This window comes from Maylandia zebra, linkage group LG4 (genome assembly GCF_041146795.1).
Source record: "Maylandia zebra isolate NMK-2024a linkage group LG4, Mzebra_GT3a, whole genome shotgun sequence".
Classification (NCBI taxonomy): Eukaryota; Metazoa; Chordata; class Actinopteri; order Cichliformes; family Cichlidae; genus Maylandia; species Maylandia zebra.
The window spans coordinates 8116000-8188088 of record NC_135170.1 but is presented as its reverse complement, the minus strand read 5'-3'; the positions used below and the strand labels follow the sequence as shown (position 1 = coordinate 8188088).

General features: G+C 40.3%; 3 protein-coding genes, 2 long non-coding RNA genes and 1 pseudogene across 7 annotated transcripts; 4 read left to right on the top strand and 2 right to left on the bottom strand.

Annotated features, from left to right (window-relative positions):
• Positions 1-11296: 11296 nt before the first annotated feature.
• hoxb13a (homeobox B13a) lies at positions 11297-13898 on the top strand. The gene is made up of 2 exons (XM_004568645.2): positions 11297-12244; positions 13388-13898. The coding sequence occupies exons 1-2, from the start codon at positions 11539-11541 to the stop codon at positions 13633-13635; spliced, it is 954 nt and encodes a 317-aa protein (XP_004568702.1). The 5' UTR covers positions 11297-11538; the 3' UTR covers positions 13636-13898.
• A 21543-nt stretch (positions 13899-35441) lies between these two features.
• Positions 35442-37071, top strand: LOC112434706 (uncharacterized). The gene is made up of 5 exons (XR_013098262.1): positions 35442-35646; positions 36284-36309; positions 36619-36704; positions 36853-36885; positions 36982-37071. It is a non-coding gene; the product is annotated as an uncharacterized LOC112434706 (long non-coding RNA).
• An 835-nt stretch (positions 37072-37906) lies between these two features.
• LOC112434384 (uncharacterized) lies at positions 37907-38540 on the top strand. Of its 2 annotated transcripts, none has more exons than XR_013098261.1 (3): positions 37907-38187; positions 38296-38384; positions 38511-38540. It is a non-coding gene; the product is annotated as an uncharacterized LOC112434384 (long non-coding RNA). The 2 variants fall into 2 exon arrangements; XR_003024029.2 differs by having other exon boundaries at positions 38497-38540.
• Positions 38541-42762: 4222 nt separating this feature from the next.
• On the top strand, positions 42763-45364 carry LOC143412349 (uncharacterized). Of its 2 annotated transcripts, XM_076882946.1 has the most exons (7): positions 42763-42838; positions 43088-43190; positions 43270-43322; positions 43430-43508; positions 43730-44226; positions 44426-44619; positions 44779-45364. In XM_076882946.1, exons 1-7 carry the CDS (start codon positions 42836-42838, stop codon positions 44921-44923), a joined length of 1074 nt encoding a protein of 357 aa, XP_076739061.1. In that variant the 5' UTR covers positions 42763-42835; the 3' UTR covers positions 44924-45364. The 2 variants fall into 2 exon arrangements, 1 of the variants encoding a protein (XP_076739061.1); XR_013098260.1 differs by lacking the exon at positions 43730-44226 and having other exon boundaries at positions 42766-42838.
• Positions 45365-46775: 1411 nt separating this feature from the next.
• LOC106675411 (uncharacterized) lies at positions 46776-49551 on the bottom strand. Its single transcript, XM_023153426.3, has 4 exons — positions 49255-49551; positions 48771-48881; positions 48156-48322; positions 46776-47823 (listed from the first exon to the last, which is right to left on the bottom strand). The coding sequence occupies exons 1-4, from the start codon at positions 49342-49344 to the stop codon at positions 46776-46778; spliced, it is 1416 nt and encodes a 471-aa protein (XP_023009194.3). The 5' UTR covers positions 49345-49551.
• A 13432-nt stretch (positions 49552-62983) lies between these two features.
• On the bottom strand, positions 62984-67909 carry LOC143418446 (uncharacterized; annotated as a pseudogene).
• Between the last annotated feature and the right edge of the window lie 4180 nt (positions 67910-72089).

The following is a 72089-nucleotide window of genomic DNA, read 5'->3' as shown; positions in this document are numbered from 1 at the left end:
AAAATGGAAGACATACAAGACCACTGATAATCTCCCTCGATCTGGGGCTCCACGCAAGATCTCATCCCGTGGGGTCAAAATGATAATGAGAACGGTGAGCAAAGATCCCAGAACCACACGGGGGGACCTGGTGAATGACCTGCAGAGAGCTGGGACCAAAGTAACAAAGGTCACCATCAGTAACACACTACAACGGCAGGGAATAAGTAAGTAAGTAAGTAAGTAAACTTTATTTATTAAGCGCTTTTCGCAGACAGGCAATCACAAAGCGCTGTACACAAATATTAAAATATTAAAATAAACAATAAAATCAATAGACATTATATACAATGTAAAAGATCAAATGTAAATAATGTAAAAAAAATAAAATAAAATATGTAGATCAACAAAAGGCTTGTTTGAACAGAAGAGTTTTTAACTGTTTTTTAAAAGAATCCACAGAGTCAAGCAAACGTAATTGTAGTAAAATCCCGCAGTGCCAGACGTGTTCCGCTGCTGAAGCCAGTGCATGTCCAGGCCCGTCTGAAGTTTGCCAGAGAGCACATGGATGATACAGCAGAGGATTGGGAGAATGTCATGTGGTAAGATGAAACCAAAGTAGAACTTTTTGGTATAAACTCAACTCGTTGTGTTTGGAGGAAGAAGAATACTGAGTTGCATCCCAAGAACACCATACCTACTGTGAAGCATGGGGGTGGAAACATCATGCTATGGGGCTGTTTTTCTGCCAAGGGGACAGGACGACTGATCCGTGTTAAGGACAGAATGAATGGGACCATGTATCGTGAGAACTTTGAAGATGAAACGAGGCTGGGTCTTCCAACATGACAATGATCCAAAACACACCGCCCGGGCAACAAAGGAGTGGCTCCGTAAGAAGCATTTGAAAGTCCTGGAGTGGCCTAGTCAGCTTTACTTTTTGGGCAGACGTTTTCATTGTATATAAAAAAATCTTTAGGAAGAAAATCTTTCCGATCCTCAGGAGTGCTATATGTGGGCTTTAGTAGATTTCTTTTTATTATTGTATTAATTAAATTAATTAATTCCTTAATTAATGTATTAATTAACTAACTAATTATTTAATTGATTAATTAATTATTTACTCATTTTATTTTATTTTTACTAGTATTATTGTTTAATCTCTGTATATCTATATTAGTGCTAAAATTATATTAACGCCATTAAGCCCCGGGTACGGATCGCCCTGTGCGTGGGGCTGCACGGCGCTAATGCGTTAACGAGCTAACCGCGCTAACGTGTTGATGCCGTCCAGCCCCACGCAATCTGCGCTATCCCGCTAACGTAGGTTTGCCTTATGGTGTTAACGTCATAACCGCGCACAACAGCACTAATACATATATATAGATATAGATATACTAAATGCCCAGGTACACTGGATCTGAAAAGGGGGCAGTGATCCCATCTTCTGCTCTAGCCATTCGCACACTGATAAAAATTCCAAAAAATCTTTTGTTCAAAGATGCTTGGGACTCCTGACCAGACCATTCAGGAAACAAACTTGAGGCTTCAGTTTTTCAAGGTGGTGATTGATGGACAGCACGGATGGAACAACGGCACTGATCGTGTTCTCATGTAATGTCAAATCCAAAAGGCTTCAAAATGTCTACCATCTCCTTCAACAGGTTCCACTCTCCTTGTGCCCAGGCATTTCAAGAACAACTTTAGATGTTAACATTGCGGAACTGCTTTTACTTGCCTCAGTGTTGAATTCCGTCTTGTGATTACAGCAGCAGGGATCACTTTCTGTTTAAAAAATTCAGCTTCAAACACATCTTTGAAGGGGAGATGCCACTTTGGTCTTTGACAACCCATCTCTCGCCACCAGCTGAAGTGTGTGCGCAAAACACTGCAGGTGCTGTTTTGTTGCCATTGCAGCACCTACTGTTTCCTGATCTTCCAAGGTTAAGTCGTGCCAGAGCTCTGGGTCATCAAGATGATCACCATCATCATCATTTTTGATGTAACTGTTCATCAAAAATTGTTCATACCGGGCTGTATTTGCTGTCAGAAACGACTGTTTTTGTCAGAAACTATTACTGTCAGAAAGTGCCGAAAATGCTTGTTTTCCACAATAGACAGGGGCAGGTTGCAACCAATAATCAAGTCACTTAATAATGCATTTGTGATGGCTTTCTGCTGTAGATAGCCATACTGTACTGCCCAGCACAAATCTGCTAGAGTTAAGAAAACTGATATAATAAATTCCATTATAGCCATTAATGAATTGCATTTGACTTTAATTGTTTCTACTAACACTTAAATCCTCATAGTTTTCAGACAGTCAAAGTCACAGTTCTAATAAGCAATATTTCAGATCCCTGTTAAGAATTACTGACATTTGCAAATAAACAACAGCTAACTCAATAAGAGCACTCAAAGTATTATATGTGATTTATTGACATAAATGACAGAAGAAAAAGGCCATGTAATACAGGGCTGTTACACACTAAGATGGGCCAGTTTTTCAAGCCAAGAAATTTCACTGGGCCAGACATTGCATTTGGCCTGTCCAGATAAAAGCCATGCAAAAGTAAAACACTGCCATGCACTAATTGCAAATTAAACACAGTGGGTTTTGAATTTTGACGTGATGGTAAAATAAATATTTGTCAGTCCAAGCGGGGTTGAATAATGGGAAAGAGATGGTGAGAAACTGTCTTTCAGGTTCAGAGCCCACTTCCTGAAATGATTTAAAATAGCATGACAAAAACATCACATATATTAAAGCCAAACAATATTATTGACATACCCGGGAGAACATTTGCTAATAAGATAATGTTAGCTAAGTCAGCTATCTCATTGTAGCAACAGAAAAGAACCACAGACTGTTCTTCAAATGTCTTACAAAGTTGGAGGTTGTTCCATCTCCATGTGTGATTCCCTTCTTGCATGTTTTACATATTGCATTTTGTTTTTTGTTGACTACCTCATAGTGGGCCTGATCTCTGATAACAACGAGACGGCCTACTTGAAGGAGATTAGGAATCTGGAGAACTGGTGCCAGAGGAACAACCTCCTTCTAAACGTCAGTAAGACAAAGGAGCTGATAGTGGACTTCGGCACTAAGCAGGAGAGGAACTGCCAGACCCCTGTCATCAACGAGTGCCCAGTGGAGAGAGTGGACAGCTTCAAATACCTCGGAGTTCACATCACGCAGGACCTGTCATGGTCCTGTCACATCAACACCGTGGTGAAAAAGGCCCGTCAGCATCTCTACCACCTCAGACTCTTGAGAGACTTCCAACTGCCCTCCAAGGTGCTCAGGAACTTTTACTCGTGCACCATAGAGAGCATCCTGACGGGAAACATCTTAACCTGGTTCAGGAACAGCACCATGCAAGACAGACGAGCTCTACAGAGGGTTGTGCGGTCAGCTGAGCGCACCATCCGCTCCGAGCTCCCTGACCTGCACTCAATCTACAGCAGGCGGTGCTGGACCAAGGCCAGGAAGATCGTGAAGGACCACAGCCATCCCAACAACAGACTGTTCTCTCTGTTGAGATCAGGAAAGCGATTCCGCTCCCTGAAGACCAACACAGAGAGACTGAGGAGGAGCTTCTTCCCGCAGGCGATACGGTCTCTCAATCACACCACCACACAGTACTGACCCACACATATAGTTCTTACACACACACTGGACATTCTGGACATTGTTTTCACTTCATCACTTAAATCACTTTAAGCATATTTGCACTGCACAAGACATAATGTGGATTGCACAACACTGGTCACTACATTCTCCATTTCCAGTTAATACTTGTACAGCTGCTGTTATTGTGTATATATTTATTTATATTTCTTCATACATTCTTATATAGTTCTATATTGTGTATTTTGTTGTACAGTTATTTTATTTTCAACTTTAATTTATATATTGTATCTTATTCTTTCCCAGTTAAATTTACCCTTCATTCTAATTTGTGTTGTACAGTTATTTCATTTTTAACCTTAATTTATATTTTATCCCTTCCTAGTTAAATTTACCCTTTTTAATTTTTCATATTTATTTCCTATCTTATTCATAGCCCTTTCCTTTTTTGTTTTCTTTAGGTCACGAGCCGTTGTCCAAGCATTTCACTACATATCGTACTGTGTATGACTGTGTACGTGACAAATAAAATTTGAATTTGAATTTGAATTTATGTACCCCCCCCCCCCCGCCGCCCTTACTGGCCAAAATTTTGTCTGAAATGTTTTTTTGTTGTTTTTTTAATCTAGTTTATTTGATTGGCTGTGCTACAGTCATTGCACACATACATACGGAGTGTGGTAAGAATGAATTAAATGAATTAATGGTACGCACTTTTTATATAATATATGTTTTAAATTTAATATTTGGGGTAAAATATCAAGTCTTTTCAAGTAAACAGGTTCATATCCAATTTAAGTCCCAAGTCATTGGTGTAAAAGTCCAAGTCAAGTCACAAGTCTTAGAACATTTTTTTCAAGTCTAAAGTCATAAAATTAATTTTTGTACAGTCCGGATTACAAGAAATGCCTTAAGGTGACTGCTGTTGTGATATGGCCCTGTATAATTAAAATTGAATTGAAATTAACCACACTACAGTTCATTATACCACCTCCTTCAAAGCAGTTTTTGGTTGGCACCCAAGTTTGATTACTAGGCTTACATCTGCTCAAGTGAACTGCAGCCAGGGTGGAAACAAACCAGACCGGAGTTTAAAGAAGTTCAACACCGCAGGTGTGAAAACAACCCTTTCAGATTCCTGTGGCCACTCACTGATGTACCTCTCCCCTGACTTCCTCTGTACATCCTGATGATTTGATACAAAATGTCAAATTTACATTAATCACTCCATCAGACCTGCTGGCACTGATGTTTAGTCCATTTCTTGTGTAATTTCTCACACCTAACCCCTTTCACCCTGTTTCCTTTCCTCAATAATGGCTTCTTGACAGCCAACCTTCCACTAAGACCATAGGGAGAGCAGGGGAAGAGGGCCACAGCTTGGATTCCATAGATCTAGACCTGTGGCATACAGTGAGTTAAACTGGCTCAAATCAGGTTATTTTTTGAGTTAATACATATCATGACTGCAGTTAATAGGGTGTTGAAAACTTTATTCTACTATGTAGCTTAATTTATAATTTTAACTTACTATAATTTTTCAAGATTGTATATTGCTCTTTAGAGGACCAAGTTGTCCATTTTGTGAATGGAGGTTTTCAAAGTGTGTACAAAATTACCTTTACACTCTTTATTTAACAATGCTATTCCATAGTGTATTTAAATGTTTGTGTGTGAAGTCATATTTGAAATAAAGTTCGAGGATTTTATATCAATACTGAATACCCTAATGATTTAATATGTTTTTACTGCTGAATTAAACATGAAGATTATAAAAAAGGTAAAAAAGGTAAAATTTGAAACACTGCTGACTGGTGCAGCTAAACTCAGGAATGTTTAAATAAGCTACATACAATCAGCTAAATATGTTGATTGCATGGTATTTTATACACTTCCTACAAATATAATATATTCACACATTCATGTGATTAATCGTAGATACTTTCTTTCTTAAATAGATAACTATCATATCTGATATCATATCTCACAGTACAATAATATTGAATGGGTTGCATTGTTGTATTTTGTCATGTTTCTCAGGTCTTTGTCTGAATTTCTACGAACATTATTGCTAAGGATTGTCTTATTGCATTGGAGTCACACTGGGTTAAATATGTACACTTGGGTTCTAAGGGGTATTTATTATTTTCTTCTTTTTTGGGGGTTGTATGGAAGCCCCAAACGCAATTTCATTGTTCTTGACAATGACAATAAATAAATAAATACTAAATAAAAAAATACTACAGCATTATGCTTGACCTAGTTCCTCTACACTATTGTATATACCGGTACTTTAATTAATAACTTATACCATAGTAAGTAATTAGTTCGATATATTGACTATACAGCATATATTTTCTAAATATATCTTTATAAAACTAGAGGTATAAATGTAACTAACATTATTGGAAATTTAGTGTAAAGATTACAGCCACTGCCTGGCAACTTTCCTTCCATTATTCTACTGAAGCTCTTACGGCTTTTTATCGGATGTAAATTGCTGAATTAAATTTAGATGAGTGACATTAAGTCTAATGAAGTTAAAGACAAAGTCTGGATAACGAATTACTTTCAGCCACGGCACCTTTGGAATAAATTTGAACTTTGGACAGGTCATGTCAATTAGGTGACAGCTCAGACTTTTTTCTTTTTCTTTTTTGGGATCAGGTAACCTAAAAGAAAGCCGGAAGTGGTATTGTGTTATGAAACCGGCGCGTTTTTCATACTTCAATCCATATTGTCAGGCTGCAAATGTTCCTTGTTTACTGCATTTGCATCAAGCCTGGATGCACTGTGAAATTACAATGGATGCAGTTCTTTAAACTGAAACAAACCTGCAATGCAATGATAACCTTCAAGAGTTTGCTCAAGATGGAGAATAAGACAAGACCACGTAAAAGCACCAGGATCGATCTGCGCAACCGTCTTTTTCACAATTTATTACACAGAAAGCCAAAGGGAGAAGTACATAATACTGTATGAAACCAGTTTTGTTCTCATCTTAACATTCTAAAATGTGTCCAATGTTGTAATACCATTTTTTTTCCAGCTTAATATATTCTATTATATTATAGTCCTGCAACCCTAAACCCCTATATAAATTTATTATTTTCTATTAGGCAGGGTGATTTTATACGTTTAATCTAAGTCTATTGTACTAAGTCATCAAATGAAATAACTGATATAGCATATACGATATTTTTACATTCGCGGGATTTCTAAAAGTAAATGCTAGAAGACCTGTGAAACCGTTCCACTGGCCTTTATGAGGGTAAAAACAGGACATTTAGATGTGTATTTATTTAATTCTTTTTTGCGCAGACTAATCGGTTGTAATTAACCTATAACTATCACCAAATGAAATCAAAACATTAAAACATGATTAAGTCGACGCAGATATAATTTGACACGTACAGTTTGTAACGTTTCTGGGGAACGCGTAGTCGGCTCTATTTTCTTTTGATGTTACGTTTTCCAATATTTATATGCCCTGCTTCTTATAGCGCTTTCCTGCTCTACCTGAGCGCTCAAATCGTGTTCAATTAACCCATTCTGATTGATGGATACAGCGGAGAGCAACTTGGGGTTTGTTTCTAAGTTATGCAGACTGAAGCGGTTAGGAATCAAACCACAAATCTTCCGAGTAATAACTGACATGTTCTACCTTTTGGGTGCCAGCCACCCTTGTGGCAGGAACCACTCCCGTAGTTCAGGAGGTAGAACATCCCACGTACCTACCGTGTAAATTTCTTAAAATAAAATATATCAGTTTATGCTTGCTTTAGCCGTTAAATTCCATCTCTCACTTACTGTATGACATTTTATAACCTATACCGCTGATTTCGATTCATGGATTGCAGAAATATGGGGAAAATGAGACTGGGAATGTTTTAGTAATTTCACAGTGGCCCAGAGAAATAGGGTTAGCCTAGGAAACTAATGAAATGTATCAATGAATACGACACAACATTTTCTTTTTCTAAAATAAATGATGTATTAGCTTTATTTGTCTATAGACTGTATTTAGATTAAAAAGGGAAAATACATACATGACAAAATGCCCTGACGAAGACCAGAGGACGATTCAGGCTTGAAATAAAGTGTACTATCCTCATAGCGCTGTGTATTTGAAAGTGAAAATATTATTATTATTATTATTATTTTCAGAAACGACTTTTCAGTCTCTCTGTGAGTCTGTTGACTTCTATGTTATTGAGAATGGTTTTATTTTTTATTCACGATTCATTTTGAGTGAATTGCAGTCTGCTGATTTAACTCCATACCGGTTATAGTGGTAACATTGGGCCTCATCCGTGCGTGGCATCATCTAAGCAATTTTGAACACAACCATGGTGACACACAAGCACACGCAGACAGAGAGAGTGAGTTTCAAGGTGTGCGGTGGTCTTGAACTTGAAGTTGAACTCATTACAATATGTCTGTCTTTCTGGCTGTAACCCCCCAACCCACCCACCTTTCACGTTAAACTTGACCTTGACCTTCGGGGGCGGTCTGACATTTGACACCCCCACCAACAGCAGACCACACTGTGGGTTAGAGTCGTACTGTCTGGGTGGTTTGTTTGTGAAGTCTTGTCTGCAATAGGCCACGCTGCAAGGTTTGAATATTTTTGAACAGAAGACTTCAGCTATACAAAGCAATAGCGTCGATTTGAGCAGGTGATTCATCTGCATTTACGTCACCACTGAGCTGTTTATTTCCTTTCATTTCTAAAGGACTATGTCTACTGAAGCATTTTTAAGCTTTCTACTTTGTTGGGCAAAATACAAAATATTATTTTAATTTAAAAATAAACCCTCAACCTCGCAATCTACTGATTCCTCGTCAGAATAAATTGGAAATAAGTAAAATAAATGCCAAACTAACATGGGAGATTAATTTTCCTTATGTTGATAAAAAATATTATTTTTAAATTATTTAGGAATAGAAATTTAAAAATATCCTATCAATAATGTTTACGGACTATATTGGTGATATTTCAGAATAACAATTATAGATATTATGCTTATCATGGACTTAATGTTAACTGTGTAAATTTATCATACTGGCGCCCCATTCACTTGTATTTTCAGACTTATTCATTTGCTTTAAAACAACACAAGGAAAATAAATGTTGCATATGAATATAACTGATGGCAATATTGTGAATATTTATTTATTTATTTATTTATTCATTGGCAGCTTCAAGATTTAAGATTGTATTTGTCACATACACAGAACTATTGCACAGCGAAATGTTTATATAACTGTCAATAACAATTAAAGATATTACAACAAAAATATAGAATTAAAACGAATATTTTCTTTCCTTGTTTTGATATTGTGATAGTATAGTCATATTGTGACGGCAAGTGAGGATTGGACAGGAGGTTTAGCCGGTCGTCTACTGGTTTCCCCAACCTGCATGTAGAAGTGTCTGTGAGCAAGTTGCAGCCATCCGAGTGTATGAACATTACTTTAAAAGTGTTCATGCATAGAAAAAAGCACTTGTGTGAATGCTTGATTGAGACCTTGAGTAAGAAAAACGCTTCAAGTGCTCACTTTTAGTATAAAAGCGCTATATAAATATTAAATATAATAGTGTTTATTCGAGTTCACCTGATAGTGAGCTGGAATAAACACCGTGATGGTTACATGTGTAAGAATATATTTTAGATACAAGTTTTACATTCAGCTTGTGTTGCTAATTTTGAATTCTAATACATTTCAAAACATTTAAATGATTGCACAGATTATTATATTTTATTTATTTAAAGTCCATTATAACGGCTTATTTCTTTATACTGTACGGATCCAGCCACTGTTCTATGACCACAAAGCTCAAACAAAGACTTGATCTGGATACGTATTTCCTCTTTATGTAGCTTGGTGAGAAGTAAACTTCCGCATTCTTCACATTGTACAGGCTGTTGGCTTTACACGTGATCCTAAAGTCTGTCACTGTAATGTTACTGAAAACAAAGTCTGATATTAACGTGTTCGGATTAATTCTGCGGCACACGTAAAAGTGAACTTCCCCACCGTATATGCGCCTAATGGCGGACTCCCTGGTGAAAATGATGAAAATCCAGTGAACTCAAATGAGTGGCCCTACGCTTTTAAGCTGGAAGCTTCGGGTTAAGAGCTCATGGTAATGTGTAAGGAGTTTATTTTACCCACCACATTTCTCTTTAGATCTGCTTTCTGTAGATAATGAACTTGAACAAAATTATTCTAGAATGAATAAAAAACAGAAAAAATGCTTAATCTTTAAGTTTCCTTTTAAATTATTTGCAGAAGAAGTAGTCATATAGGTTCATTGCAGGCCAGAGATAAAACATGTATTGAAGCAAAATAATGGTTCCTGTCTGCAGTATTTCATTGACCAACCATTTCTTTTCCATGTCTTCATGTTCATTAATAACCTTTAGGAAATTCACTAATTTCTCACTTACGGCTTATTTAGCCTTCATGTATACGGCACATGGAGTGATTCAAAATAAAAATAATTACAGTAATTTCAATTACACTATAGAGGAGCATCAGAAGGATTAATTTCAAACCAAGCGCAGACTAAGTTCCCGTCTCCTATAAAAAATGAGAACAATAACTTCCCCGTAGTGAAATTGTTTCTTAATATAACGGCCCTTGAGTGCCGCGGAAACCTTTCTGAGACACTTTCAACCAAAGCCGTTTTTCTCAAGTTTTAAGAACTCCAAAATCCTTCCATAAATCTCCTTAACGTTTACTTTAGTCAGAACGACTGAGAGCGAGTTAAACTAAAACCTGGTTTTTGACTAGGTGGAGAAATGTTCCAGTGGGTGCACTTATTTTAATAGCCAAACTTTGCTTTTGAAGGCTTGAAAACATTCACGGTAATGATAAATTAATAATACGTTTTTCATGCATTTGAGAAGCACCGATTTTAAATGTGTTCACATCTGTATAAAACTGAGCATCTGGAGTTCCATATTAAAAGAAGAATAAATATTGAATAAATAAATAACATTTACACAACAAAATTTCAGTTTCTCTGAAAGTGTATAAGTTTCAAATCAGTTTGAAACTTATACACTTTATAGTTTACATTTTTGTTTCTTGTGGTTCAGGTGTGCTGTTAGTGTAGAATGGAGAGTATAGTTATTGAAAAAGTGATTATCTAAACGGTCAGTTCAGATATTGGCGAGTCGATTTCAGATATTGGCGAGTCCATTTGCACCACGTACTTTTATGCACGACACAAAAGAAGTTGGTCGAGTGATTTATTTTCATTGTCTTTCTTTCTTTCTTTCTTTCTTTCTTTCTTTCTTTCTTTCTTTCTTTCTTTCTTTCTGTTTTTAGGCAGACTAAGGTAATGTCACTCTTAGTATCGACCAGAGAACATCACATCACAGACTTGAGTCTGACGCAAAGGCAGCTGCAGAGACAAACTAAAGTAAACCAAACTACAGTAAGCTAAAGCGAATCTGCTCATTCCCTTCTCATATCACAGCTGGAAACTCATAAAATGCTTTTTCCCTCCTCTCACTGACAGTCCTCAACTAGTCTCTTCTACTCTTCTTTTTGCGCTTGTCCCATCACGTGATCACCCTGTCTCATCCAATAGTTATGCTCCCCTTACTTCTTGGTCCAGGGGGCTTGTTGCGTCAAGGCTGCGGCTGGGATGTAAGTGGAGATCCGGCCGGTTAGTGGGAGTCTTTGCTACCGAATGACACGCCGTCACTCCAACAAAGCAGCATACCGTGCTATGATAGTGCTGTACAAGTACATTTCTTGAGCTGCGTTTGTGTGTTTGTATTTGTGTGTGTATATGTATGTATGTGTAGTGAGCGCCAGTGATCAGCCTCATTCAGCAAATGTAGCAGCTTAGCGCCAGGAACGGACGGAGTCTGAGGCACACGAAGGCCAAAACGGGGAAGGGTGGGCATATGACAGCCTCTTTAGTACTCAATCCTCGCTGGCCAGTGGAAACGGTAATGTTTGTGTATGACAACAACGTGGACGAGTTGAACAAGAACATGGAGGGGCTGGTAGGTAGCGGCAACTTTGCCGCTGCCACTGCAGCAAGCCAGTGCCGCAACATCATGGCACATTCGGCGGCCGCCGCTGCTCTGGGTGGCCACCCGTCCAGCTTGGTGCACTCTTCAGGTGGGTATTCCACAATGGATGTGTCCGCTTCAGGCTCCGGTGAGACCGCTGCCTCTTCGGGGAAGCAATGTGCGGCTGTGCCGCACCAGAACTCGTCGGCCGCAACCGCATTACCCTACAGCTACTTTGGTAACGGCTACTACCCATGCAGGATGGGTCGGGCTCCTCTTAAGTCCTGTACACAAGCGGCCGGAGCCGCTCTCAGCTCACAGTACATGGACACAACAGTGAGCTCAGACGAATATCCGAACCACCGGGCCAAGGAGTTCGCCTTTTACCATGGCTATGCCAGCCCATACCAGTCGATGGCCAGCTACCTGGATGTGTCGGTGGTCCAAACGCTCGGCACCGGGGAACCGCGCCATGACACACTGCTGCCCATGGACAGCTACCAGCCCTGGGCTCTGACCAACGCCTGGGGAGGACAGATGTACTGCTCCAAAGATCAGGGACAGGCCGGCCACCTCTGGAAGTCCGCTCTTGCTGGTGAGTACTGCTGCTTTCAAGGTTCATAATAACGATTTTAAAACAGTTAAACAGAACTCTAACAGATTTTTTGTAACTATGACGCAACTGAACATATTTATTTAATAAAAATTACATTTAATAACAATTAAGAAATTAAAGGATTGACATTTGTTAAAACAAAAAACATCTCGGATGATTAATTTGCTCCGATAGTAAATTATCGTCTTCATAAATTTGGACTAAAATTAGGCGGTTAATGCATCGAGTTTCTTTGCAAAAGCAAGGCAATAATGTGCTTGAGGTTTGTGATGGCTGAGGTTAATCACTGCCCTTGAATCCCCATCTAGTTTAGGGCGTCACGTACAAGTGAAAATTAACGTCATGTTGATTGGATCCTTGATATTGTGAAAATACCAACATGTTGCAGACTCTAACTTAGAAATGAGCCTTGCATTGCCATCTCTTGGTGCAGAGTGAAAAACATTTTGGTGTTTCGTTCAATATCGTTTATTAACCAAGTGAGATAATCATTTTATTGCTGGGGCCTTCCAGTTAATTTAATGGTTATCATAATGGTTATTATGATGAGAGACATGTTACTCTGCTGCCACTGCTAAAATTAATGAATGAATAAATAAATTAAATAAACAGGAAAATTTACTTTCATTATTAACATTGTAATTAATTCAATAATAATGATGGAAATAATTAATCCTCTTGGCCCAATATTCACAGTGAACAGGAAAAACCCTAACGCCCACTCCACTTCTCTCTTTATTTAACACACACATCGCACAAATGTAGAATTAAACTAAAAACACTGTAAACACAAAGTCAAGAGAAGACACAAAATGCTGTCCTTGTGACAGTCTATGTGGAGTAGAATAGATGCGTGCACTGTGTTTAAAGACGCCATTTTTTGTAGGTCAATTTGAACTTAACCCAGACAGCAGATATTCGTTTCCCGTCTGCCTCGCAGGATTGTATCCAGTCCGATCGAAACATAAAGTTCCCGTTCACTTCCTTAAAGATGCTAAATTGTGCTCGACAAATATTTTATCGGCACTTACACTATTACAGCAATCGTGGAGTGTAGAGCTTGAAAATGTATCATGGTGTGTGCAGCCCATCACCTTCAGACTGGCTTTTTCTCTTTGACAGATGTGGTGGCGCACCAGAACGACAGCTTGTCTTTCCGCCGAGGCAGGAAGAAACGGATACCTTACACCAAGGTCCAGCTCAAAGAGCTAGAGAAAGAGTACGCAGCCAACAAGTTCATCACAAAGGACAAGAGGAGAAAGATTTCGGCCGTGACCAACCTGTCAGAGCGACAGATTACCATCTGGTTCCAGAACAGGAGGGTGAAGGAGAAAAAATTCGTGGCCAAAGTGAAGAGCAGTACTCAATAGCATGCAGGTCACTGCTCTTTGGACAATTCGTAACAGTTGAGATAATTAACAGTGAATGGAAAAAAGTAAAGAAACTGGAAGTGGGACCTCTCACAGACTGTAATTACAGAACTTTCCTGACTGCTTTGATAATATATCTGTCTAGTGTGTGTCTTCCACTGTCAGTGTTGTCCGTGCCAAGTAGCCTATAGCATAACTACTATGCTCTCCATACTGTTTATATCGCATGTAAAACAGTAACCAAATCACAGTGTAACACTAAATAAATTTTGTCCCACCCCAATAAAGGTGTTATGTTTTTAAAATAATTTTCTATGCCTTGAGGAGGCAAACAAACTTTTATTTAACATTGAAAACTGATATCCGAAATTAGACAAACAGCAGAGGAATCCATATTGCGCTTGTTGATTAAAACTGTTCACGATAGACCAGATTCACTTACCAAGTCTGCCTCTGGAGGAACGCTCCCTGTGGTGGAAGCCTGTCTCATGGAATGGCAAGCATTCTGGTTTTCCATGCCTGTGACAGAACCGCGTATGGGAGAAGAAGAAAAAATCATTAGTGTACTTATTATTATCATAGACATTGGAAATGTGTTTTAATATATTTACTTGTTAAAAAGTATTTATAAAAATATTATTTAAAAAATGCTAAACAAAAACTCTCGTTCCTTTCTTCCCTTTTTGAACATTCTATCCATAACATTAACATTACAGAGAACTAACGTGAACAGTATTTTAATTTTAAATAAAGTTAACTTAGCAATTCATATCAGTTCAATATTTCGTGAATAATAATAATAATAATAATAATAATAATAATAATAATAATTCCAGAACAAAACTGAGTAGAGACTTCAAATCGTGTTATTTTCTTTGCGCTTTCTGCAAGTTCTTTTAGCCTGCACTGTGCGTGCGTTTGAGACAGACACACACAGAGAGCGAGAGAGAGAGAGAGAGAGAGAGAGAGAGACAGAGAGAATAAGGAGGGTGGGGGGGAGGGACAAAAAAGACCCTGACCTTGAGCGTGATGTGTGATGATAATAATAATAATAATAATAATAATAATAATAATAATAATAATAATAATAATAATAATTGATGTTCCGTGAAGATAATCCTAGAAGCTCCTGTAGAACAAAACAGAATTGTCTGTGCGTATGTATACAATTTTTTTTTAGCCTGCATTGTATGTAGCTCTCAAACACAAACGTGAGGGTGGGTGACCTTGAAAATCATGTGACCAGACAGGCTTGTATCAAGTCTTCCATGAATATTTTATAATAGCGGGGTGTGTGAGGGACATCACTAACAATACACACAATATATACGGGCCACTGCCATGCACCACAGATTACAGCTACACATGAGTTCACCACAGTTTTTACTCGCTATGGTTTCAATGCGATGTCCAGCCCTTTAACATTAGTGTGCTTTCTGGCGATTGGGATCTGTTTTAATTTACATAGTCTGATTGTGTGGATGCAAGACAAAGTATACTTTGATAACTTTGTCTCGCATATATGCGAGACAAAGTATGCGACTTTGGCAATCGATAAATGCCACTCCATTTCATAAATGTTCAGCACTGGTGAAGTCAAAAGATTTCTGATGTGAACTTCTTGCGCAACGCTGAAATCTGAGTCCTCAATCTGAAAACCATGAGCAACGTTTTTTGAATTTAACAAATCCTTTGACTGTGTTTTATGGGCGATAAACCGAGTTCTAAACATTTACGTTAATGCTCAAACATAACTGAAATGAATGAATAAACTATTATTATTATTATTATTATTATTATTATTATTATTATTATTATTATTATTATTAAGAACTGGGGCACCGGACCTTGTGTCGGATCTTATCACGTCTTTACCAGACACACAGATTGTGGTTAGTAGGCTTTATAGATGCAGAATATGCTGAGTAGTTTGATAACCACTTCACTTAAAGGTAATTTGTTTGGAAACGCACACAATGTGGGCTATCCTCAAATAAATTTGAAAGTGTTTATAGGGAGAGGATGTAGCGACGGATTTAAGAGGGTGCTATAATCAAAGATCTTTGAAACATTTTTTGACGCAGTTTTGTGTGTCCAAAACAAGGGTTTAATATTCACATAGGCTGTCCAGATTCTAACAAATAAAATGTGGGGCAAACACAGTGTTTATGTGGGACAACATGGGACAGGTGAACAATGCTGAGAGTTACTCTGAAATTTTGATATCTAAACTAAAATTAAAAATACAATAAATTGTGGCTGATACAGGATTATCATTTAGCTTGTACAGGCTAAACATATCATATTTCCAACAATTTGGTTTGTCCTTATGATCTCAATCAATAGTTGGTATATGCTCAGGCCAATATTCTTTAATTATGGTCAATTGCTTTTGTAAACTTTGCAAACTTTATCCAGTTATGACACACATATTGTTACAGTACTGGGTCTGTGACCCAATATTTATGTTTCAGATTCTGATTTAATATTCTTTGACTTTTGTTATTTCTGGTTTTGGTTATCTTTATTTCTTAAGTTCTTAGTGATGTTAGTTCTTTCTCCCTTAGTATTTATCTGTGTTTAGTCTCTGTTCCCTTGTCACATGTCTGTGCTTTTCCCGTGTCCCACGTTTCATGTATAGTCAACTTTGTCTCTATGTTCCTTATGTCTCCCCAGTCACTGTGTTAAAAGTGTGTGTCTTTGGTTGGTGTGTTTCTCTTTTTTATTTTGATAGTTCCGCTTCCTGTGTTCAATGTATTCAGTTTTGCTAACTCCTCGTCTTGTTATGTCAGATTAGCACTAGCTGTGTTTCCCTCCTGTTTCCCATTCCCTCATTACTCTCTTGTGTATTTAAGCCCCGTGTTCTCCTCTGTCCATTGTTGTTTCATGCTACTGTTATAGCTGCATGTTCCTCTATGAGCCTTGCAATGCTTAATTCTAGTTTCTCAGTTTACAAGTTTTATCCTTGTCTCTAGTGTCTAGCTTTTGTTTTAGTTTTCTTGTATTTAGTATTTGAATTTTTGTACACCCAAAATAAAGCTGCCTCCCTTAGTTCACTCTTTCGGGTCGCGAGTCCTGCATTTGGGTCCCATCCTGCCTGCCACACAGCCAGACCTTGAGACATATACTAAGTGATTTCACACAACATTTCCCCCCCAAAGTGAAAATGAAAAATAACATTGGCAAAAAAGACCAAACATCGATTTCTCAGAACATGCTGCTGTTCCATTTTTGTTTGTGATAGTTTCCATCATATTAAACATTTGCTGCAGCAAGAGTACTGACAGTGACTAGAAAGAGAGAGCATATTTCTCCTGCATTGGCCTCCCTTCATTGGCTCCCTGTTAAATCCAGAATTTAATTCAAAATCATGCTCCTCACATACAAGGTCTTGAATAATCAAGCCTCATCTTATCTTATCTGCTGAGGAGTAGGGCATTAGACTGGCTAACCTTCTTCAGACTATAACAAAAAGTTTTCCTTTCATGTACATAGATGTGGGTAAAAACCAGACTAATAAGCGCTAGTTCTAAATGTCCTTTAGAACTAGTCACAGTGCCTCAAGATTTGGGACAGGAGCACAGGGAACAAAAACGCTGTGTCACGTTCTGAGGGACATTTGGTCACCCTCGTGGCCCAAAATTCAAATGACTATCAAGGAGTGCCTTCTCGATCGCCATGTGGTCCCTTCCAAGTGGTTTTGACCACCGGTACAGGTTGTCTTTTTTTTTCTGCTGTAAAAAGGTCAAACAAACCTGAAATGCAGCAAAGAAAAATCAATTTTATTGTAAGAGAAATTTTTAAAATTCAGGAATTGTTATTGAATAAAAACACTTTTCAGAATTTCTTGTCTTAAAACAGTTTTGGTCTATATCCAAATCTCTACCATGAATCCCCAGAAATAATTTACACAAAATCATATTGATGGCTTCTTTTTCATGGCCGTAATTTTTATTTTATTTTATTTATTTTTTTGCTTCATTGGGCAATGTATTTTAAATGAGAACATTTCAGTCCACCAGAAAATGGTTTTCATTGCACTGAGCATTTCATCTGCACATTTCATGGAAGTGACACTGTAGACTTTTTAAAGAAAGTCCAAGTCCACTCAAGGAGTGCTGACTATAAATTTCATGGGGTGACAGCAAAAATATAATAGTTTAAGTAAAACTATAAAGGAAAATGCTTCTGTAAAACTTGACTGGTGTTAAATGCATGCACTTTTTGTGTTCCTGTCAAATTGAAGTTAATTGCTTCAACAGACCTGCTTCTAAAAGTTCTTAGTTCTCTTTCATTGGATACTTTGCTTGAAGTCAGTTAATTGTATTAAACAAATAGAATATGTATACACATGCTTCAGATACAATCAAAGATGAAATGTGAGATTTCTGTGTGCAGGAAGATTTTTACAGTAATATCTACAGGCTCAAATATGTGGCTTAGAATACAGTGTTAAAAATTGAAATACAATATTAAATACAACTTTATTTGCTTTGCCAGGGCGATTTGGCAGAACTGAAGTGAAACTCCAGGGTCAAGTGTACATTAAAGCATACAATGTATTAATTAGAATGAACTGGACAGCAGTAGTTATTTTTGCTTAAAGCAGGCTGCACCAGGGAATGCACATAATTGAACTGCTGGGTACATATATGAAGAGTTGATTAATTGCTTCTATCAAGAAAATAATACTTTATATTTCAAAATGAGGCACATGCATGTAAATGGTAAATGGCCTGTATTTGTATAGCGCTTTACTTAGTCCCTAAGGACCCCAAAGCGCTTTACACTACATTCAGTCATCCACACATTCACACACTGGTGATGGCAAGCTACATTGTAGCCACAGCCACCCTGGGGTGCACTGACAGAGGCGAGGCTGCCGGACACTGACCCCACCGGGCCCTTTGATCACCACTAGTAGGCAACGGGTGAAGGGTCTTGCCCAAGGACACAACGACCGAGAACCAGCAACCTTCCGATTACAAGACGAACTGCCAACTCTTGAGCCACAATCGCCCCATGTGTGTTACCATTAAAAATTAACACTGAACTTCACAAATAGCAGTGTGTTCTGCTGGTCTGTTTACTTTCTTTACTGCTTCATCTCTTTCCTTCTTTAAAACCAACAAAATTGATGGAAGACCTGAAGCTCACAAAGTTACTTCTCCCCTTTATTTTGCATACCAGCGAGGAGGAGGAGAGGAAAGAGCAAGCCTTTGAGCTGGACCATGCTATCACTTTATTCACACATAACTATAGAAAATCCCTTTAATCCACACATGCATTTTAAATATGTCTTTCACTTAGCATGCCTTTTTATCTTTACTAAAGAAAAAAAGGCATGCAGCATCTAATGTAGTATGCAAAAGTCTGGGGCAGGGGTCTGAGCTGTGGGCCACTGCTGGTACTGTCATCTCATTGGAGGGCCACTTTAGTGTTCAACTAGTAAATTTAACTTCAATTGTGAATACAATTTTTTCCCTCACGCTTACAGTAACTAACTGAAGCCTTTCATTGAACTACCAAATAAATACATTGGTACTCTCTTTCTGACCAGACACGTGGCAGCACTTCTGCTATCATTTTGTTTGTATTTAACAAAATAAAAATGCAGACATAAGTGTATATATTAGTTTTTGACAGCCAGTGACAAATAACTGTCTCACTGAACTAACACAGCCAATCCGGATGTTTGTACTCTCTTCTCATATTGCTTTCATATTAAATCATTTTTTGCTTTTTAAATAACTTATTTTAACATTGCACTCAACAACAAACGAATCCTCCCAAGCAAAAAAAGTAACTTCAAGGGCAAAATTGCATTGTATTTCTTCACATCGATATGCATGTAGGGGTGACGTGGGCCTCAAGTGGCTCCCGGGCCACGAGTTTGAGACCCCTGGTCTAGAGCCACCCCTTATTTCTTTATATTTTCCTTACTAGGAGCAAAACTTGTCATTTTTAAGATTGTGCTTGAGCCATAGTTTTTTGAAGCAGTGGCGTGTCCAGCAGGGTGGCCTGGGGGGGCACAGGCCACCCCCCCAACCAGACTGGCCACCCCAGGTGCCACCCCAAAGGCAAAACAATAAAATTCAATCAAATATCAAATGTACGATTATGTTTTCACGGTGAAGCTCAGATATCCGAGTGTAAGTGAATGCAGCATCGGCTTCTGCGCTATGTGCATCACTTTAGCAAAGGTAGGAGAGCCAAGCACGAAAGACGGCACTGCAGGAAACAATTTTTCGGTGAAAGAATAAATGTCCCGGTAAGTAATATTAAGTTTGTTGAGTTTAGTAAACTTCGGTGAAATTAGAATACCAAGGAAAAAATAACACTTAAAGAATTATTGCAGCCGTCGAATATTTCAGACAGTATGCTACTGAGGGGAGCTAACATAAGAGTTATGCGTTATAAGATATAATCTAAGTCGTAACATTGCTGTATGGAGCTGCAGATTTGGTTGCAGGTTAACATAGCTGGACTGGCCATCGGGCATACCGGGCATATGCCCGGTGACTTATTTTTTATTTTTTTTTGTAATGGCATGAACAATGAGAGGTGGTGGATTGGCCAGATGCAGGTCGATGTGTAAAAATAACTCAGTTGTTTGGTGGTGGCTATGGCAGGGCTTCCACAGAGGCCAGCAGGTGGATGAGGGAAGGGGAGGCAGGAGGAGAGCCCAGAGGCAGCCGCCAGTCCGAGTGTCAGGTGAACTGAGCTTCAGGTAAGAAGTTATGACCTGCAGTCTATGTGGGTCAGATATAAACCAAGTTTAGGTGGAGTTTATTTTCGTTGTGCTGACTTTTTACTGTCAGTTACAATAACTCATACTGCGTTCTAGCCAGCTTGACGGAGTTTCTACACAGCTGGGTGGGTGCTGTGATTTTACTGATAGTGAACTTCTCTCATTCTCCCCCCCCCCCCCCTCTCCTGTTGCTACTTCAATCATGAAACTGATCAATGATCAGCTGATCGGCTTTTCTCTCTTGTTTATTTATCACCCACTTTGTGCCAGAAAGAGGAAACCAGCAGATGTCGCACTAAACAACAGCAGCACATTTAAGCTTGATCAGCTGATGTTAGAATTTATTTAATATTAATTTCTAGTATCAGCTGATGTTGGCTGGAGCCACAGCTGTAAAGCTGCTGGTCATGATGTCGGTTTGGTTATCTGGTGAGAGGGAAACATGAAGATGAAACCAGGAGATGTCCTTACTGAATCATCGGAGCTGAACAGGTGATGGAGAAACAGGTTTACCTTTTAGTTCACATGAATGAGTTGAAGTTATGAACTGTATCTGAGAGACAAATAACACCAGGATCCTTTTTTTATGTAGCTGACAGCTGGTAACTGTGCAGGGGCGGGTCTAGGAAAGTTTTGCCAGGGGGGCAGGTAGGGCATTAACAGGAAAGGTGGGGCACAAAGAAATACTTTTCTTTCTTATTCTCATTTAAAATATCTAGCTTTTATTAAATAATTATCTAAATCTTACAACCAAAGTTTTTATCTGATGTAAAATGTATAGAAATCATACATATACCAACAAGACAGTGTACATATGGAAAAGATATATATAAATTTTATAAAGTTTGTATCTGTCTTGTGTGAAACTTGTATGAAAAGCATGAAAGAGTAAAAACAGATATAAGATCCCTTGAAAGATTATATAATGAATCTTGTATGTTTTGGATACTAAAACAATATATGAAAGTAATAAGAAAGTGGCCACTTTCATGAGTAAATCATATAAGTTTTTACTATTTCTTTTCCATATGGGCACTGTCACAACAGCATTTGTTTTCATTCAAAGTCTTTATGGCTTTAATACCTGGTGGGCCGGTCTATAGTCAAAATGCCCGATTTTCTGTCCCAGTCCAGCCCTGCAGGTTAATACTGGCAGTGTCACCATGCCAGCTGACTGTATTTCATCATCAGCCAGTGTTGCTCTTGATCAATATTACCAAAGTTTACCATAAGGCAGCATAGAAAGTATTTACTTGCTTTCAGGTTTTATTCAAATGTTAGTCTTTTCATTTGTTTCCACACTTTTTTCCTGTTTCAAAATCAAACACCAGTTTGTGAGAAGATTGTATTGTATTATAGGATTGTTGAATTTTTTTTAAACATTATCTGCCAATTACATCTGCCACCCTTCTCCAAATCTGTGCCCCTACCTGGCCCCCCCCAACAAAAATTTTCTAGACACACCACTGTTTTGAAGGTCTTATGATAATTGCTATATTTTCACTGACTTTTCAGGCCACTACTTGTACCTGGCCGTTGTCAGAGGAATTTTTATTTTTTGTTTGTTTTTTAAGCCACTTAACACTCATTTAATAACCACTGAAAAAATAAAAAGGTATCTAACTGAAGGTAGGAACCAGTGTTGTTTAAACACATAACAGACAAGCACTAAAAATTTATACACTTAGTTACTAGCAGCCTGCCACAAAAATAATCCTCTCCACCCCCATTTCTTTAGCTGAATCTATAAAAATGATAATGATAACACAATTCAACAGTCATTTTTTTCACCGTGGGTTATTTCAAGGAGTATCGCTGAATAGTTGGCATATCTTGGCATGGAAGGCAATGCAGGTCAGAAACCATTGCTGTCAAGAAGACATTTTAAGGAAGAGAAACAGCATTACAAACTGCAGATGCGTTGGATTTAAAAACACACAATGGACACTCCTACCCAGAGACCTGACCTCATAATTATTAAATCAGTGTGGGATCATCATGAAAGAGAATGGAATAAAAGGCAATCAGCATCTAAAGAAGAGCTGGAATGCCGAGCTAGTTATACAAGATATTAAAGATAAAGATATTAAAGATATTACAAGAAAGCTTTGGTAGGAGTCATGTTGTCATATGTTTCCACAAATTACTGTACCTATTGCCCATGTTCCTAGTAAAATAGAAAAAATGCAGGACTCAAGACTATAATTTTATGTAACTCTTTAAGAACTTGACAATATCTGTTGAAAATGTCACAAAATTAAGAGCAAAAAACACCAAGGGTAAATAAATAAATAAAAAATATATAATCAATAAAACATAAAAAATCTGAAATATAAGTAAAGTGATCTTCAATTTAAAAATGAATGCAGTAACACACACATATGAAAGAATCAGAAAGAACATTCAAATTTACTTTATTTATTTTATTAATGATTAAGTGCATTTTATAGATTATTATTCAGTACTTTTATTCAGGAAGGGTTTCAATGAAGTTATTATGCTTTCAAAGGAGTGGATCATTTTCACTGTGGAATTTTCAGGGTTATCACGCATCACTGGCATTTATATGTTTATATATCAGTGCACAGCTAATATTTTGCAGAGGAATTTTAATATTTGTTAAATTATATTATATACTTAGTCAAAATTCAACATTGGATCCAACCAACCATTTTTTTAGAGACTAAATTGACTAGACTTAAAACAACAACAACAAAAAAAGAAATGGCATAAAAAAGAAAAGAAAGATGTTCAAAAGAAAGCTGCCTATACACATTTATCCACAGCTGGGATTGACAGTGGTGTGAAGTGAAATTAAATATTATACTTAAGGGGGGTCACAATGATTTCATTATCAGATGCATTATGTGTGCAAATAAATTTATACATGGAAGACAGCTTTAAAAAGATTGACTTGTACAACCACAAACATGTTTAGAGATTAATATAAGAGATCAGCGAGCTAGATAGTATCACACTATACCTGTGACCTCAGGAAACTTGCCTTTACTTTGTAGTTTGCCTGTGTACAGAGGTATGCAATGTCATGTTTTATTTAGCATAAATAAACACAAAAAACAACAAAAAAATAAAATAAGAATTAAATTCTATAATTGAATAATTTAAATCAAAGAACTTAACTTAAATTGATAATGTATTTATTCTAAAAAGTATGATAAAATACTTTAGCCGAGTTATGAGTAAGGCTGCATAAAGCCTGGAAAACAGTATAAAATTTCAAAATTAAACCATTATTTATCACCCCTAAGCTTTACAAATTACACAACTAAACCTAATGAATACTCAATGAAATTCAGTTATTCTAAAGTCAATAAATTATACTAAGTACAAATTATGATTTAGAGGCATAAAACAAAGTGTCAATTCACTACACACACACACCTTCTCTAGGGTATGCTTTACATCAGGAATGCAGGACTGTAGCTCTTTTTTTCCCCGTCTCAAATTCGTGTTTAACAGACTGCAGATGCACACACACACACACACACACACACACACACACACACACACACACACACACACACACACACACACACACACACACACACACACACACACACAAACCATCTTTAGCCATCCTTCTCTGTGTGCATTGCAGACTGATTTTTTTGTTCTCCAGGTTGAATGTTGAAGTTGAACTTGAGACAGACAGACAGCTTGTAAACTGTTGGCAGTCTGGCCCTTGTCTAGTGCGGAATGGCCTGGGGGAAGTGGTGGCAGCAGTGGAGGGGGGAACTGAATTCAGCAACCCTTTTTTAAACCAAATGCTTTCATATGCACATACAATCTCTGATCTGTTTCAAGTTCAAGATCTGTTAAAAAAAAATACAGTTAAAAAAATACACACTGGACTAGGTAGCACAGATATTGGATGTAAAATGGTAAAACTGTTGAAGCTCTAGAATGGAGAATATATGAAATCAAACTAACTTTAAATTGAGATGTAAAGAAATAACACTACTACTGTGTGTGTGTGTGTGTGTGTTCGTGTGTGTGTGTGCATGCATGTAACTATGTGTGTATGCGTGTGTGTCTGAGTATGTGTGAATTTTAACAGCTCAGGAAGAAAAGGAAATGACTATAAACACACTATACAGCCGGACAGGCCTCCAACAAAGCCTTTGTGTGTGGGACGGTGAATGCCAGCCTGGTTTGAAAAACACGGAAAGAGTTTCCTGGAATTCAGAGGAGCAGGAATAAAAAAACAGCTTTATTTAACCTTCATTTATTTCATCAGCTGCATATTTCTAAAGTTGATAAACAGTAAATTCAGTGGAAATTATTGGCATATAATAAACAAGGCAATTACATTTATTTCTCTTGTACAATTATTACTTTTAGTATATTCTTAATAAGGTAACATTCAAAATATGAATCAATACAAAATAATTTAGTTTATTTATTAACACTGTTGCAATGACATGTTGGTATTCCTCTTCAGTAGACCATTCTATGTTTGATACCAGAATAATTATGTATAACATGCAAAGGTAAGGGAAGACATTAGAAATTATATATATATATATATATATATATATATATATATAAACGTATCCATTGTGTAAGAAAATTAAATATATATATGGCCTGTATTTATATAGCGCTTTACTAGTCCCTAAGGACCCCAAAGCGCTTTACATATCCAGTCATCCACCCATTCACACACTGGTGATGGCAAGCTACATTGTAGCCACAGCCACCCTGGGGCGCACTGACAGAGGCGAGGCTGCCGGACACTGACGCCACCTGGCCCTCTGACCACCACCAGTAGGCAACGGGTGAAGTGTCTTGCCCAAGGACACAACGACCGAGACTGTCCAAGCCGGGGCTCGAACCGGCAACCTTCCGATTACAAGGCGAGCTCCCAACTCTTGAGCCACGATCGCCCCAATGGTTTCTAGAAATTCATTTTCAGTAGACATGTTAAATATTTTACTTATACCGGTAATAAAAATCACAGTTCTGAGTGAAAGACAGCAATTAACATAATTTACAGAATATACTGGAAAACTGATGAACCAACAAATCTCTTTTTGTAAATGTTGATATAAGAGATGTTTTAATTCTAATACTTTGACAAATGTTACATATTTCAAAAACAATGTTATACATCTTCTTAGATAGCTATTGCTTCAAGTATGCTCATCCTATATTCCTCATCCTCTAGATCACCAAGTCTGTAAATCCTGGTGATCTTTGTTCTTTGTTCAACCAGCTGACTACTCAGAGACGAAATCCTGCTGCCCACTTTCCACTGACTCCTCAGAAAACCACAAACTCTTTCAGCTCACACCTGAATTCCCCTCTGATATCCAATAGATCTACTTCATTGGGTCTTGGAACTTATTCTGTCAGTTTTTTGTGTGTACTCTAAAGATTAATATTTTAAGTTGCAGTCATGCTTTGTATCTTGGAACTTTGTAATGCACTGCACTGCATGATAAACCCTGACAAAACATTATGCAGCTGAAAACATCAGTGACTGATGATTATTAAAAATGCTCAGAGTCAATAAAAATGGCACAGAGGTAATGCAAAATAGTCATATTATAGGCCAAGAAATACATTCAAGATGAGATTGATAGTCGTTATTAACAGGTCAATAGCTCGCGAAATTATTTCCTACAGTGAACTGATGCCTACACAAATTCTGTTCCCACCCATATAATTGAGGGCCCTACAAGTGGCAAGAGACAATGCAACCTGATACTGTGACATGGCATTTACACTGCAGGTCACTTTTTAAAATAACATCAATATGTAAGTAAATAAGGCTACGTTCACACTGCAGGCGAAAGCGCATCAAATCCGATTTTTTTGACCCTATGCGACCCATATCCGATCATGGTATGACAGTGTGAACGGCACAAATCCGATTTTTTCAAATCCGATCTGGGTCACTTTCGTATGTGGTACTGAATCCGATACATATCCGATGTTTCAGAAAGCGACTGCTGTGTGAACGGTCAGGTCGCATTAAATCCGTCTTTTACGTCACTGACACAAGACAGACGCCAATTATCAGCGCCAGAGAAGACATCGCGAACGCTTCTCTGGCCATCCCGTGTAGATATCAGTGAAACTGTTGGGCAGACAATGTTGGAGAAACGTGAACATTTTATTTGTACTGTATAATCTGCAGATTCTGACAGAAATCTGCAACTATCCTTTGAAGCACCGCTCCTCTCTAAAACAGCAATAAGGATCATTATTAGGTTATTTACATTATTATGTAAATAACAAAATAACTTAAAGAAAAAATTGGGAAATGTAAAGTCCGAACTCTTTATATTAAGGGCCATCTATCAAACAATACTGTTTGCTCTGGGTCTAAACAGAGCGCGTTGTGTGTGAAGTCTTCTTTTGCGCATGCGGGCCGCTTTGAGCGTTCACACTAGAGCGCGTTTGCTGTCGCATTTTATTTGTAGTGTGAACAGGCAGACAAAAAGATCGGATTTGATCAAAAAATCGGAATTGAGCATTAAGACCTGCAGTGTGAACGTAGCCTTAAAGTTTCTTTATACAGCAGATTTTGCAGACAAATGCCACAAAAAAACAGAAAATAATACAATCATAAATGCATCATCAAAGCATTAAAGCCCTTTAAGTCATCACAGGGTTCAATGCATTCCACAGTCTGGGTGCAATAGTTTTGAAGCAGGTGTGAGAGGCCACTAAAAGGTTTTGATTCTATGACATCAGGCTACGAGAAGAGGTATATATATATATATAGTTATATATGAATCATATCAACAATACAAGGAAGGGCTTCTCCATATAATGCTCTAAAACAGGGGTGTCAAACTCAAATACACAGTGGGCCAAAATTCAAAACTGGAACAAGGCCGCGGGCTAACATTAATATTTACTGAAAAAAAATCTTCCTCCAGATTTAAGAATGGATCTCTTCTTATGGACTCAAACAAGTTTTGCTGAAAAACTGAATATGGGACAAGCAAACTTAATACTAAACAATATATATATTAGCTGTATAATACCAGTAGGCCAGCTCTAATAATAATTTGGTATGGCGCCCGCGGGCCAGAGTTTGACACCTATGCTCTAAAAGTTACAAATAAAATTTAAAAAGTGCAGCAACTTTAAAACAGGGGTTATGAGTTCCTCTGTTTCAGAGAGCCAATAGTCTCGCTGCAGAGTTTTGGACAACCTGGAAACTATTCAGCCCTTTCTTGACACGTAAATAGACAATTACAATAGTCCAGTCTCGTAGAGACAAAAGCATGAATTATCATCTCAAGTTCACTTGCTGACACCATTGATTGAAGTTTTGAGCTGTTCCTCAAATGAAAGAAGCTAGTTCTTACTGTCTGTTTTAAGTTATATTTCTGGGAAAAAAGCTTTGTCAAAAATAACACCTAAATTTCTGAGTGACCAGGATCACCCAATTTCTGATTAACCTCTAGGACCTGGCGCCCAAATATGTGAACATCACATTTTGGGTTGTCTAGACCAAAATACTCAATTTTGGTCTACAAGGGCCTGATATTCACTTACGAGGACATTATACTGCCACTGTTCTTTTTTTCATTTTAAACGAAAGTCCTCATATGTGGTTCTCATTTATCTTCGAAATAAAAATTAGGTAAAAAAAAAAAATCTGTCCAAATATCAAAGAGAAATTAAAAATGTATGCCATGGAAGAGTTCGGTTCTTAGGAGGTTAATGTTGGACACTGCAATTTCCAACATTAAACAGCAATAATCAATTAATCAGCAATATAATCAAAGTTTCAGTTTTATCTGGGGTTAGCTGTAAATAGTTTTTATTTAAACATTGATTAATGTTAGTTAAGCAATTAATTAAAACAGACAGTTTGTGAACCTCTGAAGGCGTAAAAGAGCAGTACTGCTGAATATCATTAATATCTGGTCTAAAAGAAGAATATATATTAAAAAGAAAATAGGTCCCAGCACAGAGCCTTCAGGGACTCCACATTTAGACATAATCTGTTTTGCAGACACATTAAAACTCCCACCAGATTAGGATGTAGGATGAAAACCACTTTAAAACAGACTGGATATCTCAACCAGATTCTTCAGTCTTTTTATTAGGATAGTATGATTAATTGTGTCAAAAGCTGAGGAAAGGTCTAGTAAGACCAACGCTGTGTATTCTCCAGAATCGTCTGACATCATAATAGAGATGGACCGATCGGACTGATACTGTCACGGTTTGCGGGGGCAAGCCGTGTGGAATTAAATATAGGACCAAAAGGCGGCAGCTCTGGTGCAGGTGAGTGTTTATTAACAACAAAATGCAAACAACAAAGGCGCTAGGAACATGAAACTGAAACCTAAACTGGGTAAACTAACAACACAAACCAGAACCGAAGATGCAGGGAGATCCGGAGAACTATACACGGAGAGACGCAGGGAGACCGAGGAGGAAACAACACAGACGAACCAGCAACTACTATGACAGAAGACACAACTTAAATACACTCAGAGAACACAGGGGAATACATACAGGTGGGGACACAGCTGGGAGTAATTAACATGACGAGACTAGGGAGGCAAACTGAAAACACTCACATAAGACACAGACCTTCACAATAAAACAGGAACTTACACATGAAAGGACACAAACTAAGAACGCGGACTAGATACAGGAACACACGGGCAGAACAGAGTAAACACTAACCAGAGGAAGAACAGAACCAAAATCGCGAAGAGAAAACACAAAACGCTGGGTCAAAAGGACCCAGGATCATGACAGATACTGACCGAAATTATTGGATCGGATATCGGAGAGAAATAAAAAATGTAATCCGATCCATTAAATATCATAAAAGCGCCTCACAAAACTAGCGACACAGTGTAACCCAGCTCATGACCTTAGCACGTGGGAGCAGTGTGCGTCTCGTGATAGAGCGGCTGTGGCGTGCGAAACCTGTCGGCGGTCTGGTTGAGCATTTGGAGCCTCGCTATGTGCTTCCAAACCAGCATTTCATAAAGCATTCCCACGTTAAGCTTAACAACCGATATATGGCGCGACTGCCTCTCTCCCCTTCCTCTCCTGCTGCTACTTCAATCATGAAACTGATCAACGATCAGCTGATCGGCTTTTCCGTCGCAACCCCCGTCTCTCTTGTTTGTTTATCGCCCACGTGTTTTTTGTATTACTTTTCCCTGGAACACTCTCTCATAGTCTGTTCTCTAAAACCTAAAAGGGAATTATGGATTTGATCAACTGGTCCCTGAATGCTATTGACACCCTTTTCTCAACGAGAAGTCTGAGTGTCCGGGTGGTACTTTCCCTGCCGGATACACGATGGACGGGTGGCAGAAATGGAGAATCGTGTGCCTGGCGGGACTGTCGATCGAGGACACTGAAGATATCTACCTATCCGGAACCATGATAACAGGGTTCTTGCTGATCGGAGCTGGCTTGGCCCTGGCTTATCGAAGAATTAAGAAAGCAGAACCGGCTGTTCCCCCACAAGGCTGCCCGCTGGGATTGAAACGATGGGACGAGGCATGAGTTCTCAGAATGGGCTCATTGAGTGCAGCATGGATAAGATCTTGAACTCTGGACACACACACACACACATACACATACACTGATACGCACTCACTCATCCCCCCTCCCTTTCCAAACGCCTTCGATGCTTGTTCCCTTCTGGAGAACACGGCGGGTCTGAGCCCGCGCTGGAATAATAGCGCAGGGCAGGCAGTGGCGTGTCTAGAAAATTTTTGTTGGGGGGGCCAGGTAGGGGCACAGATTTGGAGAAGGGTGGCAGATGTAATTGGCAGATAATGTTTAAAAAAAATTCTACCAACCGTTAACCATAATTAAATAACCCTGTAAACCTAATAACTGAATGTGCTTTTAACTCTTATCAGAATGAGATTTTAACCACTACGGTGCAAAGTTTTTAGATACTGCGTTGATAAAGTACAAGAGATACAATCAGTGCTTTGTCAGTGTTTACTCAGCATTCAAGGACAGCAATATTTGCATAGTATTTTTACTGACATATAGTGCACATATGTTTTGGGCAAAAACATTTTTTAATATTAAAATACGAACATTTGTAACAAATAATTGACAAATCAGCCAATTCCAATGTAAAACTTTATCTGCCTGTTAAAAAAAGAAGATAATCTTCTCACAAACTGGTGTTTGATTTTGAAAAAAGTGGGGAAACAACTGAAAAGACTAACATTTGAATGAAACCTGCCTCCCCTTCCCTCATCCACCTGCTGGCCTCTGTGGAAGCCCCACCATAGCCACCACCAAACAACTGAGTTATTTTTACACATCGACCTGCATCTGGCCAATCCACCACCTCTCATTGTTCATGCCGTTACAAAAAAAAATAAAAAATAAGTCACCGGGCATATCCCCGGTATGCCCGATGGCCAGTCCAGCTATGTTAACCTGCAACCAAATCTGCAGCTCCATACAGCAATGTTACGACTTGGATTATATATTATAACTCATAACTCTTATGTTAGCTGCCCTCAGTAGCATACTGTCTGAAATATTCAACGGCTGCAATAATTCTTCAAGTGTTATTTTTTCCTTGGTATTCTAATTTCACCGAAGTTTACTAAACTCAACAAACTTAATATTACTTACCGGGACATTTATTCTGGCCTCATTTTCTTTCACCGAAAAATTGTTTCCTGCGGTGCCATCTTTCGTGCTTGGCTCTCCTACCTTTGCTAACGTGATGCACAAAGCGCAGAAGCCGATGCTGCATTCACTTACACTCGGATATCTGAGCTTCACCGTGAAAACATAATCGTACATTTGATATTTGATTGAATTTTATTGTTTTGCCTTTGGGGTGGCACCTGGGGTGGCCAGTCTGGTTGGGGGGGTGGCCTGTGCCCCCCCAGGCCACCCTGCTGGACACGCCACTGAGGGCAGGATGGCTGCTGTGTTTGCTTTGGATTACTCCTCACCCCCTACCCAACCCTGTTGCTTGTCACGTGCTCCATAATGTTGTGCTGTGGACATTTATGTGCTTCTGTGCAGAGGAGTTTTTTGGTTTCCTGTTCTCATGCTGTCCTTTCATAGGAGCCCAGCATGAGTAGAGGTCTCTTTTTTTTAGTGATGGGTCGTTCGCGAACGAAATGGCTCTTATAGCCGGCTCTTTGACGTGAACGACGCGAGCCGTCACGTGGGTTTTTTTTTTTCTCTCACCCTCTCTCTCTCTCGCACTTTTTTTCCGCTTCACTCTGCACACGAGCCTTGTGCTTTACGCTGGGCAGAGGGGGGAGTTATACTCAGTAGCACAGTAACAGAGTCAGAGGGAGAGAGAGAGAACGGGAGCCAGGGACAACAACATCACATTAGAAAGGTATAGTAATCATCCACAACTATTTTCGGTTGCAGATGATAAAGGATTCAGAAAGTTTATTCATGCGGGCCCATATGACAGAGAATATGCATCTTCTTTATGTTTTCATATTTTCATAATTAAGCATTATTGGGGGGGGTGTCTCTATTTATTTTTTTTTCTTTTGCTGGGAGTTGGCAACCCTATTAGTTAGGTTGTTTAATATTTCCACTAAGTACTCTTTAAAATACCAGAATAGTGAGGATGGTGTAGGTTTAAGTTTATTAGATTGATCAGTTTTGCTGAACTATGAAATATTTTGGGTGCAGTGTATTTTTTGCATACAGGTTTAACAGAATAGCTTTAGTGGTTTTCTTTTTTAAACTTGAGTATGAACTTATACAAAATGCAGCAAGATATTTAAAAAAAACATTTTATTGATTATGAAATACCCTATAGAGATTGAAAATGTGACGTCATTCAGGGGTAAAACCGCAAAGGATTCTGGGAACTCATGGCAAGAGGTACTAGTGCACGCAGGCTTTCAATTGAAATCAGTTACACAGCGATAAAAATAAACAAAAGATGTCAAGAAGCTGTTGTATTGTTAACTGCAATAGCCAGTCGCATGACAGCCACGGGAAGCCGATGGGTAAAGAGATCGGTTGTTATCGGATTACGTCGTTGAAGAGAAATTGTTCGAGCCATGTTTCCGAAGTAACAAACAGGCGACGGATGGCCTGGATTGCAGCCATTCAAAGACCAAATATAACGTCCCAGAACACTCCAGCTCACATGTTAGTCTGCTCCAAGCATTCCCACAAAGGTCAGTGTTTTGTAGTAATTAATACGTCATTTTTCTTAACATAATTGGTGATATAGGTTACAAGCAAGTCTGGTGCTGAACAGAAATTGTCGCGCTATGCTCCTTTGTTTATTGTGCATAAATACTGAATTGTCCTGACACAATATTGTGTTTCGCTTCTGTTATTACCATGGTACATTGACAAAAACATATACTTTTATTCACAGGGTAAAACAGGTTTTTTTGTATCACCAATTGCCCAGTGCGATTACAGCATACAATATTGTTGTCACTGCTACATTTCTGTAATGCGTACCAGAAATTATTTCCACTACTAATTAATTACCGTTGAGCTTAAAGGTCCTATTAATAAACTGTTAACGAATGTGTATTTATGAAGACGATTTGTGAGACTGGTAAACTTATGATAGGTACGATGGTCTTTCGTTCTACACGGTGCATTTCAAGGTCCTGTACCCATCCGTCTGTACACTGTACCTGGGCTTGTTGCAGTGACCTGAAGTTACTAAACTTCATGAGAGTATGCACTCACTCCAAGAACCGTATAATTATAAATATGAGCGTGGTGAAAGTTGGGCAGCACGCTAACGTCTTTTGTCCACTCTGTGTGCTCGTAAGGGTCTAACCCTTTCACTCCTTTGATTTTTTCCTCGTATCTTTTCTTTGACTTTTCATCAAGTCTGTCTTTGTACGGACTGGCATTGTTCTCCTTCGTTGTGTACATTACTTTTTCGGGGGACAAAGAACAAGCAAGAAGGTATTGGAACCGGAGAATGAACGTTTTCAGGTGCTGAAAATGCTTGCATTTGATGCGGTACTTGGATTGTTTTGCCACGAGTTCCCGGCACGCAATGCGCGAAAGTCACGTGGTCTGTCAATCTCTATATCGGATTTATATCGGTATCGGCAGATATCCAAATTTATGATATCGGTATCGGACATAAAAAAGTGGTATCGTGCCATCTCTACATCATAATATCATTGGTAACTTTAAGCACTGCTGTTTCTAGATTCTTGCTTAGAGCTAAAGTTGAGATAAAAAAAAAAAGACACAACTATGGTCACATGGACACATTGCTATTGTTGTTTTATTACTTACTTAATCAATATATAATATTTAACCTTTTTGTGTGGCATCTAAAACCCATAGACTTTTCACTGTGAAGAGATGACGTGACATTTTATAACATATTTTTAAAATTAACAGCACAGTATGTTGAAATGAAAAGACCCAGAAACAGGCAAAAAAAAGAAAATCATTTAACCAGGAGGAGTCTGCTGGTCTTTGCTGGATCGTTGTCTACCACGATTGCTGGATCGTGGTAGACAACAATCAGTGAGACTCAAGCTACAGCTCAAGCTAAGTCAAGTGTCTATTGTGAAAGTTGTAACTCATTCTCGTTTCCTTGCCTACAGACCTCCTGGATAACCTTCCCTGTGTGAATCTTTGTGTCAAGTGTGGAGAAAGGAACTGCGGTCGTGAGTGTGGAGAGTTGGAGAACGAGAGATTTCCCCCCTTTGGATTTCCCTGGAGCCCCGTCCCCCACATTGTTGTATATAGCACTGCCCTGCACTTCCTTTATATACACCTGGTGAACTCTGTAAATAAATTCTTGTGTTCAGCTGATTCTGGAGTCCTGCGCTTGAGTCTCCCACGTTGAACTGTAACAGACCTGAAGAAAAATGCTAACTCTGGATATCATTAATATTAGAGGAAAACTGAAAAACTATCAATTAAAAATTGTCCATCCATCCATTCTATTATATCCATGGATAGTACACTGCTGCAGTGTAATTTGACATTGGATCATTGTTAGCAGTAGATAGCTAAAAAATACATTTATTAAGTGATTAAACCTATAACAGAATTAAATTCAGGAAGGATGAATGGGATGGAAGTATCTGCTGAATCAGTAAGCAAATGCTAAGCTGTTAGAGCATTAGATACTGTTAACTAAAACTAATGGATTCAGATAAACTAATTTTACCTTAGGTCCTTAGATTAAGGGTGTATTCTGTGGTGCTTTTACCTCGATATTACATATTATCAGGGTTTTAGTGTAGAAAAAATACATAAACAAAAGCAAAAATATTTTGAGATACCAATATATTTAATAGCTTTCTTATTTATTTATTTATTGTGATTATACAGTTTGTACTATGACATTTTCTTTCAAGTCTTTCAAAATCTTGTCAGGCGTTATCACTCAAAAGTTTAATAGTCATAAAAGTATAGGCATAATATGTTATGTACACTCAAAAAAGTGAAATTGAATGGTTATTGCATTTACAAGTCTCTAACAAAATCCGAGGTTTCCAAGGTGAACTTAATTAAATCATCAGTGTTGGTCAAGTTACTTGAAAAAAGTAATCAGTAACTAATTACTGATTACTTCCCCCAAAAAGTAATCCCGTTACTTTACTGATTACTTATTTTCAAAAGTAATTAATTACTTAGTTACTTAGTTACTTTTTAAAAACACGATTTACAACCTGAAGAGGTGATAAAGCGATAGCTCTTTCAGCCCAATTCTACTTTTTCTACATAATCCATCATACAAAATGTAATCAAATGGAAAAGTCTCTTTATTTTTTACTTGTTTTATCAGTTTTAATCTTTTAACTTTATGCATCAAGCAAAAATTTAATTATATGCAACATTCTCTGACTTGAATAAATTAGTTTAACATTTAAACCTATTTTCTGCACATTCCAGCACATAAAATAAAATATTTTTTGTGTTTACACTCACTCTTTCAAATAGATGCAAGTAAAACACAGCAGAAAATAAATAAAGTCAAAGACTCAGCGGTCCTGTTGCTCTATTTTCACCTGTAAAGCAGGACTGGGGGTAGGCGGACGATCTGATTTCCTCGTGTCAGCATTGTTCCCACATCATAATTAATGTTGTTCCAGGTTCAACATTGCAAGTGACCAATCACCTTCTTGTGACGTCATTCCTTTGCGACTTCGAAATACCCGCCTTCGATTATTTCGAAATACAAGTGAAGAAGCGAAAAACCGCCGCCTGTCCGCCGAATTTGAAGTCAATTCGCCTGTCCGCCGAATTTGAAGTCAATTTAGGATACTTTCCTTTAATAAACGGTAAACATTATACATATGTTCCTCACTTGGCTTGCTGTTTGTTTGCTAGCGATAGGCTACTTGACGACAGCATTAGCTAACCAGTGTTCTCTAGACCAGCGTTCCCCAACTTTTTGGGTGTTTCGTGGCCCGGGGGTTGGGTCAGGCAAAATTGCAGTAGCTTCCCTGATCATTTTACAAACATAAGTGAAGAGAATCTGGACTAAAAGGCCTAGACTTATGGTTGTGTGCTGAATCTATGAATCAAACTATCACCTGGAAACATAATTAACTGGTCCATAGCTGTGAAACTGGACATGAGTTCTTGATTCTATGGAGATTAACAGTAATCCAGAAATTTACAAATTTGTCCTGGTACATCGCGTAAATGTTGTCCCAGGGACATCGCGTAAATGTTGTCCCTGGGACATTGTGTAAATGTTGTCCCTGGGACATCATGTAGAAGTTGCCCTGGGACATCGTGTAGATGTTGTCCCTGGGACATCGTGTAAATGTTGTCCCTGGGACATCGTGTAGATGTTGTCCCTGGGACATCGTGTGATAGCTTGTAAATAATGGAATGAAAATTATTGATTGTTATTAACTTGTGAAAAAGAAGTGTAACAAATCCACATGTTATGTTCTTACACCCTTACAGAAACTGTGACTCCTTCACAATGTCAGGTAAATGTCAACTCATGTTGAATAATCAACCAATCAAGCCTTTTATTATCACATGCAATGTTACACGTACAACTGCAATGAAAATTTCACCCCCTTCTGACCATACATATATTGCTTAAACATCACATTGGGAAGACAGGTCGGAAACAGTTAGGAAGGTCAGAAAACAATTTAATTAATAGATGAGGGGAGAGGAGGAGAAAAAAGAACTACAACCAGACAAAGCTCCTAGAAGACTGAAATGGATGATGGTTGCAGCATGCAAAAAGAAAATGATATCTGTTGACTACAGCATATGCTTTCTCACAGATTACCTTGTGGGAGTAGCTGGACCAAACTCTATTGGTATTTCAAGTTTGAAATCCCTGTTTGACCAGACTAACATTTCAGATGAGGTACCTCTTGACATAAAAATCCTTTTATGTTGTCATAAAACTAATGTTAAATTCTGCTTTAAATACACTTTATTGTACAATTTACTTAATGAATCGTATTCCTTAGTTCTGTTTTTATTTATATGTATTTATTTATTTGTTTTATAAGGTAATAGATGGCCTAATCTATTTGCAGTGTGAGGTATGTTGAAAAGCTTGTTTGATCATAATGACATAGCATGTTTACGTTTTTTGTAATGTATTTGAAAACATAGGTGTATTTATGTTATTTTTATAGAATTTCCCTCACATTTATCCAATACCAAGCCAAATCACTGGAAAAATTTTGGATGGGTCCACAAGAGCACAAAGTGCATACTTTTTGAAGGTATGACTTGGACTGTGGTAACTATGTTCTTATCACAAAGGGTTTATAAGTTGCCACTATAAACAAACAGCATTTTCCAAAATTGAAGCCTTGTCAGAAGAACCTGAAAAATACCTTTCTGAAACCTTTTCTGTGTAAAGACTTGTTCAAAAGCAATGCACACAGATTAAAACATTTCTGTCTTGGCCAACTGATAATGTCGTGGTCGCTGTGTGGCAGGCAGGATGAGGACCCAAAATGCAAACTCACGGACTCAGGGGATAAACTCAAAATGCAGCTTTATTGCTGACAGGTGACAAACGAAAGCAGTGATACCAAAGCAATACAAAACTAAACTACACTGGGAAAAGCTAATTGTAACATATACCAGAAGACACGGGGAGAACCACACACAGCATGAGGGAGAACGCGAACGCCGAGCAGAGGGAGACGCAGACAGAAATACACAGAGGGTTAACGAGGAAAGTGGGAACACACGGGGAACACAGCTGACACAGATAACCATAACGAGACAGGGCGGGGTGAACATAACACTGACGGGAGACGGGCAGAGTCAAACAGGAAGTACAGAGGTTCAGACAGGAGGAGAGAGAGCACGGGGAAAACACAGACATAACGGGCTGGGGAAACATGGAATAAAACATAAGGAGAGACGAGGGCTCACAGATACACAGAGGGGCACACAGGGGGTAAAAGCCACGAAGGGAAAACACTTAGGGAACAACACAACAGGGCAACTCAGGAAACATGGCCTAAATAGGGAACAAAATACAAACATACAAGAAAACTAAGAATACTGGGCCAACATGGCCCAGGACCATGACAGATAAAGAACACCAAAAATTGAGTGGTGCGTGTTGAGTCTGTGGTCTTGATTTGTTTTGTACACACTATAGAAATTAATTAATGTAAACCAAAAATGACACTTTCTATATGTTTGTGTATCTGCAGAATTAATTACAAGTCTCACCTGACAAGCTTTTGCAGTTTTGCAGTGTCATTCTTGACAGAAAAACATACTTGTCACATTATTTTTATTTCCAGAAAAACATCTTTCAGATGTATGAGAAATTGATTGGAGCCTGTCTGGAAAACGGCAGCCACTGGACCTTGTTTGTAAGTTGCACAGATTTTGCACTCTCTCTAGTGCATGATACTTTTCAGTGTCCCTCATTAGGAAAGCTCAAGGCCCAAGCCTACCATATCCATCTTTTTACAAAACAGTTTTGTGACATACCCAAGAGGACCATAGTCTATATGAATTCATTTGGCGAGTCGGAGGTCAGAAAAAGTGCGGTGTTGAAAAACTGGAGGTAATTAATTAACATATTTAACATAACATATTTAATTTAATTGAAATCATTACCGAACGTGGTTATTGATTTCTCTATATGCTTTTTATTTGTAATAACTGCGATCTCTCAGCTCATTTGCTTCAGCAAGAGGCTGCGCTGGAGAGTGGACCTTGTAATGTTTGCATGCCTCAAACATTAATGATCACACCCTCGGTAATTCTCAGTTCCATTCTTTTATTCTCAGGCTTGCAGCGATAACACAGTCTGCAGCGCTAACTTGTTCATTTTTTTCGTTTCCTGTTCGACCTTTCAAAATAAAACATCTGTAAACATCACAATCACCTCCTTTTTTTTTTTTTAACCAAACTTATATATTCAGCGAGGTGAATTATTAATCTGAACCTATGACAACGACACCTAATAAAATTACTGAACGTTCTTATTACTTGAGTTTCTCCACACCTAAACATCACTTAAACAGCACTGCGTTTGCACAGATCTGTGACTAAACACTATCAACATTCAACACTATAATACTGGTCACAGTGTTAGATTCAGGAACAACAAACATGTTACACGCAGCGTAACTTTTAGTCTTAGATCTGATGTAATCAGACAGATGCATAGGTGCGCGTCTGTTTGATCTGACTGGGTATCTGGGCTTGTCTGTTAAGGCGGGGTCGACATGCCGTCCAGGTGGGGCATCTTCAAGTCCATGTCTGATTTTCTTGAAGAATGAGGCATTCCTGACAATTGAGTGTCCATCCCGTGTAGCTGTAATTTCAGAACCCTTAACCTTAGTCACTTTGTAGGGTTTTGCATTGTATGGTGTGGATAATTTGTTGTGCTTGGGTTGGCGATGCAGCACTGTGTCACCCGGACTTAGTGAGTGTGGTCTGGCGTGACGAGTTGCATCTGCGATCACCTTCATCTTGATCTTTGCACTATCATCCCTTGCTCTCACTTCAGCATCTGAACACTTTCGTGGAGTGGTGTTAACGAAAGGGAGCTTGGTGTATAGCTGGCGTTGAAACAGTATTTCAGCTGGTGAACTCGCTGTTGTGCTATGAGGTGTAGATCTGTACTCACGAAGAAAGATGTTTAGCTGCTGTTTCCATGGTGTGCCCTGCGTCTCGGCAACTCTCAGTGCTTTACCTAGGGTTCTCATGAATCTCTCAGCAATGGCATTCGCCTGAGGCCAACAAGGTGTGATTTTGCGATGATGGAATCCTAGGTAGTCTGCAAACTGTGAGAAAGCCTCACTGTTAAAAGGAGGACCATTGTCAGTTTTTACTGTCCTTGGGATCCCAAACATGGAGAACACTTTGTCAATTACTGGGATAACAGAAGATGCTGATGTTGAGCGTACACTTTCAACGACTGGATAGCGAGAATACTCGTCTGTGATGACGAGCAGGTATTCCCCCGTAGGGAGTGGTCCATAAAAGTCTGCACTGACACTGTGCCAGGGCGTTTCCGGTAATGGTGACATCTGCAGAGGGTCAGTGTGTGTGACAGGTGTGCTAGCTTGGCATGGCAGACAGTTTTGAACTGCAGATTCTGCTTTCCGATCGATCTCTGGGAACCATACTTTGGTACGTAGCAGCGCTTTGGTCTTGACGATACCCTGGTGCCCTTCGTGTGCCAGCTGTATTGCTCTTTCTTGTAGGATAGTTGGAATGACTATCCTCGTGCCTCTGAGGATGAAGTCAGATGAGTCGGCTACTGTTAGTTCACTTTGAACATGTTTGAATGATTTCAACATGTCAGCATGCTGGGATTTATCTGTTAGATGCCACGTGTTGTTTCTGATGTGACCGATGACTTCCTGCAGAACCTGGTCTTTCAGAGTCTCTGTTTTTATCTCGTGAAGTGTCATGGCTTTTGGGGTGGAGTGATAAGAGAAGAAATTGACATACTCTTCTGCAACCTTACATGCACGAGCACTTTCATTCTCCTGTGTTGGCACTGGGTGACGTGACATAAAGTCAGCTGGATTATCAGCACCTTTTCTGTATTCCACTCTGAAGTTATATGGCTGAAGTCTCAGTCCCCAGCTTTCTATTCTGGCAGGTGGTTTTGATCTTGGGTTATTCCAGATGATTTCGAGTGCCTTGTGATCGGTCACCAGTGTGAATGGATGTCCATAAACATACAAATGGAAATGTTCGCAACTCCACACAATGGCGAGTGCTTCTTTCTCTGTCTGCGAGTATCTCGTTTCCACATCACTCAGTGCTCTGCTTGCGTATGCAATAATGTGTTTCATCCCCTTTTCATCTTTTTGACAGAGAATGGCACCCAGTCCTACTGGACTAGCATCAACTATCAGTTCAGTCTGTCTGCTGGGATAGAAGTAGGACATCGTCGTGTCGCTTGTGAGACTGACCTTGAGTGCCTGCAACGCAGTTTCTTGGTCTTGACCCCATGTCCAAGGGGTGTCCTTGTGCGTGAGCCTGCGCAGTGGCTCAGAGTCCCAGATGAGTAGTGAACGTCGTAATGTAGCGGCTGTCGGGGTGTAATTCAAGTTGGTGGTATCCTGCCCTGAGATCAAGTTTTGAGAACACCATAGATCCATTCAGCTCATGGATTACATCATCAATCGTGGGCGTGACGTGTCGTTCTCGTTCGATTGCAGTGTTTGCTTGTCTCATGTCCACACATATCCGTACGTCATTCGGATTCTTTGGTTTTGGCAGTGTTACAATGGGTGAAACCCACGGTGTTGGTCCTGTAACCTTTTCAATAATGTCATCAGCTTCTAATTTCTGAAGTTCATCCTCCACTTTTTGACGTAAATGAAAAGGAACACGTCTGTGTGGTTGACAGGTTGATTTTACATCTGTGTTTATGTGCAGTTTCACTTGAAAATCTTTGAGTTTTCCAATTCCCTGGAAAAGTTCTGGGTGTTTTTCTACTAGCTTGTCTGCAACAGAACGTTGAGACTGAGAAGAGACCGCAGTCACAATATGGAGGAGTCCCAAGGCTTTTGAGGTTTCAAAACTCAAAATATTGAAACCTCCTCCTTTAATGACAAAGAAGGAACACCTAACTGTTTTGTCTTGTTTTTCCACACTGCACCTGAATGCACCACACACAGGGAGAGACGTAGATGAGTGGTATGGGTAAATCTTGATGTCTGTAGACGTCAAAGTAGGACGTGGTGTCAGTTTGTTGTAGGTAGCTTCAGTTAAGCAGTTAGCAGTGGCCCCAGAATCGATTAGCACCGGTATCTGGGTGCCCATTACTCTGATTTCAGTATGTGGGAGTTTAGGATGTTTAGCTGTGTTCACCACATATACATAGGCGTCATCACTGCTGGATGTGTGCCCTGTCTCCACATGTGCAGTGCTATCTGTTACTTGATGAACCGTTTGCGGTGGCAGATTTTTCTTATACTTCTTTCCACAATGTGTCTCTTTTGTCTTTGAGCGACATTGCTTTGCAAAATGATTGTATTTGCCACAAGAATTACAGATTTTGTCTTTGGCTGGGCAGCCTTGCTCATGAGGATATCTGCCTCCACAGTTTCGACAGCGGTTATTCGGCTGCCATGAGGGTGTCCATTTGTTTCTCGCCGTGGTATCACGTCCTGTTTTGTGCTGTACTTTATTAACTGCAGCTGTCTTGTCAGCTTCCATCCCTGTAGCTTGCAATTCAGACAACTCACATGCACGCCTGTGATTTAATAGATCATCCAACGTTAAATCAGGTTCTCTGAGTGCTTTTCTACGCAGCTGTGATGATGTACAGCTTTGGATAATTTGTGTTTTGATTTCTGCAGTCATGTCTGCAAACTCACAGTTTTTGGCTAGAATCCTAAGCCTGGTGTGATAGTTGTCCAACGTTTCACCTGACTCTTGCACCGCTTTCCTGAACAGATAAATCTGATACTGCACGTTTTTCTTAGGCGCAAAGTACACTGACAATTTCTGTTTTGTATCTGCGTACTTGTCGCCATCTGTTGCTAACGTGTCGTAAACGTCATGCACTTTTTCACCAGCCACATGCAGCAATAATGCTCTTAATCTTGCATCTCCAGTAATATTCATTGCGGTGGTGTAGTTTTCAAACCTCTGAAGCCATTTCGTCCATCGAGGTCCGACGGAACCGAGGTCGGTCTCCGTGTCGAAGGGTGGAAGTGGAGTAGCGTGTGCAGCCATGTTCTTGTCTCTTAAGCTCCGGGTAGGGCAACTTTCTTCGTCTTGCTTTGGTTGTAACCTTTACTCTCGTCGCCAATGTAATGTTTGCATGCCTCAAACATTAATGATCACACCCTCGGTAATTCTCAGTTCCATTCTTTTATTCTCAGGCTTGCAGCGATAACACAGTCTGCAGCGCTAACTTGTTCATTTTTTTCGTTTCCTGTTCGACCTTTCAAAATAAAACATCTGTAAACATCACAGACCTTGTCACATGTGAGCCACCCACACCAACAGGATGGGAACTCATGTGGAGTGCATGTCATAATGGTACTGAAAACTATAGCTTTAACCTATATAAGTAATGTTTACATTTTTGCCTATTCAGTTTTTAAAGCCTTAGAGGCAGGATGGTAAAATCTCAATTTTTTTTGTAGATTGAACCATTTCAGCAGTAATGCTTTGCTTTGGTTGCTCTGTTTTTTTTTTTCTTGGGCGGGGTTAAAAACAAACAAACATTTCTTTGTTAATCTAATTCTTTTTGTTCTTTTTTTTTTTTTTTTCTTCGTCAATTATTAGTTTGCCCAATCTCTCATTGACGGTAAAACACAAGTGGAGGAGTACAACACTGAAATCACAAAGCTCAGGTCCCGACTTTGCCACTACTTATTTTCCTCAATAGGTAAAGATAAAATTAGCTGCCTTCTTTTTCTCTAACATTGGAAAATGTAACTTGTACTGAAACAAATTATATTTTGCAGATCGAACTAGGAAGTGCAGTCAGTGCTGGTGTGTGATTGCAGCCAAAGACCGGGTACACTATGACATGTCCTTAGCCATATAGATTGTTTATTTAATGGACTTTGTTCATTTGTTTTTTGTTTGTTTATTTCTTCTTCTTCTTTTTTTTTTAATTCACAGGTGCAGTGCCAGAAATGTGGTGCATACAAGCACATGCGTTGTTCAAAGTCTGTTTGTGGCATCTGTATCTTCTGTGAGAGTAAGTCACAATATAACTAAACAATGTCCAAAAATGTTTAAAGTGAAATTTTTTTTCGTAATTTTGCCTTTGCACACCAGGACTGTGTAATTAAAGTGGACGTTTCAAGATCCAGTTTTTACACAAAACTATTTTAGACATAACTGTGTCGTATTGTGGGGATTTCTCTTCACAATTAAATTGATATAGTGCTGTTTATATCATTCTTCTTTATGTAACAGCACAGTGCAGCACAGCAGAGGGAAAGGAGTTGTGCAGCATAGTGGGTGGCTATACAGGAGGAGCAATAGAAGTAGCCAGTGAAGAATGTCATCAGGGAAAGCATCAGGCAGCGAATGACAAAGGAAAAGTTCCTAAGGGAGAGAATATCTGCAGCAAATCGACAAGTAACAGTGAGATAGGAAGACTGACAGTCAGAGATGAAGGTACACAGACTGAAAGAGATGAAGGTACACAGACTGAAGACAACGAAAAAGAAGCAGAAGTATACGGCACAAGTTTGAGTACAGGTAATGCTGCTGCTGATGATGTTGACAGGATCGATGCAGATACAGAATTCCAAACTGATTCAGAAGGAACTAGTACAGTTTACAGAGTGCATGGTCGCTTATCTGTACCAAGCTCAAAAAAGAAAACCTACACAATAACAGAAGACGAGATCAAGCGCAGAATCAACGCAGAGAACATGTCAGTTCATGTTTTCAGAGGTTTGATTGGGGTAGGTATACATTTCGTGATTTTGATGTCACCTGAAATAAATCCGGGTTACTCGTATCAATGAAGTGACAATGTGGCTGGAAATTGTGCATTTGCTGCAACATATACACAATTACACCATGTAAACAAAAGCATTTAACTTTGTGCGCGTGTGTGTGTCTCTCTCTGCTCTTTTGGTGTTTGCACTTTTTCTTTTTTAGGGCCGTAAAGCCAAACTGCCCGCAATGATTCTTGACAGGCCTAAGAAGGCCAAAACTAAAGTAACAGTGTTTAGTGTTCTGAGTGAAGAGGAGGCTGGGGAGCTAGCCCTCGGGTTTGCCGGAAGATTGGCCTGCGATGTCACAACAGACATGGTCTGTAAAGGCATCGACCATTCAAGTGCTGATATGACAAAGTAAGTTAGTAAAACAATATGAAAGTTCTATCTTTTTTGGTATTATTTGTCATTTCCCCGTATTTGTAATTTCCCACGTGTGGGACTAATAAAGGTTATCTTATCTTATCTTATTTGGGTTATTGGTGTAACATTGTTAATCTTACTTTCTAATAACAGACAGACTCTTCTCAAAATCCAACACAATCTTAAACATGAACTGACTGATTCCTCAACCTTCAGTTTGCTGACACACACCTTTGGCCCCGCTGCACTGGATTCTGTCATTTCATTCCTGTGTGAAAAACTTGATCTTGTCTCTTAAATAATGAAACCTTTTGTGACTTTTGTTTGTTCTGTAAATCAGAATCTTGAAAATTGTTCATTGTTGTTCTAAGTTTGTGTTAACTATTTGGCAAAAATGATTGGTTCCTAATCCAAACAGCATAATGACTGTTCTAACACATATCTTAAAAATGCTACAAAGAAAGAAAATTATCACATATGTTTCAATATGAATGTAATTGTGTCACACTCGGTTTGTAGTAGCTTTCCTGTTTTATTTTGAGTTTTGGTATGTTTACACTGTTATTTTTATTTCCCGTGTGTTCGTCTTCCCTTATTAGTTTTACTGTATTTAATTAGTCTGATTTAATAACTTATAATTATTTACTTTCCAGTGTGTATATATGCTCCTCGTTTGGATTATTGTTTGTTTGAGTTCTGCCTGTCTTTTCTATTAAAGATTTGGACTTTTGGACTATTAGTGGACCTCGTAGGTTTTTATTCTGTTCAATTGGTAATTGACTGGGTTTAATTTAGTGGCCTGGAAAACAGGCCGGAGGGGTCTGGTCATTTTAACCCCCTAAGACCCGAAATCTTCCATGGCATGCATTTTTAATTTCTCTTTGATATTTGGGCCGATTGGAACCCGATGAATGTAAAAAGAAAGAATTACCAGGTTTTGTTTTTTTTACCTAATTTTTGTTTCTGAGAAAAATGAGAGCCACATATGAGGACATTAATTTGAAATTTCGATAGAACAGTTGCAGTATAATGTCCTCATAACTGTATATCAGGCACTTGTTGATCAAGATTTAGTATTTTGGTCTAAATAACCCAAAATGTGATGTCCACATGTGTGGACGCCAGGCTGGAGTAAAGTGTTAGAGCTATTTATACCTATGTAAACTTTTATACACTGGTTTTTACCTGTCTTGTTTCAGAAAGGTTTAAAAGGGTAATGTCCACAGTTTATTTGTTTATTTATTTGTTTGAATTCAACATATTTTATTAAAGTAATTGAGCTTGAACACAGAAAAAACTGAATCAAATAATCATAAAATCAAATCACTTGCACTATACTGAAGTCTAATCTACTCTGAGCTAATGCCGGTTTCCAACACTAATGATCGGGTGAAGGAGAGAGATGAGGGTGTGCACGGCCACTGGTGCTCTTATCCCTGTTCTTTGTGATACAATCCAACAGGAAAGCAGTCAAACCCTTGGACATTAGCCAAGTTAACGTTCACAAATATATACACACAGAGGAACTCTGAGCCCCAATGTCAGCATTAGCACAAACATGCCACTTCATACCAAATCTCAGTGTGAGGTCAGGTGTTAGTCTCATTCCATTATTCTAGCTATATTTTCTTACTCATTACTATTAAACTTATACTTAAGACTAACTATTAACAAAATCACACCCCAATAACTCTGTTATTACACTTTGTATTTAATCATAAAAAGGCTGGATGTTGAAACCTTTTACTTCTATTTTGTATGAGCCAGGATTCTCAACAGCTGATACTCTATGTCCAAAAAGTGACAGGTATCGTTTTATGGAGCAAAAAACTTAAGAGCGCATATTTTATAAATAATACCAACAATTACAAATGCAGACCTTTAATAGTAATAAGTAATCCTTTATTTATAATGCATAGCAATATAAAAATAGTAACATATGAAAATATTACAATGGGCACAGATGAATTTGTATCAAAAACAGCAACCAAGCCAAAGTAATGAATAACACACATAAATAACAACTGCTTGAGAGACCAAACAATTTCTTTTCATCTGTTCCTTGGCAGAAAGTTAAGACAGCTATTCAGCTTTAGGTTTCAATAAACAGAAGTAATGGATGCAGTCCCTTTGAAATGTCACACAAAAGTCTACTTGTGCATATACTTAGCTTTAACTCTTCTCTTTTTTGTTTTGTATTCCAAAAGGTTTTCATTTTCTCCAGAGGATGTTTCTCTTTCAGTGGTTATCGACTGTTCACATTCATTTTCACAGACTGTTGGAATGTCGATGCTGGCCGAACGTTTCTTGCTAGAATACAATGGCCTAATTTTGCGTGCATTATCTGTCGTCTTTATTTCGTACTGGCATATACTTTTGCCTACTTGTTTTGTTTTTAAGACATTTGTATGCAGTTCATCTATCATTGCAGTAATACCCTCTGGAATGAATGCCCACTGTTTAACTGTGTCTAAAACAGCATTTAGTTTTCCAACTGCATCTTCTGTGCATTTTTTGTCTGTGCTTTCAACTACAGGAGTGTCATTCAAAGTTGATAGAGGACTTTTCAGAGAGTTTTTCATTTGTTTAAAATGGCTACAAGCCACCTTCAGGCAAGCACATGTGTTATAGTGAGAGAACGTACAACAAGTGCACTGAAGTGTTTCAGCCGATGCAAAAAAACACAGATTTCCAAACAAACTTGGCATTTTTATCACTTTCAAGTCCTCACAGTGTACAAAGTAATGCCTTTCTTTCACTGCAATTCTTGCCAAGGTAGAAATGTCTGTTTCCATGTTTGGATAGATGTCATTGTCAGCCTCTGCTAATTTTGCAAGTAACACTAGATGCTTGCAAAGAAGTCCTCGTAAGCCATATGTACAGTTGCAGTAGGACTCAACAGGGCAGACATCATACACCATGTCTTCTCTTGACTCAGATGGGACTTGATATGCATTAACTCCATGGCTGTTCTTGACTGTAATTTTAAGAGCCCAACCACTTTCCATCAGTCTTGAAGCAGAGTCTGAAACTTGAGACAAGGTGTCAGCAAACCTGTTTTTCATGCGGCCCACATCTTGCAGGGTTTTTATGACTGAGAAGTAGTCGTCGGCCTTCCCTAGGAGCACTTCAATCAGATCATCCAGACGCCTATTCTTGTAGCCAGATAAAAACTGGTATTTCAGGCGGTGGAAAAATCTGAAAAACAGTTATTTGAAATGATTAGTAACTGTAATTGAAGGAATTTAAAGTTTTAATCAAGACTGTATTATTTTTTAAAAAATTGGAATACCTATTGCACACGTCTTTTATAAAGGAATGCTCTGTGCCGGTTTAGCTGATTTAGGCAAATCCACCTACTCTGTTTTTTGTTGTGATAACATAAAAAACGCTGCTAGAATTTAAAGGATTTGCCTAAAACCTGTTCTGGCAATGACATGACGAACCTACTCAGTTTAGCCTCTTGGATTAAAGCATAATATCTTTTTTTCAGCAATACAATTGAATGAGGTCAAAATAATAAATCATACCTTTCAATCACATTGTTTGTTTCAGAACGAGCGTGACTGAAGCGACGGCCGTAGTCACACCACATGTGGCCAATGCCTTCCCAGTGCTTCTGAAAATACTGGCACACCAAAGGGTATTGCTTAAATGTCTGGCAGAACTCTGCTGATGTGGCTTTAAAGTCGTCCTCCTAAGAGAATTGGATGCAACAGAATATATTTCAATCCATTTAACAGACCTATTGAAATCTTTAATATTATGTATTGAAGCCCTTTTCCTTTTATTGAATAACATTAAGAATTTTAAGTTATTAATAATATGTCGTGTTTTTGTATTAAGAAGCAATTATTTCTTCCCTTACAATGGCTAAGAAGGAACACTAAACCTATAAGCATATTTGGTTTCAGCATCTGTCTGTGAAAGAATCCCACTCACAAGTTCTACTGCACAGTGGGTGACACAATGATGTTCTGCACAGCTTAAGTACTTGTTTTGATAAGCAAGATAAGAAGCCAGTTTTAGAAATTGTTTCAAAAATCTATTTTGTATCTCTCTGTAACTTTTTTTAGCAACTGAAAGTTATTATGCTCTTAGTGTAATCAAGAAATCAAAATGTGAAATAGACAAATTACACTTACAGATGTGCAAGCTTTCAGCTTACAAAAGAAAGAAATGATTTCATTTCTCTTTTGGGTGTTAGAAAGCCCATGGACCCCGGACTCTGATTTTGAAAGCCATCGATTAACAGCCTGTGAATGTAAGAGAAAAAAAGTTAATCTGGAGAGAGAGACAGAGGAGCAGCTGTACAAAAAGCATAAAAGAAAGCTGACGTCCAAAAATAACTTTGTCACTCACTGGACAAGAGGACCTGTGCATTACAGAAATCAACCAGGCAAACATATTTTTAAATGTCAAAAAGAGCTTTGGGAAGCAGCCACCAGAAGATGAGTGCACTGTGGTCTTAAATGGATGGACATAGTCACTCAACATTTTATCCCTTTATATTCATTAACCTGAGTAGGTGAATATCACAATGAGGCAAATCATAACAACAGGACCCTGTTGTAAAAATGTGTTTCAGGTGCATCTTAGACAACGTGAAAAGAAAACAATGTGGTTTACCTGCAAGACATGGTACCAGCATAGAAGGATAGCTGACTCTGGAAAAACCTTCTGCAAAGCATTTATTTCCGCAAAGTCTTTGTCAACCATAAATGCTCTACAGAAAAAAAGAAAACACTAAATGAGATTAAACAGTATGAAAATGTTTTTGCTATCTCAAAGCACCACTTCAATGCCAAATTAAACATTTCAACTCACAAGTAGATATATAAAATACTGCATACAGCCTATAGGAATAACTTTAACAACTGGAAAGGAAAGTTTTTTGCAGCCCATGCTGCAGCTATAGCATTAGATTCTGGCACGTTATAACTTTTTTGAAAAGGAATTATTTCAAAATTAATAGCTGTCAATGTATTATTTACCTCGGGGAAGTTGGGAAATGCTCACAAACTATTCCAAGAACAGTTTCCAGGGTTTTCTGACTTTCGTTGCTGACAATAGCATAGGCCACAGGGACTCCATGCCCATGATCATCTCTTACAACAAGTGTGAATAAGGGAAATGAATACTGGTTAACGCAGTGCGTGGTGTCAACAAATACTAACTGTTTTGCATAGTTCTCCATGTTTGATTTCATTACAGGTGTCTGCAAAACAATCATTAGTTCTTGGTCAGATGTGTATGGTTGATAGAAGAGAACATGTTCTTGATGTTTTCCATTAAGTAAGGTATGTACACTTTGACTGTCTCCACAGTTAAAGTGCTTCTTCCTCATCATGCAGGTTCTAACACTGTCAATGTCACGTGGTGTGACAAAATGCTCTCTGTTGTGAAGATCTCTGTGTCCATGTTCTTTGGCCCATTTATGACATTCGGTTAGTATGATGGCTGGCTTAGTTCCAAGGGAAAGCAGTTCCTCAATCTTCCTCCTCAAATCACTGGAAATATTGTTGAAATGTGCGTCTTTTGGGTCCGAAGGATCATGCCCATCATGCTTATCATATGTACGCTGCACGATGACTGTGTGGTCTTTCCAACATTTGAGTACTTTAAATGAAACATAGGCCTTACAGCCCACTGCTCTGTAGCTGTTTCGACTTTTTTTCCCAGCTCTGATGCAGTTGAATTTGTAATAGTCTCTTTTCCTGTCTTTACCTGAGGCAACATTTAAACATTTATAATGTCCATGAAGGGTTAATGAGTTCAATTTTTCTAACACAACACTGAATGGGTCCTCCTGGCATTGTGACACATGCACACAAAGTTGTGTGTCTTTTCCAGTTCTTTTTTTTTCGTCATTCAGAACACTTCTTCTAATTATGTCGTCCATTTCTGGTGGAAAAATAACGAAGGTTTAATTAGTCAATATTCATTAATTCATTTTAACTTGTTTTGGGGGTTTTTGCAATACAATGTAAATATTAAATATAATATTTAAAAAAAAATATATATAAAATAATATAAAACAAACAGGGGCTAAAAGAAGCTAAACTTTCATATGGTATGTCTCTGGCAACTTTAACATGATGTCCCAGGGACAACATCTACACGATGTCCCAGGGCAACTTCTACATGATGTTCCAGGGACAACATTTACGCGATGTCCCAGGGACAACATTTACGCGATGTCCCAGGGACAACATCTACGCGATGTCCCTGGGACAAATTTGTAAATTTCTGGATTACTGTTAATCTCCATAGAATCAAGAACTCATGTCCAGTTTCACAGCTATGGACCAGTTAATTATGTTTCCAGGTGATAGTTTGATTCATAGATTCAGCACACAACCATAAGTCTAGGCCTTTTAGTCCAGATTCTCTTCACTTATGTTTGTAAAATGATCAGGGAAGCTACTGCAATTTTGCCTGACCCAACCCCCAGGCCACGAAACACCCAAAAAGTTGGGGAACGCTGGTCTAGAGAACACTGGTTAGCTAATGCTGTCGTCAAGTAGCCTATCGCTAGCAAACAAACAGCAAGCCAAGTGAGGAACATATGTATAATGCTTACCGTTTATTAAAGGAAAGTATCCTAAATTGACTTCAAATTCGGCGGACAGGCGATTTGACTTCAAATTCGGCAGACAGGCGGCGGTTTCTCGCTTCTTCACTTGTATTTCGAAATACTCGAAGGCGGGTATTTCGAAGTCGCAAAGGAATGACGTCACAAGAAGGTGATTGGTCACTTGCAATGTTGAACCTGGAACAACATTAATTATGATGATGTGGGAACAATGCTGACACGAGGAAATCAGATCGTCCGGGGGTAGGCGGAGGTTTACCCTGGTGCAGGTGTGCCGCGGTCAGTTGAAGAATCCGCGACTTTCTCTGTGAGTTTCCCATTACGTCGTTGCGCACTCGGTGCTTGCTTGGAAGTTTAGGGGTTTTTTTTCGCTGTAAAAAGAAGTTTTTTTTCCCACGCACGATGAACGCTAATGTTTTTGTCACTTTTTATGGAATCAAACTCAAAGTAAGGTCAGTACGTCCACACTTTAAACGCTGCACGCTCATACTCTCTCCCACAATCGATATGTGATCCATTGTTGATCTGCACACAGCTGTTGTCACTAACGGCGCACTCGCTTACGTCACTGTCATGAGACATTCTCGCAAAAAAATCACGGTTTTAGTAACGCAGTAACACAGCGTTCCAACGGGAAGGTAACGGTAATCTAATTACCGATTTTGCAATAGTAATCCCTTACTTTACTCGTTACTTGAAAAAAGTAATCAGATTACAGTAACGCATTACAAGTAACGCGTTACTGCCCATCTCTGTAAATCATATATGATCTGCATGAAATTTACCAACTTAGCACCTCTTAAATTTATTCTTGTTGATATGACATGATAAAATCTAACGATAGTGGTTAGTTGCCTTAAAGACTCGCGATATCACAAGATCACGGGTGATTTTGAGCACAGGAGGCAGGAAACCACATGGTTTTGTTAAGAAAGTGTTGGGGGCTTGTTGGGAAAGAGGGAAGGTTTTTAAAAATAGTTTTGGGTGGGTTGGAGATGATAGTGCAAGAACTTTTAAAGTGTCTGACAAAGTCTTTAATCAGACAGTGTTGTGGCCTTTACGTCCCATATGGACATTGAAGTGTCTTGTCGTGGACAGCTCTTTAACGGACACTGGAAAGCGGAAAGTGACCACAGATATTTGTCAAAAATTCTATAACAGATTGGACAGCAAATACAGTGACTTTTTATAGGTGTATACAGATGGGTCAAAAGATCCTAAGACAGAAGCAACTGGTGTAGCAGTGGTAATTCCGGTGTTGAATATCAAGATTGCGAAAAGAACATCAACCCGTCTGGGTGTATACTGTATGCATTTGAATTGTTTTCCATACTGCTGGCTCTAGAATGGGTGGAGGACAGCAGGGTCTCAAAAGTACTGATATGCAGTGATTCATTGTCCGCATTATTAAGTATTGCACAGGGTTACACAACTACCCATCAGCAAATTCTGTATGACATTCTTTTTGCTCATCATAGACTGTCTGACCAAAATAAACATGTAGTAATAATGTGGACTCCGGCTCATGTGGGTATCTTGGGTAATGAAAGCGCAGAGAGGTTGGCCAAAGCAGCTGTCAAAAGAGTCGACATAGATGTACAGTTACCATTGTCAAAATCTGAAGGGAAAAGTGTAGTTTGGGCAGAAAGTCGGAACTTATGGCAAATGGCATGGGATAATGAAACAAAAGGGAGACATTTATATAGGGTGCAAAACACAATAGAAGCTAAGAGGAGTAGCGGATTGCAGAGACGTGAGGAGGTTGTTATCAGTCGAATACGAACGGGCCACTGCTTTTTAAATGATACTCTTTTTCGGATAGGGAAACATCTGACGGGGTTGTGTGATGGGTGCACTGATATGGAGACGGTTGAGCATGTACTCCTTAGTTGTAGGAAGTATGTAAGTCACAGGAGGGTGATGTGGGGTGAAATGAGTGGTGGAAGGGAACTTACATTTGAGCAAGTGGTTAATAAGTTAAGTCATGGTGGAGGGAAAGTGGTGGTTTTTCTTTTTTTGAGAAGTACTGGTCTCATCAAGAGGATCTGAGGATTCAGGAGTGACGGACGATTAACAGCCAGGAGATGGCAGTAATGCAACAGTTTTGGATCCAAGCTGCCGTTAAACTTGACTGAAGAAGAAGAAGAACCGCATGGTTTGCTTCACGGTCACCTTGGAAAGGTAAGAGTGAATCTGTCTTCATCCATCCAGATGAAAATACTTTTTGCGCAAAGATATCATTAGTTTGTCTATTATTTTCAGGGATATTTATTCACTTTTGTTTTGTTTTTTTAAATCTGTCTGTTTATGCCATTCTAGCTAGCTAACACGTTAGTGCAACAATATAGCACAATGTCAAGCTAGCACAAGTATAAAAGCCTAATATGAAAGACATAGCTACTTCAAATGTAGGTATTGTTTATAACTTAACCTCTGCAAATAAGCTAGTTGGGCTCTACCACAGAAACTTTTGTGATACATATGCATTTTATTTATGGGTTGTTGAAATGTGTAAGTTTGTAAGTTGTAACTGTTGCACAGTAGTTTACTTAACAATTGATGTATGTTTTTAGTACACTGAGGAGGAAATTACAATTATTTATTTTAATTCCTGAAGCGAATGTTATGCTTTAATAATTTTACTTCTGAGAGAATTCCAGTTTAAATTTGGTTACATAATGTAAATAATTCATTTTGAAATTCTTCACTCCTGTTCAACATGGTAAAATGTTGAACTCACTGAAAAGGAAAGAGTCCAAATTACAGGAATTAACTCGTTTTTTTTATGACAGGCAGTCTAATAAATCTAAAATGTTTTGAAAATTAATGTGGCATTATTTTATTTGAATCCATTTGAATGGACATAGCATGCCACACTTTTATCCGAATTGCTTTGTTGAAATCAGATTTACCGTTGTTGAAATGCTTAACGTTGTCTTAATTTCCTCTTTTAGGCTGTTGTGAAATGGCTGCAATGGTGAAACTCATTCTCGGAGAAAATGATTCCCGGAGATTGATCCTTCCAAATGGGATGCCAGTGTCTGTCAGTGAGCTAGTTCAGCAGATAAAGGGACAGTGTGGAGTTAATGGGGACTTCAGGCTTCACTTCATGGATGCAGAATTTGGGAATGAATTCACCAACTTGGAGTCAATGTCGGACATCCAGGACAAAAGTACCATCGAGGTCATCTTTAGCTCAGTTGCACCTGTCGAACCTGGTGAAGCACTCCTCCCTCTTTACTCATCTGCTGCCACTTCCCGCACTCTAGATGACTCCTCATCCCTTTCATCTCCTGGGAACTCATTTGATACAGACATATTGTCTTCTCCTGAATCTACGTCCTCAAGAGCCACTGCATGGCCCAATGTCTTCCCCATTCCCCAGTTCTCTTACAATACTCAACTACAAGCTGGCCAGGGCCAATGCTGCTTTCAAAGAAACTGAAGCTTTGTTGAATCCTGATCATAAAATTAAGTCTGACAGGGAGTTTGATGAGGTAGCAGAAGCTCTTGTAACAACCTATCCATGTTTGAAAGAGCCTGGTTCAGTCACTGGATATGGCGGATGGAAAACAAGCTTGAAGTATAAACTTGCTAACTACCGAACAAAGCTTAGACAGCTTGGATGCCCTGAAGTTACTGTGAATTCTGTAAAACATAAACCTGATGGCAAATGTACTCCTGCATATGGCGTGAAGAAGCCAAAAAAAGCTGAAGTGAATTACTCCCCCACGTATCCAGCTGGTGAAACTGCAGAGACACTAGAAGAAATCAGAGTAGACCTCCTGTCAGAAGCTAAGAAAAAACACAATGACCACAGGGTGGCTGCAATGATGGAGAAGACCTTTGCTCTCAGAAGGCAAGAGGTAGTACTTGAAGCACTGATGATCGCTGATTTCAAAATGAGGTGGCCAGCTGTCTTCCAGTGCATCTATAATAAATATATGCAAGTTTCAGTGCTTCGTTTAAACTGTATGATACTTATACTGACCCAGGGTCAGTGTAAAATACAATCCTAGCTGTGTGAACAAAGTCTGGCTCCTTTAATCCTGAATGACAAGCCGCAGGATGCAGGTTGTTATTACTCTTTCCTGCTGGCACACCTGTCACACCTGAGAGTCAGCTAGAAACTTACAGTGACGTGGACATCATGCAAAGACTGCCAGACTCTGTAATACTGTAAATGATCAGTGACTCAGGTTAACACTAAACTTTAAACAGTCCCTCTGTGTCTCTCTGTGTGCTGAACATTTAGGATTTCATTCAGGCTGCATTGACTGTGGGACTTTTCTGTGTTAAAAGCAGATTGAAGACAGCTCAGAAACATTTGAAGATTAAAATTCTCTACTCAGATGTATTTTTGTTTCTAATTTATGTTTGTTGTTGTTTAACACAGATTTCCGAAGAGCAAAGATGAGCACTGTTGCTCAATCCTTAATAGTTTAAACCAGGACTGGACTGGAAATCCAAAGTCCAGATTCTTCTTCCACAGAAGTTTCATTTGTCAGTGTTGGACTGCTGATCACCTGAAGAACTCATTTCATTCATTCTCCACATAATGTTGATTTACAGAAATGTTTCACAGGAACTGATTCCTCCCAAAGGGTGAACTAGTGTGTTTCCATAGACTATCTCTGTATGAATGTACTTCTTAAATGAAGGCAAGTGTTTGTCCTGTTTTGTTCAGTACGGGATATTAAGGGTCATCACTGGGGGAAGACAAGAAGCAGACGTACTTCCAAGAGGGAGCTGCAGTGAGGACACAGCCTGGTCACTGAGGTCAGAGGTCAGAACCTGAAACAGTTTATATTCTAGGTGTTATAAAAAATCTATATTTTTAAAGAAACCTTTAAATTATATTTTAAATCATAATTATGATTATGATTATAAATAAAAGACATTTAAGTGGATTTTCTGTTACATGTATTGTTTTCGCCCTGCGATAAACTGGCAGCCTGTTCTGTCTTTGTCCTGTATGAGCTGGGTATGAGTTCAGTAAAGAAACCTTACAAAAGTTAACAATAAACCTGCATCCCTGTACGTTGTTGTCCACAGGATGAGAAAATCAAACTGGAACACTGTGGAACATGTTAATAAATGTTTGTGTTTTTCCCTGTGTCTTTCACAGGAGGCGCTGGAAGGTTTCCTAATAGTTCCTGGTGAAGCAAAGCAGAACCATAAAGGTTGCTGGACTGCATGATGGCCTTACCCCTTAGTAGGGATGGGTATTGATAAGATTTTCACGATTCCGATTCCATTTTCGATTCTGTTTAACGATTCGATTCTCTTATCGATTCTTTTAAAAAAAGGAGAACACTAAGGTCGATTAGCTTAGAACTTTGTTTTATATCTTCTCTTTGAACAAGATAGAAATTTAGGAGTAACATGGCCTTACAAACCCAACAGTGAGATCTTAAGAGATCCAGCCTACGGCTCTTCAATGGGGTGTCACAGGGTCCCCAGGAAAAAACATTGTAAATGTAAAATAATAAAATAAATATTCTTCTGTAGCAATAACAAAGTGTAACATAAATTATTCTGTAGCAATTACACAAGAATATCCAGTAATGTCCCTGCCTACAATTAAACACATTCACTTACCTAAAATTGGGGGCATCTGCTGTGGCAAATGGGTTCAAGCCAGTGTTGCCAACTTAGCGACTTTGTCGCTATATTTAGCGAGTTTTCAGACCCCTTAGCGACTTTTTTTTCGAAAAAAAGTCGCTAAAAAAAGGACGTGAAAGCGCGTATCGATTTTACTCTCAACAAGCAGCGGGTGCTGTAACGCAGTCAGTTCTTCTTTTACTCTTATGCTGTTTTGTGGATCACAAGGTTTAAAACTACTTATAAACACACACACAAAGTAACTCCACCAGAGTGCCTATTTCAGGTCACTTTTGCCGGTCCAAGCCCGGGTAAAGGAGCAGGGTTGGAATTGTGACATAAAAAAAAACAATAATTGCTAAAATAAATTTAATTTGTAGTTCTAAATAAACTCTAAATGCATTTAGGACGTTTTTTTACTCACTTTATGTCTCTTCCACGATGTTATTTCTCTCTCCAACAACATAGGTTACAATTAGATTAGCATGACCAATTATGCAAATTAGGCGATGACGTCATTTAGCGACTTCTAGCGACTTTTGGGACAACCGATAGCGATTTTCCTTACTGAGGAGTTGGCAACACTGGTTCAAGCCTTTTACCACAAACTTAGTCACTGCTCGGTGACATTCGTCTATCCTGGCCTGAAAGGAGACGCTACCGGTAGACTGCAGCGAGAACTGCCAGCATCTGAGCCAGACTCTGTCTGTCTCTCTCATCATGGTCACATAAACGCACAGTAATGGCAGGTTTTGTAATAAGGCAGATCGCGCTAACATAATATGCACTGTTAGTTGATTATTTACCTGCCGCATTAACGGGAGAGGACGTGCAAACGTTACCGCTGCTGCTGGGTTGAGATTCACGAGTCCGGAGCGGAATTGAAAACACGACATTCATTTAAGGTTATCACGTGTTTTGTGAGCAAATGCTTTTGCATATTCGTAGTGTTTCCTCCCTTAAATTAAATATCTACTTTGCAAGTATTGCAAGTTGCCCTGTTGTCATCCGTTCTCGTAAACTTTTGAGCGTTTGAGCCGCTTACGCGCCGTGTTTCCTGCCAGGTAAATGACGCTCCGCAACGTGGTGACGTCATTCGGGGCGACTGGAATCGATAAGGGAATCGTTTGCAAAAATGGCAAACAATTCCAAGGAATTGAAACAGTGGGAACCGGTTCTCAACAAGAACCGGTTTTCGATACCCATCCCTACCCCTGAGCAGTCATCCTGTTAAAGGAGGAACCAGTTAGAAGCTGTTTTCAAAGTAGCTGAGCAGATTTCATCTCAAGTAAGCAATTAACTGTTTATTCATTTGTTCTGCCACTTAAAGGACATTTAAGGATGTCTTTTGATTGTCCAGTTGAATTAATTCTACTGGCTTTCATGGTCATTTGTGATTATGGACATATTTTTCATGCACATCAACCATTTAGTAAATTCTATCTATTTAGTAATATCTGTCAGCTATAAAATGTAATATAAATATAAAAAATATCTAAATATCTCCTGCCCTTTATATTTTAATGATGTAAGACCAGACGTCTGTTATCGTGTTACATTAGCATTCCTCACATATCAGTAAGATGCTGTACAGTACAATCCTACTGACAGCAGAGGGATAACGACGGCTATTCAACATCGTTACACGACACATTCGAGCTGCAGGATGCAGACAAAGTGACTAAATCATCTTTTTTATGGTTTATTGTCTTCAAACCAGCAGACAAAGCCGATGGCAGAAGATGTCGGAGAAGAACTTCAGGCCATGTACTGAAAAGGTATTTTTTTCTTGTTATCAAAAGACATTTGGAGTGATGGCTTCTACAACTGGTTGTGCTGAAGTAAAGCTTACAGTCTAAGAAGCCACAGTATTGATATTCAGCACAAAGAGAAAAGCTCACTTGTTTGAATTTATTTACAATCATAGTTTTATAAATTCTGACCGTAAACACCTTTTACAGCTTTTATATTGTTTGACACTAGATATCAGGTTTAATTTAAAGGTTTCTGTGTCCCAGTGAGCCATTTACACTGACCAGTGTCAGTTTAACTGTAACACATTCATTATTTAGTTCCAACATTGCTAAGAGAAATAACTGAATGTAAAAAAATGGCAGCACTCAGGCCAGGTTTAATTGATAGAGATATATGCATGCATTATGAAATTTATGTATCCCAGATAATTGTTATTCATCTAGTCATGGCAGACCCAACCCTTCCTCCCAAGTTAACTGCAACCCAAAAGAATTAGTGGGGCTATTTACAAACTCACAAGCAGTGTGGGGTAAAAAGAGCCACCAAAAAGCTGTCAGCCTGCACAGCTACAGATGTGCTAAAAGCTATAAGAGTTAAAAGCTCTGCTTATGGAGAAACTTTCTAAGCCTAACAGGGGACAGGTACTCCTGCCCAAATAACATGATATAACCCCACATACAGCCCAGCCATAAAGTGAACCAAGTCATTTAGTTAAAGACAGCATGGGACCAAATGCATGTAACCAGCCTGCACCAACCTGACATTTCTTCCTCCTGAATTAAATGAATGAATGGATGAAAGTTAAATGACTACAAACCTAAAGCCACTAGTTCCCACACTGGAGCTCCCTGACACTGTGTGTTAATTGTACTGAGCTTGTGTCAACAGTTGTAACAGGCTAAGCCACCTGAGACACTGCATTGAATGATTGTTTCTGTTTTAATGATTTCAGCTGGCTGGTTTCAGCTCAGATGTTCTGCTTTTTCCTTTCAGTAGATCAAAGCAGCTCGTCCTCTTTCTGCTTCCATTTTGGTGGCAAGAAAAAGAAGAATGCTTCAGCGAAGTGGCGTTCATGGTCTCAGTGAACAGTCATGGTCACACACTGCATGTTGTTTTAAAAGCAACATGTCTGTTCACCACAACAATCGAGATGTGTAACATTAGTGCAGCTACGGTTTGTTCTTGAACATCAGTTCTGTTTTCTACTTTGACCACTTAGACCAAAAAAGTGTTGTTTTCAGATTCCATTGGTCCTGGCTCAGCTTCGGCGCCTAACAAGCTCATCACTGGACCCACTTCAGTTTGCCTACCAGCCTGGCATTGGCGCGGATGATGCCGTCATTCACCTCCTACATCGTTCCCTCGCTCACCTGGAGACCGCTGGAAGCACTGTGAGAATCATGTTCTTTGATTTCTCCAGTGCCTTCAACACTATTCTTCCCTCGGTTCTGAAGGACAAGCTGGAGAACTCTGGAGTGGACCATCACCTCACTACCTGGATTTTGGACTACCTCACCGACCGACCACAGTATGTGAGGACTCAGGGCTGTGTGTCGGACAGGGTCGTCTGCAGTACGGGGGCCCCACAGGGAACGGTTCTGGCTCCGTTCCTCTTCACCATCTACACTGCAGACTTCTCCCACAATTCCACCCAGTGCTTCCTGCAGAAGTTCTCTGATGACTCTGCAATAGTCGGCCTCATCACTGATGGGGACGACAAGGAGTACAGAGGACTGACTCAAGACTTTGTGGACTGGTGCCAGCTGAACTACCTCCAGATCAACGCCAGTAAAACCAAGGAGCTGGTGGTAGACTTCCGCAGGCACAAGCATTCTCCACTGCAACCACTGAACATCCAGGGTATGGACATTGAGGCTGTGGACAGCTACAGGTACCTTGGTGTTCCATCTGAACAACAGACTGGACTGGACTCATAACTCAGACGCCCTCTACAGGAAAGGGCAGAGCAGGCTGTACCTGCTGCGGAGACTCAGGTCGTTTGGGGTGGAGGGCCCACTCCTGAAGACCTTCTATGACTCTGTGGTGGCTTCTGCTATCTTTTATGGTGTGGTCTGCTGGGGCGGCAGCATCTCTGCTGGGGACAGGAAGAGACTGAACAGGGTGATCCGAAGGGCCAGCTCTGTTCTAGGATGCCCTCTGGACCCAGTGGAGGTGGTGAGTGACAGGAGAATGGCGGCTAAGCTGTCATCCCTGTTGGACAACGTCTCCCACCCCATGCAGCAGACTGTGACAGCACTGAGCAGCTCCTTCAGTGGGAGACTGCGGCACCCACGGTGTGGGACGGAGAGATTTCGCAGGTCTTTCCTCCCCACTGCTGTCAGACTCCACAACAAAGACTTTAACTGAACAAACACACACATCCACACATGTGCAATAACACTAAGTGCAATAATCTTTCTGGCATCGTTGTATTTTTACTCAGTTGTATATAGCATTCATATTCTATTTTTATCTTATTGTATATTTTTATTCTATTTTATTCTACTGTATATAGTATATTATTTTATTCTATTCTGTACAGCTGTGTACTGTATTTATTCTTATTGTATTCTAATTTTTGCGTCATAACTTTTGCACTGTCCACTTCCTGCTGTGACAAAACAAATTTCCCACGTGTGGGACTAATAAAGGTTATCTTATCTTATCTTATCTTATCTTTCTTTTAAATCTGCAAAGCACCTGCTCATTTTTAATTAAAATTAGTTTCACATAAATGTTAGTGTTTCCTTTATGATTTTTTAATGCTTACACTACACTGTACACGTCTACATTAGAGACATTTCTGTTACCTATTTATGAGACTGGGCTGCTTGACTACGATTTGGAAGTAGATGCAAAATCACACGGATCGTGCTATTGTTTGTTTTTTAATACAATGGACTGAACACAGGACGTGTCTGACTAAGCAAAGATTAGTCTGATCCCATTTCTACCTGTCTCTACTGTTTCAACATTTCACTGAAGTTTGCTCAACTGTAACTGTCAGGATATACATTTATTCCAGCTCTCGTAGGGCAAAGGAATGACTCAGACTTGTCAAATGTTCTTTGATTTGATACACAATGTGAAGTTCATAATTTTCTTACAAATAAAACTATAATGACAAACATGAACAGCTGTGCTTATTTCTGAGACATGATTTTTTTTTGTGAATGTGTTCATATTTAAACAGTGTGCATCTGTATGCTGGAACTGTAATGGTGAACCTGAGGTGATGGTCAACAGAAGGCAAATATATATAGATATAAAACAACATTGAAGTAATGTCTTTACCCTGTGCAGCGTGTGTGGACGCTGTGCACGCAATCACCTTATTCACTGTAGTAAACGTGCACCGCTAGCTCACGTGACTGACTGTCTCCATGGTTACATCGTATATTATTAGCTATGTAAACAGCTTCCAAAGATGCCGCCATAGCTCTCTGCAGCTGTAACACTTTCACGCTTTGCAAATCATTTCACGTTTTTGATAGTTATGAAGACAGAATATGTTTTTAAAGACATGCTAGGTTGTTGCTATGGTGGTTGCTGTGGATTAAGGTGGACCGCGCGTCCGATTCCTGTTACTAGCTGTCCGCCGTAGGAAGGCTGCGTTCCATTTACAAGTAGCGCCAGTCTGCCGTAACTCAAACTCAAACCCCCGTTCATGACACGCAGACACACACATAAAGCACTTTGCCTCACCATGAGAATGCAACTTTACTAAAACCTTTAAAGTATCTGATATAGGATAGAAAAACGAAGCAACCAGAGATTTAATGATGAAGACTCTGGGTTCTGTAGTTCACGTTACAGTCCTGAATGACTCTTTGCATATAATTTATTGAAGAGGAGTTTAGAATGCACTTTACATTTAGACTTTTGCTGTTTAATTTTTTAAATAGTTACTGTGTTATGTCATGAATAAGGTTCACCTGCTGGGGGGTTTGATGGATCAGCTGGACAATACAATTCAATTCAATTTTATTTATATAGTGCCAAATCACAACAAAAGTCGCCTCAAGGCGCTTCATAGATACAGAGAAATCCCAACAATCATATGACCCCCTATGAGCAAGCACTTTGGCGAGAGTGAGGAGAAAAAACTCCCTTTTAACAGGAAGAAACCTCCGGCAGAACCAGGCTCAGGGAGGGGCGGCCATCTGCTGCGACCTGTTGGGTTGAGAGAAGGAAGACAGGATAAAAGACATGCTGTGGAAGAGAGACAGAGGTTAATAACAGATATGATCCAATGCAGAGAGTTTTGTTAATACATAGTGAGTGAGAAAGGTGACTGGAAAGGAAAAACTCAATGCATCATGGGAATCCCCCGGCAGCCTACGTCTATTGTAGCATAGCTAAGGGAGGATTCAGGGTCACCTGGTCCAGCCCTAACTATATGCTTTAGCAAAAAAGGAAAGTTTTAAGCCTAATCTTAAAAGTAGAGATAGTGTCTGTCTCCCGAATCCAAACTGGAAGCTGGTTCCACAGAAGAGGGGCCTGAAAACTGAAGGCTCTCTCTCCCATTCTACTTTTAATTACTCTAGGAACAACAAGTAGGCCTGCAGAGCGAGAGCGAAGTGCTCTAATAGGGTGATATGGTACTACATGGTCATTAAGATAAGATGGGGCCTGATTATTTAAGACCTTGTATGTGAGGAGCAGGATTTTGAATTCAATTCTGGATTTAACAGGAAGCCAATGAAGGGAAGCCAAAACAGGAGAAATATGCTCTCTCTTTCTAGTCCCTGTCAGTACTCTTGCTGCAGCATTTTGGATTAGCTGAAGGCTTTTCAGGGAGTTTTTTGGACATCCTGATAATAATGAATTACAGTAGTCCAGCCTGGAAGTAATAAATTCATGAATTCGTTTTTCAGCGTCACTCTGAGACAGGATATTTCTAATTTTAGAGATGTTGCGCAAATGGAAGAACGCAGTCTTACATATTTGTTTAATATGTGCGTTGAAGGAAATATCCTGGTCAAAAATGACTCCAAGGTTCCTCACAGCGTTACTGGAGGCCAAGGTAATGCCATCCAGAGTAAGAATCTGGTTAGATACCATATTTCTAAGCTTTTCAGGGCCGAGTACAATAACCTCAGTTTTATCTGAATTAAGAAGCAGAAAGTTAGCGGCCATCTAGGTCTTTATGTCTTTAAGACATTCCTGCAGTTGAACTAATTGGTGTGTGTTATCTGGCTTCATGGACAGATAGACCGGGTGTCATCTGCATAGCAGTGAAAATGTATGCTATGTCTTCTAATGATGCTGCCTAAGGGAAGCATGTATAATGTAAACAGAATTGGTCCTAGCACTGAACCCTGTGGAACTCCATAATTAACCTCAGTGTGTGAAGAGGACTCTCTATTTACATGCACAAATTGGAGTCTATTAGATAGATATGATACAAACCACTGCAGTGCAGTACCTGTAATACCTACAGCATGTTCTAATCCCTCTAATAGGATATTATGGTCAACAGTATCGAATGCTGCACTAAGGTCTAGCAGGACAAGCACAGAGATGAGTCCACTGTCAGAGGCCATAAGAAGATCATTTGTAACCTTCGCTAAAGCTGTTTCTGTGCTGTGATGAGCTCTGAAACCTGACTGAAACTCTTCAGATAAACCATTCCTCTGCAGATGATCTGTTAGCTGTTTGACAACTACTCTTTCAAGGATTTTTGATATGAAAGGAAGGTTGGAGATTGGCCTAAGACTGCTAGGTCTAGAGATGGATTTTTGAGTAAAGGTTTAACTACAGCCAGCTTGAAGGCCTGTGGTACATAGCCGATTATTAGAGATAGGTTGATCATATTTAAGATCGAAGAATTAATTAATGGCAGGACTTCTTTGAGCAGTTTTGTAGGAATGGGGGTCTAAAAGACACGTTGATGGTTTGGAGGAAGTAATTATTGAAGTTAACTCAGAAAGATCAATTGGAGAAAAAGAGTCTAACTTAACATCAATGGTACTAAGAGTAGCTGTAGATAATATTACATCTGTGGGATGATTATTGGTAATTTTTTCTCTAATGATAAAAATTTTATTTGTGAAGAAGTTCATGAAGTCATTACTAGTTAACGTTAAAGGGATGGTTGGCTCAAAAGAGCTCTGACTTTTTGTCAGCCTGGCTACAGTGCTGAAGAGAAACATGGGGTTGTTCTTATTTTCTTCAATCAGTGATGAATAGTAAGATGTTCTGGCTTTGCGGAGGGCTTTCTTATAAAGCAGCAAACTATTTCTCCAGGCTAAATGATGATCCTCTAAATTTGTGACACGCCATTTCCTCTCCAGCTTACGAGTCATCTGCTTTAGGGTACGTGTTTGAGAATTATACCACGGAGTCAGGTACTTCTGATTAGAGACCTTAGTTTTCACTGGAGCTACAGTATCCAGAGTCGTACGTAGTGAGGAGGTGTAATTATAAACAAGATAATCGACCTCTGTTGGGGTAGCGTTCAGATAGCTGCTCTGCTCTGTGTTGGTACAGGGCATTGAAGATGATAACAGTGGGTGGATTATATTCTTAAACTTAGTTACAGCGCTTTCAGAAAGACATCTACTTTGATAAAGTCTACTCTCCACCGCTGTGTAATCAATTATTGTAAATATAAATGTTATCAGGAAATGATCAGACAGGAGAGGGTTTTCAGGAAACACTGTTAAATGTTCAGTTTCTATGCCATATGTTAAAACAAGATCTAGAGTGTGATTAAAGTGGTGGGTGGGTTCTTTTACATTTTGAGACAAACCAATTGAGTCTAATAACAGATTAAATGCCATGTCTCTACATGGATGTTAAAATCACCCACAATAATTATTTTATCTGAGCTCAGAACTAAATTAGATATAAAGTCTGAGAAATCAGACAGAAACTCTGTGTAAGGCCCAGGTGGACGATAGATGATAACAAGTAAGACTGGTTTCTGAGTTTCACAGCTGGGGTGGACAATGTTAAGCATCAGGCTTTCAAATGAATTAAAAGTCTGTCTTGGTCTTTCATTTCATCTTTAACCACACCTTTGTTGTATTGGGTCCATGGTTTTGGTCAATGTCACGCTGGAAGACTAATCCATGATTCATCTTCAGTGTTCTTACTGAGGCAAGGAGAATCTCCAAGATTTTACAGTACGTGGCCCCATACGTGGCCCCATACATGCTGGCACAGAAAACAGATGTGAAAATAAACTGAACATGACAAAACGGAAAACACTGGGTCAACGACTCAGGAACCCTGACAGTACCCCCCCCCCCCCTTCAAAGGCCGGCACCCGATGGCCAAAAGGAAAAAAACAGAACAGGGCGGGCGGAGGGGGCCCAGGACGGAGGTGGCCGAGACGGGACAGTTCCGGTGGGTAGCCGCGAGGAAGACGGCGGCGGCCACTGAGCAGGTCCAGTGGGCGGCCGTGAGGAAGACGGCGGCGGCCGAGACAAGACGGGTCCGGTGGGCGACCACGCAGGCGATGACGTCCAGAACGTGGCTTGGGCGACGGCGTGGCGGCCGCAGGACCAGGCGAAGCAGAAGCTGAAGCTGGACCAGGCGAAGCTGAAGCTGAAGCTGAGGCTGGACCAGGCGACGGCACGGGAGCCGGGGGTGACGGAGCCACAGCTGTAGAGCCAGCAGGCGCGGAAGCCCCTGGCTGAAGACAGGCAGGGCCAGTAGGCGCGGAAGCCTCAGGCTGGAGACAGGCAGGGCCAGCGGGTGCGGAAACCCCTGGCTGCTGGAGCAGCCGGGCCAGTGGGTGCGGAAACCCCTGGCTGAGGAGCGGCCGGGCCAGCGGGTGCGGAAACCCCTGGCTGAGGCGCAGGAGAGCTCACAGCTGGCTCTGGGCGCTGTGGCTGCAGGTCCGGGAACTGAACAGGATGGTGGATGGGAGACGGGAGGCGACTGGACTACAGACTGGCCAGGAGCAGACTGGACTGACTGGACAGACTGGAGGACAGGAGCAGACTGGACTGACTGGACAGACTGGAGGACAGGAGGAGACTGAACTACAGGGGACTGGAGGACAGGAGGAGTCTGAACTACAGGGGACTGGAAGACAGGAGGAGACTGAACTACAGGGGACTGGAAGGCATGAGACTGGACTACAGGGGACTGGAAGGCAGGAGACTGGACTACAGGGGACTGGAAGGCAGGAGACTGGACTACAGGGGACTGGAAGGCAGGAGACTGGACTACAGGGGACTGGAGTGAAGGCTGAACAGCAGGTGAGGGAACTGACTGGAGTGAAAGCTGAACAGTAGGTGAGGGAACTGACTGGAGTGGAGACGCTAAGGGAGGAACAGAGGTAGGCGAGGCTGACGATGGAGCTGGGCTAGTAAAGCTGGTGCCTGAGCAGGGGACACTTCAGCTAGCCTAACCAGGGATAAAGCTAGTGTGTTAAAGGCTGGATCAGGTGATGGATGAAGTGGTGGACGGATAAGCTCTTCCAAGCCTCTAGGGGGGTCAGGCTGGGTTCTGGCTGCCCTCAGCCTGGGCGCTGGGACAGGCACGGGAGGTGGCTGGACACCAGTCACCCCCACCCGAGAAACAGAAGCAGGTGTGGCGGTAGACTGGGTCGCAGCTGCCCTCCTCCTGGGAGCTGGCACTGGTGTGGGTGTAGCCTGACGGACGGGAGTGGAGATAACGAGTGGGTGTGTGATACTAGCAGGTTGTTCTGGGATTATTCTGTTCCTCTTGCCACCACTATTTACAGTCTTTGACTGAACAGTTTTTGGGGGAGCAGAGCAGAAAAATTCGTCCCAGTCTACATCGTCCTCTTGGAGGGAAACTCCCCACGAATCAGAGATGAGTCCGTTATTTGTTTTGAGTGAGGAATCAGTCGAGGAGTGCGAAAAACAGTCACTGGAACTCACCACCGGGAGTTGTTGAAAATGCTTCATATTGTGGCGGCGTGTGCACCGCTTTCTCCGGGAAGAGGAAGCAGCCGGGGTAAACAGCAGAACCCCTGGCGCGGTAGCCTCCGTTGAGCCGAGGTGGGAGGCGTAGCCGCTGTGCCGTGGCGATAGTGGAGGTCCGGCGAATGAGGCGGCGGGTGTGTGAGCGAGGAGCGGAGCGGCGAGAGAGGGAGCGGCCGAAGCGCGGCATGAAACGTCCACTCTCCGCGGCAAATGCTCCGGTGCAGGTGAGGCAGCAGGTGGGGGAACGCGGAGTCTCCGAGGCCCGCCCAGAGCCAGGCGAGTCCCCTTGAAGACGTGCTCTCTCTCCGCGAAGAACCGCTGTTTTCCCCTGAGCTCCTCTGCCCAACGGGAAAGCGCTGCCTCCTGCCGCTCGTAGAGGTCCGAGTCTGCTGGGTTCCAATCGTGTCTTCGTGGCACGGGTCATGTCATTCTGTCAGGCATTGTGTGGAGGCGAGGAAGAAGGAACCCAAACACAGGACTCGCAGGTACAGAAATGACGGGGATTTATTGGAGCGGGTGAATGAACAAAGCAGGAACGAAGAACTGGCTGACTGAAAGACTGGATGAATGGCTGGCTGAAAGACTGGATGGATGGCTGGCTGACTAACTGAACGTACATACGGGGAGACGACAGGAACATCACATGTACATCAATGACACGACAATGATCGGATGGAACTGAGGACTTAAATACACGCTGGGTGATGAATGATTAGAAACCGGTGAGTACGCAGCTGAACTTATTCTGACTAATGATACATGGAAATAACTGGAACACAATACGCAGGCGGTATGCTGGCACAGAAAACAGATGTGAAAATAAACTGAACATGACAAAACGGAAAACACTGGGTCAACGACCCAGGAACCCTGACACATGGGCAGTGTAGTCCATGCTGCAGGGAGAATGGACTGCCATACCCGTTATGTGTCTTTGAGCACGAGGAGGGAGAAAAAGGAAGTAGAAAAGTACAAGCTGTCATCGAGCAGAAACGGGAGCTGGAAACATGTGAATATAATAATAACCACTGCAGCCAAGAAGAGTGACGTCACTCGGATGTCGCCCGGATCAACAAGGTCCGCGTCAGGTGTTGAGGAACCAGGGCACCCTGACGAAAAGTGGGCTACTGGAACAAGAAGGCATCGGTGGGCAAGAGACGAAAACAGGGCGTTGTTGGAATGCTACTACGCAAGTAACCCCGGCGGAAGGGTCTACATGAATAGGATGACGGACCTATGGATTCTTCGATACCCAACATCCACAATGATGGCGAAACAACTAGTAGCTCAGTGTTCCAACATTCGAAAGAAGGGACTTGCTCTCACAGCTAGAGATTGACGAGGTACAACACAAATGCTACGGCAAGGAGGAGTCAGGACGCCAGGTCAGGGGGGAGATATCATCACCCCCACCCGAGATTGGGTACATAGCCCCAAGTGCGATAGGAGAAGGATCGTTGAGTGCGAGAGAAACTGACCTGAATCATGGCCAAGCTTGAAACCTGGATCCCCCGTAGCCGGTTACCAAGATTACGTGAAGTACTCTCAGAAGGTCTGCTAGATGATGTTAATGTAGCACTACGGGCAATACCTACAACCACGATTACCGACACTAACAAGCTGATCTACAATACGGCAGCAGTGATCAGTGAGATGCTCGGCTACAAGTTGAACAGCAACAAGGGGCAGTACCCTCCATGGAGAAGGAGGCTAGAGGGCAAGATCAGAGTAGCACGGAGGGAGGTTAGCCAACTAACGGAGTTGCAGAAAGGTGCGACAAATAAGGTGCCTAAGAAATACAGCAAGCTGTCCATACCTGAGGCCTTGGAAACTGCCAAGAAAAGACTCACAGCCTTGGCCAGCCGCTTGAGGAGGTACACCAGAGAGATAGAAGGCAGGAGAATAAACCAGCTGTTCTCCACAGAACCAGCAAAGGTGTACTCTCAGTGGCAAGGGAACAATAAGAGAACAGCACCACCAAGGCTGGAGACGGAGCAATACTGGAAGAGCATATGGGAGAAGGACGCAACCCATAACGGCAATGCTCAGTGGCTAGTGGATCTGAGGGCAGACCACAGCGACCTCCCTGAACAGGGTCCAGTAACCATCACAGTGGCAGATATCCAAGAAAGGGTCTCCACACCAGGTCCTGACATGGTTCACGCCTACTGGCTGAAGAAGCTGACTGCACTCCACGAGCGTCTGGCAGCACAAATGAACCAGCTGCTAGTTAACGAGAGACACCCGGAATGGCTAACCGAAGGCCGGACGGTCCTGGTCCCCAAGGAGCCCAAGAAGGGACCGGTCCCCTCCAACTATCGACCAATAACCTGCCTCAGTACTACATGGAAGCTCCTGTCAGGCATCATATCGGCTAAGATGAACAGGCACATGGGTCAATACATGAGCGGGACACAGAAAGGAATTGGCAAGAATACCAGAGGCGCAAAACACCAGCTACTGGTAGACAGAACAGTCAGCCGAGACTGCAAGACCAGACTGACAAACCTGTGCACTGCCTGGATTGATTATAAGAAGGCCTATGACTCAATGCCCCACAGCTGGATACTGGAATGCCTAGAATTGTACAAAATCAATGGGACCCTAAGAGCCTTCATCAGGAACTCAATGGGGATGTGGTGTACAACACTAGAGGCCAACTCCAAGCCCATAGCACAAGTCACCATCAAGTGCGGGATCTACCAAGGAGATGCTCTGTCCCCACTGCTGTTCTGCATAGGCCTGAACCCCCTCAGTGAGATCATTAACAAGACTGGCTACGGATACCGACTACGGAACGGAGCAGTTGTCAGCCACCTCCTGTACATGGATGACATCAAGCTGTATGCCAAGAGTGAACGAGACATCGATTCACTGATCCACACTACCAGGCTATACAGCAATGACATCGGAATGTCGTTCGGGCTGGAGAAGTGTAGTCGGATGATAACAAAGAAAGGGAATATAGCCAGAACAGAGGGGATCAAACTACCAGAAGGAAACATTGCAGACATAGAGGACAGTTACAAGTACCTGGGGATCCCGCAGGCGAATGGGAACCATGAAGAGGCCGCTAGAAAAGCTGCAACCACCAAGTACCTGCAGAGGGTCAGGCAAGTCCTGAGGAGTCAGCTGAACGGTAAGAACAAGATCCGGGCTATCAACACCTATGCCCTGCCCGTGATCAGGTACCCTGCTGGGGTAATAGGCTGGCCAAAGGAGGAGATAGAAGCCACTGACATCAAGACAAGAAAGCTCCTTACAATGCATGGAGGGTTTCACCCCAAGTCCAGCACCCTGAGGAAGGAAGGGGGCCGGGGACTGGTGAGTGTCAGCGCCACAGTCCAGGATGAGACAAGGAACATCCACGAATACATCACAAAGATGGCCCCAACTGATAGCTTGCTCAGTGAATCCCTCAGGCAACAGAAACCCAAGAAAGTGGACGAAGGCGAGGAACCATCATGGAAGGACAGGCCCCTGCACGGTATGTACCACCGGCAGATAAAGGAGGTGGCTGATATCCAGAAATCCTACCAGTGGCTGGACAAAGCTGGACTGAAAGACAGCACGGAAGCACTAATCATGGCAGCACAGGAACAAGCACTAAGCACAAGATCCATTGAGGCTGGGGTCTATCACACCAGGCAAGACCCCAGGTGCAGGCTGTGTAAAGATGCTCCAGAGACAATCCAGCACATAACAGCAGGGTGCAAGATGCTAGCAGGCAAGGCATACATGGAACTAGTGATGGCCCGCTTGAAGCTGACGCTCCGGAGCGTGTGTCGAAAAAAACAACACACTGGTTCAGAAGCACTGTGTCGAGGCTTGCTTCGTTTGGCAAAAGTCACGTGACCAGTGACGTCCGAAGCTTCATTACGCACGTAACTGCTTCGGTACCTGATTCAAACAGATATAAGGAAGTGAATCATCCACGGGATTCGTGGAGTGTGTTGATGGTGACAGATAGCGACGAGGTGATCATTCCACTGACAGATATGGAGCCAGCGAGGAAGAGAGGACGTTCTGGCGTGTGGGAATATTTTGAGCTGATTTTGCTCAATTCATTTTATCTGCCGAAGTGAAAAACTTGAAATGTCCAAAATCATGTTTTCATAATGTAAATATCATTACAGCATATGACTTCAGGAACACTTCCATGTGAATTAAAGCTAATGAAGACTACAAAAATGTATTTGACACTATACGTACATGACATTGCTACACAGTTTAGAAAATCATTTTGTTTATTGTTTTTAGGTGATAGTCTGCAGGACCCAGGAATACCTGCATATCTACCAACTTGCAGTGTAGTTCCTGCACTCCACAGCCTCTTCTGTTCCATGCAAGTGGATTTTCTCCAGGGCAGGAGAAACTATTTCTAAGAAAAGAAACAGACTCAGCCAGCGCACAGTAACACTAATCCTCTTGTTAACTGTAAATAACAAAAGGGCTACCTTACATTGATCATGTTTTTACTTTGCAAGTTCTTGATTAGGGATGGGTTTTGATTATCGCCTTTCTGATTACAATCCATGCTAAATTGAATAAAGTGATATTGATTCATTAAAATCCCATGTCGATTTGTAAATTAACGTTATTAT

Excerpts from the sequence above, each read along its gene's own strand:
- hoxb13a (XM_004568645.2), top strand. The coding sequence starts at position 11,539 with ATGACAGCCTCTTTAGTACTCAATCCTCGCTGGCCAGTGGAAACGGTA. Across the intron at positions 12,245-13,387 it reads CTGGAAGTCCGCTCTTGCTG|ATGTGGTGGCGCACCAGAAC; the intron begins GTGAGTACTGCT and ends TCTCTTTGACAG.
- LOC106675411 (XM_023153426.3), bottom strand. The coding sequence starts at position 49,344 with ATGGTTGACAAAGACTTTGCGGAAATAAATGCTTTGCAGAAGGTTTTT. Across the intron at positions 48,323-48,770 it reads AGCTGAAAGCTTGCACATCT|GAGGACGACTTTAAAGCCAC; the intron begins GTAAGTGTAATT and ends CAATTCTCTTAG. Across the intron at positions 47,824-48,155 it reads ACAAACAATGTGATTGAAAG|ATTTTTCCACCGCCTGAAAT; the intron begins GTATGATTTATT and ends ACTGTTTTTCAG.
- LOC143412349 (XM_076882946.1), top strand. Across the intron at positions 44,227-44,425 it reads TTTTCAGAGGTTTGATTGGG|GGCCGTAAAGCCAAACTGCC; the intron begins GTAGGTATACAT and ends TTTCTTTTTTAG. Across the intron at positions 44,620-44,778 it reads TCAAGTGCTGATATGACAAA|ACAGACTCTTCTCAAAATCC; the intron begins GTAAGTTAGTAA and ends TTCTAATAACAG.